Source organism: Durio zibethinus, chromosome 1 (assembly GCF_047325235.1).
Source record: "Durio zibethinus cultivar Kanyao isolate XHJ-2024 chromosome 1, ASM4732523v1, whole genome shotgun sequence".
NCBI classification, from domain to species: Eukaryota; Viridiplantae; Streptophyta; class Magnoliopsida; order Malvales; family Malvaceae; genus Durio; species Durio zibethinus.
Window position 1 is genome coordinate 8298332 of NC_143162.1, and position 72089 is coordinate 8370420.

Consider the following 72089-nt stretch of genomic DNA (forward strand, 5'->3'; position numbering starts at 1 on the left):
TTCATGATTTTTTATTTTTTATCTTCATTAACCCATAAATATTGCACATTAAATAAGGTAATTAATACAATAATCATAAAATAAAAAAAGTGTTTTGATCATCACACAAAAGAATAAAAAAATTATATGTGAAATAAAGATCTAAAATATTAGAAATGTCTTTGAATTATTTTATTTATTTTAAATAAGTTATTATATTTTTATTGTATTTAAATAAATCCTTATATTTTGATTTGTATCTATATAAGCTTTTATTTCAAATAAAAAATTATTTATGTTAAGGGCTTATTTAGGTAAAAATTAAAAGTTTAAGGGTTTATGTGGATACAAATTAAATGTTAATAGCTTATTTTATGCAAATTAAAAATTAAGAGCTTATTTGAATAAAATAAAAGTATATGGCCTTGTTTAAGTAATATTGTCAAGTTCAAGTACCTTTTTATTATTTTGATCATATTTTAGTCATATAGTAGTACTAGTAAATGAAATTAATTTTGTGGCATGTGTGATGTATAGATTATTATTTTTTATATAAAATTACACATATAAATAGTATTTTAAACAAAAATATAAAATTTATACATTCATATATCCAAATGATATTTAAAAATAATACTTTTAAAATAATTAAAGATTCAATGAATAATATTGTTGAAAAAATGAATATATCATAAAGAAAAAAAATTGGTTTTATGCAATATTGTTTTGAAAAGAATACTTAAAAAGAATTGATATGTTAAATTTGAAAGATGTTTGTATATTGTTCGAAATTAGTATATATGGATGCTTATTTGGTTTTATGTAATTTTTTTAACACATTTGTTGTCCTTGAATTGATTAAGAATTTTGATTTGACAAAATAAAAATTTGCTAAACTTATTTCAATCTTGTCTAAGCTTAAATTGAACATTTGTCCACCTTTCTATCTTGCCAAAATTCATTTAAGAACCAAAACAACTCAAATTCTCGGAATAAAACATGATTTATGCAAGTTTTGATAGAAGAGATCGATCCCCTCAAAGAAGGGATTGATCCTCTCCATTACCAGATTGATCCTCTGATAAAAAGATCGATCATGTTTTCAACCAGAACCGAAAGTTCTCAAGATTTGACAAAAATCGATCGATCCTCTCCCTGTAGGGATCAATTGGTTAATAGAATGGATTGATCCCCTCATTTAAGAGATCGATCACTTTTTCATACAGAATGCTTTCCTCGCGCAGTTTTCCAAAAAAAGGATCGATCCCTTCACATAGAAGATCGATCACCTAAGGCAAGGGATCGATCTCCTCTTAAAGGGATCGATCGGTTGTTCAAACAAAATATCCCCCAAGTGTGGAAACCGAGAAAAAGGATCGATCCCCCCACATAGGAGATCGATCACCTAAAAAAATAGATTGATCCCCTCAAGCAAGGGATCGATCAGGTAAGGCAAAATAGGCATAAAATCGAGCTTTTTCAAACATGAACCAATCAATCCCCTAAGGAAGGGATCGATCTCCTGAAGGTCTGAAACTTTCAATGGCTATTTTCTATTTGAAATTTTCTACAAGTTTGAAGCATTAAATGCAATCCAACGGCTCCCAACTACTTCCCAACTATAAATCAAACATTCCACTGCAGACCAAAAGCAACAAGGGGTAAAGAAACTTATTGCTATTCACCTACCAATCTACGCAAGCATTCAAAGCTATAAAAAGAGAAAAAATACAGAATTCATATCAGTTTTTCTCTACTTTCTTATTTATACATTTATGTACTTCAACTTAGCAAACACCAAGCCTTTGTGAGGTTCTTAAAGTTTGCCAAACACTTCTGAATTTTTTGTATTATGAGTGTGTAAGCTTAAGGGGGAGGATAACCCTTAAGAATGTATGTTGTTGAGTTAAAAAGCTTTGTGAAAGCTTAGTTGTAATCTTTATCAAATAGTGGATTGAACTCCTTAGTAAGAAAGGCTAAGGGAGAGGACGTAGGTGCCTAAGAAAGGATCGAACCTTTATAAATCATGGTGTTAAATTCTCTAACCCTATCTCTTATTTATATTCATCTATTGTGCTTATCTATTTTGATAATTTATGGTTATTGAATATTATCTTTGAAGATTTTATTAAAACTAATTCACCCACTCTTGGTTTATTCCAAGTTTTTAAGCTAACAATTGGTATCAGAGTCAATACTCTTTTTGTAGGTTTAATAGCCCAAGAGTGATCCTGAAAAAGGCTCAAAGAAATATGGTAATCAATGTGGAAAAATCATCCTCAAGCTATAACAACTATACCTGCCAACAATAGGTGTGTCTCATGGCAAATGAAATAGTTACAACATCTCTTGAAAGTGAAGGACATTCAACTGTTAGACCCCCTCTCTTTGCTGGTGACAACTACTCCCATTGAAAGACTAAGATGAGGCTGTTCATTCAAGCAAATGATTATGAAGTCTGGAGGGTCATTGTAAATGATCTTCAAATTCCAATGAAGATGGTGGATGATAAGGAGGTGATAAAGCTAGAAAGTGAATAGGATGTCAATGACATGAAGATGGCTCAACTCAATGCCAAAGCAATGCACACATTCTTTTGTGCATTGAGACCAAGTGAGTATAATAGAGTCTCCTTATGTGAAAATAAAAAAAAATTTTGGGATAAGTTGGCTGTCACTCATGAAGGTACAAACCAAGTGAAAGAGATAAAAATAGGCATGCTTACTCATGATATGAGCTGTTCAAGATGAAACCCAATGAAACCATTAGTGAGATGTCAAACAGCTTCACAGACATCATTAATGGTTTAAAGGCTCTTGAGAAGACATATTCAAATGTAAAGATAGTAAAGAAAATTTTCAATAGTCTACCAAAAAGTTGGGAAGCCAAAGTGACAGCCATTGAAGAGTCCAAAGATCCTCATACACTTTATTTGGATGAACTAATGGGCTCTCTCCTCACTTATGAAATGAAGATAAAAAGGGGACAAGAACTAGTCAAGAAATGTGGCATTGCTCTTAAATCTACCTTTCAAAATGATGAAAAAAATTTTGCTCAAGAGGAGGATGATGAAGATAAAGAGATGGCCATGTTTGCAAAGCGATTCAAGAAGTTCATGAGAATGAACAAGTTCTTAAGTAGGAGGAGACCACAAAGGGAGATAACAAAAGGGGAATCAAGTAGAAGAGAAATGGATCAAATTATTTGCTATGAATGTAATAAACTGGGTCACATTAAAATTGATTGTCCTTTGTGGAAAAAGAAAAATATGACCAAGCAAAAGAAGAAAACTATGGTAGCAATATGGAGTGATAGTGACTTTTTCGATGATGAATCAAATGAGGGGGAAATAGCCAACATATGTCTCATAGCTCTTGATGAACCCAATGTAACCTCTAATTCATGTGATTCAAATTCATACTCATTTGATGAACTACAAGATGCCTATGATGAATTAGTTATAGAATTTGAAAACATGAGCATGAAATTTAAAAAAATGATCAGTAAATTGAAACTAGAAAATGAGTCATTAACTAAAGCAAAAGAAGACTTAAAAAAGAAAGTTGAACTCTTGAAGATAAATGTCAATGACTTGACTAAGAAAAATAAAAATCTGCATAATTCATTTTCTAGATTTTATATGAGCCATCAAAAGCTTAATGACATGCTAGAAACACAAAGAGCTTTCTTTGATAAAGATGAACTAGGTTATAATGGTGACAATAAAGAGACTCACTTAAAAATTTTTTTTATTAAGTCAAATGATTCATCTAGCATGTGTGCACATTATCATAAATTAGATCATTCCAAACAATATTGTTCCTTGAAAAAAGTCACTTATAGAGGTAAGCTCATTAGGAGAGTGTAAATTCCAAAAAGAGTTAGCACATCTCAAAATGAGACTGCTAAAATGAAGTGGATTCTAAAAGGCACAAAAATTGTTAGTACTAACTCTCAAGGACCCAAAAAAATTTAGGTACCCAAAATAAAAATTTAATTATGTGTTTGTAGGTGGATGAGAATTGCTACAAAGTAAATTCCAGCAAGAACAATCAATGGTACCTTGATAGTGGATGCTCAAAACACATGACCAGAGATAAAACTCTCTTTAAGCACTTGAAAGCTAAAAGTGGAGGAGATGTTACATTTGGTGACAACTCAAAAGGCCAAATTGAAGGGATTGGTTCATTGGTAACAATTCCTCTACTTTTATTGAAAATTTTTTACTTGTGAAAGGTCTCAAGCATAATTTACTTAGCATTAGTCAATTATGTCATAAAGGATTTAGGGTTATGTTTGAATCCATGTGCTGTCAAGTAATTGATATCAAAACTAACAAGCTTGTTTTTGTTGGACACTATCAAGGAAACATTTATGTTGTGTATCTAGATGACCTATCCTCTAAAAATGTTTGTTTTATGGCTCAAAAAGAAAATGAGAGTTAGATTTGGCATAGAAGGCTTGGACATGTAAGTATGCATGTAATTTTAAAACTTTCTCAAAACAATTTGGTTGTTGGTCTGCCAAAGTTGAAATATGAAAATGACAAGATTTGTGATGCATGTGCTCAATAAAAACATATAAGAATTTCTTTCAAACCTAAGAACTGCTTTTCAACTACTAAACCTCTTCAACTATTGCATATTGATCTTTTTGGCCCTACTAGAATAATGAGTCTTGCTAGAAAACAATATGGGTTTGTTATTATTGATGATTTCACTAGATTCACATGGGTTCTCTTTTTGCATTCAAAGAATGAGGCTTTGGAAAAATTCATCACTTTTAGCAAACAAATACAAAATAAAAAAAGTTATTCAATTACTAGTATTAGAAGTGATCATGGAAAGGAATTTAAAAATCTAGGCTTTAATATATTTTGTAGTGAAAATGGTATTAGCCACAATTTTTTTGCTCTTAGAACTTCTCAACAAAATGGGGTAGTAGAAAGAAGAAATAGAACTTTAGAAGAAATAGCTAGAACCATGCTTTGCGAAAATAATCTACCTAGATATTTTTGGGCAGAAGCTATAAATACTTCTTGCTATATTATAAATAAAGCTATGATTAGGTAAATTTTGAAAAAAAACCCCCTATGAACTTTTTAAAGGAAAAAGGCCTAACATAAGCTATTTTCATCCTTTTGGTTGCAAATGTTTTATTTTGAGCAATGAAAAAGATTATCTTAAAAAATTTGATGCAAAAAGTGATGAAGAAATTTTCCTAGGATATTCTTTGAATTCAAAAGCTTATAGAGCTTTCAATAAAAGAACATTAGTGGTGGAAGAGTCTATAGATGTTATCTTTGATAAATCTAACCCACCTCCGAGAAAGGTGCTTCTTGATGATGATGATGTGAGTATACTTCAAGAATGGATCAATGATGCACCTCATGATATTGAAAGAAAAAATTAAAATGAAGAAGATGAGTTTCTAGAGGAGCCACAACACATAGAGAAAGATCCAAATCATCATAGAGAAAGAAGGTATGCCAAAGATAGTGAAATCATTGGTAATCCAACTCAAGGGGTAAGAACTAGATCTTCTTTTAATGTGTGTAATTATGTTTCTTTCCTATCCCATATTGAACCCAAAAATATAGATAAAATGTTAGGAGATGATCATTGGATTTTGGCCATGCAAGAGGAATTGAACCAATTTGAAAGAAGCTATGTATGGAATCTTATACCTAGACCTAGTGACCATCCCACCATAGGCACCAAATGGGTCTTTAGGAATAAAATGGATAAGAATGGAAATATCATTAGAAACAAAGCTAGATTGGTAGCTCAAGGGTATAGATAAGAAGAAGAAAGATATTATGATGAAACTTATGCCCCGATAGTAAGGTTAGAAGCTATAAGGATGTTGCTTGCATTTGCGTGTTTTAAAAATTTCAAGCTTTTTCAATTGGATGTCAAGAGTGCATTTCTTAATGGTTTTATAAATGAAGAAGTATATGTAGAGCAACCTCCCGATTTTAAAAATCCAAAAATTCCAAATCATGTTTATAAATTGACAAAAGCATTATATGGTTTAAAACAAGCTCCTAGAGCTTGGTATGAAAGATTGTCAATTTTTTTGATTGAAAATGGTTTTAATAGAGGGAAGGTTGACACTACATTTTTTATTAAAACAAAAGGTAAAGACATTCTCATAGTGTAAATTTATGTTGATGATATTATATTTGATGCTACTAATGAAATTTTTTGTCAAAAATTTGCTAAGATTATGCAAGGTGAATTTGAAATGAGCATGATGGGAGAACTCACATTCTTTTTGGGACTACAAGTAAAGTAAACAAAAGATGGCACATTCATAAATCAAGCTAAATACATTAAAGATTTGCTCATAAGGTTTGAATTGAGAGACTCAAAGCCTTGTTTGATACCAATGAGCACCTCAACAAAGCTTGACAAGGATGAAGAAGGTAAATGTGTTGACTCTAAATTATATAGGTCTATGATTAGTTTATTGCTATATCTTACTACTAGTAGACCTGATATTATGTTTAGTGTATGTCTATGTGCTAGATTTCAATCATCTCCTAGAGAAACATATTTGTCTGCTGTCAAAAGGATTTTTAGATACCTTAAAAACACCTTAAATTTAGGATTATGGTATCCAAAAAGCTCTTCCTTTGCTTTACATGCCTATTCCGATACGGATTTTGGTGGATGCAAAATTGATAGAAAAAACACTTCTGGTACTTGTCAATTGTTTGAAAATATGCTCATATCATGGTTTTCCAAGAAACAAAATAGTGTTGCTCAATCTATAACCGAAGCTGAATATATAGCAGCTGGAAATTGTTGTGCCCAGGTTTTATGGATTAAGCAATAATTGAAGGATTTTTGAATAACCATGGATCATATTCCCATTAAATGTGACAATACTAATGCCATAAATCTCACTAAAAATCCAATTCAACACTCTAGAACCAAACATATTGAAATTATGCATCATTTTATTAGAGATCATGTTCAAAAGGGTGACATTGTACTTGAATATGTTGATACCTTGCATCAACTAGCCGATATCTTCACAAAACCTCTTGATAAGGATAGATTTTATGCAATTAGAGGTGAACTTGGCATGATGAATGCTCCTTGAAGTGAAATTCTTGATGTTATGATGCATGGTACACTTTTGACTGATTAAATGTATGTTTTTTTTAATTTTCTTTTTCTGGTTTGTGCATGATTGTAAAATGCTTGTTTGAATGATCATATTGCATGGTTTTCAATATGCTACAGCAAAAACCAATCGATCTTTTTTGGAATGGATCGATTGGTTCTCCACCCCGTAGCCAAAGTAAAGGGAAAACATAGGGAATCGATCGATCCCTTTTAGATAGGATCGATCGGATGTAAAGGCAGTAGCCAATTTCGTTGAACCTAAGAAGAACCGATCGATCCCCTCTTTGACAAGATCGATCAGGTATTCAACCAGTAGCCAAAATAACTTGAAAAGACATAAAATCGATCGATCCTCTTCAAACCCAATTGATCGGTTCCATGCATAAGCCCAAAATTGATCGATCTTCCACTTCACCTGATCGATCGATTCATGAATTTTAGGCGTGATAAATTAGGGTCCTCACTTGTTTGACTGACCTTTTCATCTTTCCTCTTCTATTCATCTTCTTCCCTAACTTTTTCTCTTACAAATTTCTCTTGTAAACTCACTACCCATAATCTCTTATGGCATCCAAAACCAAAGTCATGGCTGGATGACGAAACCCTTTAAGAGAGGCCTCAAGCTCTACCATGAAGCCTTCTTTTAACCAAAATTTCAATAATCCCAATGCCAAAGAGCGGTATGAGACACACTTTGCTCACCGAAAAGTGAAACCTGGAAGGGTAATCTCACTAGACTTCCTTATATCCATAAAGTTTCCCTATTTGCATACTTTTTAATCTTTTGGATGGATGCCTTACTTGTGTATGAAGAGTCGCTTATTCGAGAATCTAGTAAGAGTATTATATAGTAATGCCAACTGTGTTCAAATTGAAGGAACAAATAGGTATTATCTGGATAGGTTCAGAACATATATAATGGGAAAGGAAATCTTAGTTACAAAATAAGTGCTAGTTGAGGGTTTTATGTTAGCTGATGAAGGGAAAACAAATTTTAGACATGATATGGTGCAATTACCTCAAGATATCTTTAGGAATCTCAATTTACAGGTTGCTCTCACACAAGCCTCTAGGTTACTCATGCATGATCGATTGTTACACCTTATTGTAACCCATGTGTTAGCCCCTTTTGGGACCCAATACTCCATTATTAGGAAACAAGATTATTGGTGGATGTACAAGATCAAGCATGAACAAAAACCAAATTTAGTGTACTTCATTTTTAGTGACATGATGAGGATTGTTCAGAATAGAGATGTTACTCTGGTATATGGGTATGCTATAAGTAATCTTTTAAGACATTTGGAAGTAAACACTAGAGATGACCGATAGATGCACGTTAATGACCCATTTAGTATTCTTGGGCCTCTTACATCGTGGATTCTTTCATATTGCTGAAAAGGAGCAAAGATGGGAAAAGGATCGGTTTGTACGTTACCCGTCGATGGAGGAAGCAAGAAGGGCGGTATGGAGTATGGTTCTTGAATACATAAACATTGTGAAGTTTAAGCCCAGAGGAACATTCTGGAGAAAAGTTGGGACGTCGAATGGAGTAGCACGAGGAGGAATTAAGTAAGGGACAGGGGAAATGGATGAAAATAGGCAAAGAGGGAGAACTCATAGTACAATGGGAAGCAACGGTAATAACAACGTGAGTGTGCGGTGCATGGAAGAGAGAGGAGAAGGCAGCAGGAAGCAAAGATCATATATGGAAGTTTTGATAACAGATAATAGGGCGGAAAAGAATAGTATGATAAGGGAAGCTGCGAAGGATATATACCAATTCAGTGAAAATATTGGCAGTGCGGAATGTATTGGGGCAGTGGATGATGAAAATCTACATTGACCGGAAAGGAGTGTAGTTGGAAGAATCAACAGGGGGTGGTCACAGGCAGTTGAAATGGAAGATATTGCCTGTATGAAAGCATTGGAAGGGGTTCACATTAAGAAAATGCATGCAGATGCATATCTAATAACATTCGAAGGGAGAGACAGGCTCGAGGAGATGAAAACTAGAACTTGGAAAGGTATATCCAGATGGTTTAATGACATAGAGGAATGGTCTGTGAAATATGACATGATAAAGAGAAGCACGTGGATTGGGTGTTATGGGGTTCAATTACATGCATGGAATGAGGAAACTTTTACAATATTGATAATCGATGGGTTAAGGCGGTATGTCTAGAGGAAGAAACAGCAGAACGTAAGTCTTTCAGTGGAGGGCTTGTGAAGAAAAGAAGTAACTCGGTGGTAAGGATTGAAGGGATTATACAGTTGATGGTGGGAGATTTAGTTTTCCCAGTATGGATAACTGTATTGGGAAAAATTTTTGTAAGCAATGGACGGAACAAAACTTTGAACGGCCAGAGCTACAACTAGAAAGAAATCACCGTCAGTCATGGTAGGGATGGGGAAGATGGAGGAAACTCAAGAGTCAAGATCAACTGAATAGCTGGCACAGGGCAATCAGATAGGGGACAAGCCGCAATGTCCACCTAGTATTTCGGGCATGATGTTTGGAACAAGTAACAATTATCACATGGGTCATGGAATATAGAAGAGGCTTTGAAAGATGTCAGACAATGATGATTAATCGCGGAGGTTAAGCATAGGAAATGACAAAATGTGTGTTATGGGTCAGAGCTCGACAAACGGGTCAACTCTCTAGAAAGACAAGAGGAAGGCCAGAGGAGGAGTTGGACTTTATATAGGAGATGTTACGTAAGGCCCAGCGGACGAGGTAGATGATCGTTATGAAAAGGAAGAGATGATAGGCCCGTTGATGAGGTGGAAGGTGAAAGCTTGGAGCCGGTTGGCCTGGGCCAAGTTGTGAATGAAAAAGGGTGGCTTAATGCGGGTGAGGAACCTAGCCCATCATTAATTGAAGAAACTGAAGAACCAGGAAGTGCGATGGACGGAGTCGGGGTTCACAGAAAAGAAAAAAAATGGAATTACTATGAAGAAATAGAGGAGAGTCTTTTGGGAAAGGTGAATAAAAAAGGGAAAAGAGCAACCAGAAAGAACAGAAGGGAAGCAAAAGCTTCTTAAATATTAGAATATACCGCGAGGATAGTGAATGAGTCGATCTCGGATGGGGATTTCCAGAACCGAAATAGAGCAATCGCTAGAGCATCGAAGGAAGTAGATGATTTAAGGGAGGCTGAAGCTACTTGGGAGGTGGCAAAACAACTAGGTATTGTGGCGAGAGGAAGTGAGGAAGATGTAATTCAAAAAATCTGCGAGATGGAAGGTAAGATAACAAAAGCGTAGTGTATATTGTGGAGGTTATGTATTTGTGTGGGTAGTGGTATATTTCTTTTGTGCAGGAGTTTTGAGGAAATAAAAATGAGGACTGTTTCATGGAATGTGCGTAGGTTAGGAGGGGATGTTAAATTACAGGCTATAAGGAAACTAATTAGGGAGATAAATGTAGAGATGGTGTTTTTGCGGCAAACAAAACTGGTGAGTTGTGATAATAGAACTGTGGGAAAGATCGGGCCGAATGATGGGATAGAATGGGTGTGTAGTCCAGTTGAAGGGAGATCAGGAGGGTTAATGATTCTATGGGATAATCAATTTTTCATAAGAGAGACGGTTGTGGAAAATAGAAATTTCATTTTATTAAAAGGGAAATGGCAATTACATGAATTTGACATTGTGTTGGTAAATATTTATACACCAAATAATCTGGAGGAAAAGTTGAGGTTATGGGGGGAATTAACGGAGTTGAGAAATGGGATGAGGGGTAAGTGGTGTGTAGCTGGGGATTTTAACACTGTCAGGAGCTTAAAGAAAAGGAGTAATTGTGTGTCAGATGGTTCAGGAATTGAGGAGTTCAACAACCTCATACAAGTAGGAAAGTACATTGATATGCCGTTATATGGCAAAAAGTTTACCTGGTATGGAGCCGGATCAAAAAGAAGCAGATTGGATAGGTTTCTGATATCATCAGAATGGCTTAAGAAGTTTGAGAATCTGAATCAGAGAAGATTGAAGAGATCAGTATCTGTCCACTGTCCGATTTTGTTTGCATCAGAGAATGTGGACTGGGGTGCAAGGCCTTTTTAAGTTTCTGGACTGTTGGTTGATTAATAAGGATTTCGGGAGGGCTCTGGCAGAAAAATGGAAGTCATATGAGATTGGTGGGACACCAGGTTTTAGACTAAGGGTGAAGTTAAACAGGCTGAAAGGGTTCCTGAAGCAATGGAATAGGGAGGTTTGGGATGGTGGATAATACTGTAATAGGCCTGGAAAAGAAGCTGGAAGGATTGGACAGAATTGAGAATGAGAGAGAATTGATGAAGAAGAAAAGTAGAAGAAGAAGAAGGGAGTGACTCTGCAGTTGTGGGAGGCATATAGACACAAAGAGATGATCTTGAGACAAAAATCAAGAATGAAGTGGATTAAAGAGGGAAATAGGAATACTAGATTTTCTTTATTGCAAAGCAAAGGCTAGGCTGAGGAGAAATTACATAGGGGGACTTGACATAAATGGGGAATGGATTTGTGATCTGAGATAAGTAAAAGATGCAATTACTGAGTATTTCAAAAGAATCTTCTATAGTGAGGAATGGGAGAGACTGAGGGCAGATGATATTGAGTTGTGTAAGTTGATCCCAAAGTTAGCAGAGAGACTGGAAGCTCCATTCATGGTGCAGGAAATATGGCAAGCAGTTAATGGATGTGAAGGATCAAAGCTCCAGGGCCGGACGGATACAATATGAATTTTTATAAGAGGTCATGGAAGCTGCTAAGAGATGAGATAATGGAGTTCCTAGCAGAGTTCCATCTACGAGGTAAGATTGATAAAGGTCTGAATTCGTCTTTCATTGTTTTAATTCCTAGAGTACTCAACCCAACTTATTTGAGAGAATATAGACCAATTAGCGTGATAAATTCATTGTACAAAATCCTTGCAAAAATACTGTCAAATAGGCTAAAAGGTGTCATGGATGTTCTGGTGAGCAATACCCAGAGTGCTTTTATAGGGGGCAGACAGATAATGGATGGTATTCTGCTAGTGAATGAAGTGATTCATAGTGTGAGGAAGAAGGAATCATGTAATGGAGGAATTGTGCTGAAATTGGATTTTGAAAAGGCCCATGACTGTCTGGATTGGAGTTTTCTGTTGTGGACAAAGGAAAAGATGGGTTTTGGGGTGAAATGGGGAAATTGGATTAATGAGTGTATTTCGACAGTGTTGGTGAATGGTTCCCAAACTATAGAGTTTTCAACCAAGAGAGGATTGAGGCAGGGAGACCCATTTTCTCCACTGTTGTTTATATTGGTGGTGGAGTACTGCACAAACTGTTGGAAAAAGCTGAGGGACAGGGGCTGTTTCGAGGTATCAGGGTGGTCGAATCGGGAACAACTATATCACACCTACAGTTCGCAGATGATACAATCATCTTTATGAAAGGTGGAGAAGAGCAGGGTTGGAACGTAAAAAGAATTCTGAGGAGCCTCGAGGTAATCTCTGGTCTAAGGATAAATTACGCCAAAACAAAGGTATAGCTGGTTGGAGTAGAAAACTCAAAAGCACAGGAAATAGCTAATATATTAGAGTGTGGCAGTAGCTCTGTTCCATTTCAATACTTAGGGGTCCCATTAGGTGCAGATCCAAGAAATGTACAGGTTTGGGAACCTGTGGTGGAGAGAGTAAAAGATGGGCTAGCAATGTGGCAGAGAAAATATTTGTCGTTTGCAGGAAAAGTAACTCTGATAAAATCGCTGTTGAACACACTTCCGCTGTACTATATGTTTCTATAGTAAGTTCCCAAGGGGGTGATTGATAAGCTAGAGAGGTTGAGGAGGTCCGACTTATGGGGTGGCGGGAATGAAATAAGAAGGCAAAAGTGAAGTGGTCGAAAGTGTGTAGGCCAAGGAGATACAAAGGGCTAGGTATTTTGAACATAGTTAAAAACATAGCTATGTTAAGCAAATGGTAGTGGAGGTATGGGGTGGAGTGAGAGGCTTTATAAAAACGGCTAATTGAAGAGAAATATAGGAGAGGATTAGTCCAGTGGATCCCAAATGAGAGTATGCTAGACAGAATGTCCGGGTTCTGGAAGAATATTATGAATATGAATAAAATGGAGGGGGTGAGGAATCTATCAGGCACAAAAGGGTGTAGATGGATTGTAGGTAATGGATCCAACATTCTATTTTGGTTGGACAAATAGGTAGGTTATAGGCCATTAAAGGATAAATTTCCTAGGTTGTTCGCGTTAGTGGGAGAAAAGGATGGCAAGATAGGGGATGTCTAGGACAGGATGTCGGGGGAATGGAAGATTAATCTGAGAAGGCCACTATTTGAATGGGAGACAGACCTCATAGTAAGCTTGATGGATATGGTCAAACAAGTGGTGGTGAGACCAAATACAAGTGACAGACTGATATGGGAAAAAGATCGAAATGGGAAATTCACGGTTAAACGGTGCGTAAACATCCTGGACAGCAATCAGTGTGGTACAGAGCAACAGGTATGGTTTAAAAACATCTGGAAACAGAAAGTGCCTCTTAAAGTTCAAAATTTTCTGTGGATGGCCGTGTTAAATGCAATTCCCTCTAATAGCTTCCTAAGAACTAGAGGTGTCAATTTAGGGAATGAGCAGTGCTTGTGCCGTTGGTGTGGGAGGTTAGAGGAGGATTGTGTCCATATTTTATTATTGTGCCCGTTCACTTGGACTGTGTGGAATTTGGTCTTTAAATGGTAGGGATTACCGTGGGTCTTACCAGGGGGTGTAGAGGATATGCTAAGGCACAGTGCAGGGCCCCCGTTCGGTGGTGCAACAAAAATGAAGTGGATGGTAGTATGTGGAGTGACTTTGTGGTCAATTGGGTTAGCTAGGAATGGGTCAATTTTCCATAATAAGATTTGGAGAGAGTATGAAGTGCTATTCCTTATTAAACTTTCATTGTTTTAGATTAAGGCTGTCAAGGAAGGAGAGGGGATTAAGGAGGCAGAATGATGGGCAAATCCAAATGCAAACAGCCCAGGTGTTAAGGACTCGGAGGAGAAAGGATGTGCAGTAGGAATGTCCCACTAGAAACGCGTTGAAATTCAACGTCAATGGTTGGCAAGAGGCAAACCAGGATTGGCAGGGTGTGGTGGTATTTTAAGGGACAATAAAGGTAAATATTAGGGGCTTGTTTTATGGTCCTTTAGGAGTATGAGAGGCATTGTGGGCTGAAATAATGGCAATTAAAACAGCTATGGAAATCTTTTATTCATCTCCATGGAGGGAGCAACAAGCTCTGATTATTAAGTCAGATTCAAAAGAGGCTGTTAATGCAATCCTAAACAAGAGTGACATACCGTGGATGCTGTTGAAAGAGCCGAAAGAGAATGATCATCTGAAAGAGAAATTAGGAGAGGTGGAGTTTTTGCATGTCTTTAGGGAGGCTAATGGTCTTGCAGATTCACCGGCTAAAATTAGTGTAGATTCTGCAAATTTATTTTATGCTTGGCTATAGGAGAATGTTATGGAACTGGTAGAATTCTTATTATTCTCAGGTGTTAGAAATTGAAGGTAATTGCAGTATTGGTAGTCGGTCGCATGTACCTTTGATCCTTAATAATAAAATACGTTTTAGCTGAGAAAAAAAAAATAGACACACTAACGCTGAAAAGTTGATTCAGTTGTAAGCTGTAAGCGACTCCATTCATCTTTATAAGTCTTGGATTTGAAGCTTGCCGAACCCTGTCTGGGGTGAGCATATTTACATCCTGAAATTATAGGTGAGCATTAATAAGTTGGAATCCATATCCTGAAATTATAGGTGAGTATTAATAAGTTGGAATCCATATAATTAATCAAAACTGATCAAAAGATATTAATTCTATTTGTTTTATTCGGCTTTAATGATTTAAAAAATTGATTTATTCATTAGTTTGATTGATTATGATTTTCAATATGGATAATCAAACAAATCAAAGTAATCGACTCTATTAACCTATTTTTAATTATATTTTATATATATATATATAAATTTGACATAATTTATATAATATTTTAACATCATATTTGTAATATATAATTTATTTTATATAATAAATAATATAAATATAAAATATCTTATATATAATAATATGAATAAAATATTTTTTAACTGATCAAATCATTGACTTAAATTTATTTTAATTATTTTAATTAATCACTTCAATTTAATTCGATCCATTAATTTAATACATCGAACCTTAAGCTATGGGCCTATGGCCCTAGCGTAGGTGTGGCGGGATGAAAAAGACGCAATATTCTCTGTGGGAATCATTCTGGCCAAAGAGCCTCCCATTTTCCCAAAAATGAAAGAAAAATTGATTTTTTTTTTTTTTCACTTAAAGCAACCAAACCGCCATATTCCTTTGCCAATATCCCCATTGTTTGCACAAAAAATCCGTCATGCTAATGGGGGCACATTCTTCATACAAATGCGTCTTGTCATAATTGATTTTCGCAGATTATTTTATTTTATTTTTCCTTTTTAGCTATTGAGGCTGTGAACCGAGAGTCACTGTTTATACTTCCATCTTCCAATCGGTCCAAGTTAGAAAGAACGTAATTATAACTATATGCAACAATAATATTTTCTGAAAAATGCTTCTCAACATCCCAACTCCAGTAATTAGTCTGGCTACACCTTGTGGCCGGAGGATGCCAAACAATAGAATTTCCAGGGCTTGGATTCGATTGTTTCAGGATGTTTAGGTCACTTAGATGCAAGTTTCATATGTTTCTACACCTGGATTGTTCCTTCAACATGAAGAAAAATCTGTTTTGACATTTTTGTGTTTGGCTGGATCTCTGTTTGACTAAGAAAAATAAAACCAAGTCTAAGATCAAAATTAAACATGAAGTCGATTTTGCCTTTTCAAACTGATTGAAGTCTGAAGATTAACGCAAAGAAGTTAATGAACTTTCTACCATATAAATTGACAGCCAATGAAACGTCAGGGACTCCTTTTTCAAAGTTTTTGAAAAGTTGTCTAACCAATTAAGTATAACGAATGATTACTTAATTACAGCTTTACATTGAATAAAGAAAGACTTAAACAAAATTACCTCATCTTTTATGAATATTATCAACAAGAGCACATCATATTACCAACCCTCGATCCATGCACGACCAGGAAAATAGAAAAAGAAAGTAAAAAAAGTGTTTTAAAGTTTTGACTTTACCTAACTAGCTAACCACTAAATTTCATTCATGATCATGTCCAAACAAACAAATGAAAGCAGGAACAGTTCTTTGTTTTTTGCATTGATCCTTTCTAAATGTCATCATTTTAAGAAAATCAAAGTATGCTAATGGTCATGTACTTTAATGAAATTCGAAAAGGAAAATAAACATATAAAAAAAATGGACTTAAGTTCTAGCATTAAATCCATGTTATTTCTATACTACAAATCTAACAATATATATAATCAACAGTCATGTAATCTGTTATAAATTATTAGACTTTCAATTTCCACAATCAGAGATTGCTTTGTAACAAACTCAAGTAAAAAAAAAATGAATATATAGATTAAATGGTTTATCATTTCTAATTAAGTACATATCTATTTAATTTATATTGAGCCCATGTCTATGCCGCCAGCTGCAGAATTGAGTAGAAGACTTAGTTGAATTTGATGTAGTAAATTATCATTTTAATGGTGGATTGGGAAAGTTGTTCCAACATCTTAGGAATTTCCTTTCCTGCTAGCTAGGGTAACTATCTATCTCAAGATCTCAAATGTCATGTTTTCAACCACATAAACTTAAATTAAGTGCTTTTAAATCTAGATAGAATTTGAATTTGACATATTCAAAGTAACTTGGCTGGATATATATAGGTAAATTAAGGCGTGGGATTCAAGCAAATGAAGATTATTGAAAATTTTAAATCATTCAAAAAACGTAAAAGAAAAAAGAAAAAAACATGTAGTTTTACCAAGCCTTGGAAGAAACTTGGACATGGCAAAGCAATCCACGGATTTCACAAGAGGAGAATACGAAGGTTAATTTGAGTCTTCAAGACAGACTACCTATATCTTTGATCCCAAGGCATGTGACCAAACTCTCATCTATCTGGAAAACATTTTAGTCAATGCCGCTATACCTAACACACATATACCGAACAAGGCAATCCCCAAACGTTTCCTACAACTTATCAAATGAAATTTACTAGGAAAAAGACAAACAGCAACAGAGATGAATTGGGGCTTTTAGGAGCTTTGAATTGTCATAACAGTTTTGAAAGAAGACATGGGGCAATTTCTATATTATAAAATGATATTGGGCTTAACTAATTCGCGATGTGTCCTTCCCAAGATGTTTTTTAGTTATAGCATTTTAATTTCCTTTGGCTGATCGATTTCTCCTCTTCAAAAGATCATATGCAAAATCTATCATTCTAGCATTCTAGCTCTAAAGTCTTCTATATTTTAATTTCTCTTTTCAATATTTTTCACTAAAGTCAAATGAAGTTTAATTCTTTTGGTTCATTTGTCATTGCCTATAAATTTTTATGCGAATATAGTAAGAGGAATTAAACCTTTTAAATTTTCTTTAAGATTGAAGATGATGTGAATGGTGTCATGAAATATTGGCCAACTTTGACACATATTTCGTCCAAATTAATGTATAATATAATGGATGGCTGGATGGTGTTAAATCTTAATCAATCATCAAAATTGACTGTTCAAACATTCTAGAACAAGCAATAAATATAAATTTGCTTGTGCTTTGTTAATGTTAAATTTTCTTTGAAGAAGATATCGAGGAACATGTTTTAACAATTAAAGGGTTGACTTGATCCCATCAGAGTATATTATATGTAGAAGGTTTTTTACTTTTTCCTCCTTTTACTTGGCCGTTTTCAAAAAATTATGTAGTGAAAGTTTCAATCAAAGGGATAGCTGAGATCTGATTCACAAAACCATAATATATATCCATTTAATATAAAAGAAATTATTTCATTTCCAGTCATTATTTTCAAAAATCTTCAAAGAAGCATAAACTACGAAATAACAAATTGCAACAATTTAAGACTATGTTGTGATGACTTTATTCAATATTTATCTCTTATTCTTACTTAACAAGTATTTTAAATTTATTTTTAACTTTATTTTTATGAGTATTTAATAGATACAGAAGATCTCTGTATTTATAACTAAAAAAATAAAAATAAAAAAATATTTTTTTATTTTTATCTTATATATTTATATAATTATTTTATAAATATATATTAAAAAATATATTTTTAATAAAACTATATTAGTTCTAATTAATTTAAAATTAAAATTTATATTATTTAATAAAAATAAATTAAATAAATATATAATATATGATAAAGACATGAGGTGAGTATTATTATTATTACTTGTCTCTATCCCTATATCATAAAATAATTTAAAATTATATTTAATTTCATCACCATAATATAATAATCATTTTCGTCTGCCTTCAAATAAAAAATCAAATTTTTCTTCAAATATGAGTAAAATTTATATTCTTAATTAAAAAAGATCCTAGTAAAAAATATTATCAAATTTAAAAAGACTTTTTTTGCTTGAACAACCAAGACTGTTTCATTTACGACTTCTGGTTTTGTTTTACAATGTAAATATTTTTTTCGATGGCCAAACTTCATCACCTATGTAGAAGATTCGACCAACGCGTTGGTTGCCCAATTCAAAAATATTCTAAAGGAAGAAATATAACACCTTTGGCTAGGTTGTTACGCAAACCCCCCCCCCCCCCCCCTTCTTTTTTTAATCTATTTTATTTATTATTTTGGGATATCGCATGCTATGGTTGACATATCTAACAGAAAATTTTTTTAAGTTAAACCCAGAAAGGACGCCGGTTCCACGAGGAACTCAACCCTTACACTTCTAACAATATAAATAGAAGTCTGTTGCCCTCTCATCTATATCAATATCTCATTTCTTACAAAGAAGTCTATTAACTGATCTCCCTCCATTCTCTTCCTTCATCTTTGGCTTGAGCTAGCCCTTCAATTGAAATGGGGCGCCCTGTTTTCTTGTTTGCTTACGCTTTGCTTCTTCTTCTGGCTGCTTCAACAGCTTCAGCTGCAGAAATAGTGGAGCACACATTCTATGTAATCTACTTATAGAGCTTTAGCCATATACAATCCGTTTTCATTTTTTCTTTTCATGGATTAAATTAACCTCTCCTTTACAGTCCAAATCAGGATCAAAACTTTGCATAACAACTCAACTCAGGCTTTAGCCACATAATGGTCATTGTGTTACCAGTAACACCATGCACGTTGAATATTTACGATAGAAAATAGAAACTTAGCAATCATATGCTGCAGCTTAAAGTCAATGGCTTTTACAAATAGCCTTCACATTCCTTTAACGATTTTTACCTCTTAACTTTTAACCATTTCCATCCTTGATTAGTTACATAATTTAGTCATTACTGACGGTTTATTGCTCGACTGGATACATTCAACTTTCTTTGAGCCTATAGGCAGATTTCCTACTAACTTTTTTCTCCGAAGGAAATGAAAGTGATTAGTGTTTGACCACATGATTTTACATTAATATCTAATGCCCCTAACTTCATTATTTTAATTTGCTGGCAGGTGCAAAATTTGACTGTTAATAAGCTATGCAACAACCAAGTGATTACTGCAGTAAATGGTAGCCTCCCTGGCCCAACAATCCACGTTCAAGAGGGTGACACACTTATTGTTCATGTCTTTAACAAGTCACCTTACAACTTGACCATTCACTGGTAAATCCTCATGAAAATATAGAACAAATTTATTCAGTTTTCACCAAATTTTAGTTTTGACTTTGACAAAGAAATATTAAGTATCTGTTAGGTACGTTAATTTACTTATTTATTTTGTGTAATTTTGACTGACTTATTCTTCAAAATAATTAGTGTTTTTGTGACGAAAACATCACTGTAAAAATACTTCATCAAGCGACGTCGGTTCTTGTTTTATTGATACAAGAGAGAGATTTTTAATTTTCTTTTGAAAATATAGTATAGCCAGGTGCATTATGTTGACTGTGCATGTATATCTTATTCCATGTGATCCATTTTTTATTAATGAAAGAACAATGCTTAACTCAATCTACTAATGATGATATACGTAGTACTAAAACCAATTAAATTTGTAGCCCATGATTATTATTATTATTTTATATACATTCATATTTTTATGTTTTAACCATTGCTAACGGTTATGTCGGTGAATTCGATGATTGCTTGAGCAGGCATGGAATTTTTCAGAAACTGAGTGGCTGGGCAGATGGACCTGACATGGTCACTCAGTGTCCAATTCTCCCAGGAAGTAAATACACCTACAAATTCAGAATCATTAAACAGGAGGGAACCCTCTGGTGGCATGCTCATGCCTCTTGGCTCCGTGCCACCGTCTACGGTGCACTCATCATCCGCCCCAAAGCTGGCCACTCTTACCCGTTCCCTAAGCCCCACAAGGAAGTTCCCATCCTCTTAGGTAGTTAACCAATTCTAATTTACGCCAGGATCTAAGATTTTACCGATCGAAGTATTAATCTCTAATTTTTTTTGAATTAGAAGTATTAATCTCTTTAATTAGACTATTAGTTGAAGTCTTTATTAAATTTTCAGTTTAGAAAATATTGCTATGGTTAATTAAAGTAGCAATGGGGTTGCAGGTGAGTGGTGGAATGCTAATGTCATTGATGTGGAGAACCAGGCGCTTGCCACTGGCGGTGCTCCTAACGTTTCTAATGCTTACACAATAAATGGACGGCCTGGTGATCTCTACCCATGCTCTCAAAACAGTAAGTGATTACCAATACATATCTCCATGCATGTACTCCATAATTTTTATATGTTAATAGATGTTTAATTTAATTATGATTTCCCATCAGATATGTACAAGCTTAAGGTGGAGCAAGGGAAGACCTATCTCTTACGTATTATCAACGCTGCACTTAACAACCAGCTTTTCTACAAGATAGCCAATCATAAGATGACAGTCGTTGCCATTGATGCCGGCTACACCAAGCCTTATGTCACCGACGTCGTGGTTACCGGCCCTGGCCAGACAGTCGACATTCTGCTAACCGCCGATCAGCGGGTTGGGTCGTATTACATGGCCGCAAGACCATATGCAAGCGCAACTGGTGTACAGTATGATAATACTACAACGAGGGGGGTCGTCGTCTATGATGGTGGCCCATCTTCAGCATCGCCGCTAATGCCAGCCCTCCCTGCATTCAATGACACCCCCACGGCCAACAAGTTTTACACCAACATTACCGGATTGATTGGCGGACCTCACTGGGTCCCCGTCCCACGTAAGGTGGACTACAAAATGTTCGTCACCATTGGGTTGGGACTCGAGCTTTGCCCAGCAAACACTACTTGCCAGGGTCCGGTCAATGGGACGAAATTCTCTGCCAGCATGAACAACGAATCTTTCGTGTTACCCACCAGCTTGTCTATGTTGCAAGCCTTTTTCTTCAACATCGGAGGAGTTTACACCACTGATTTCCCTGCCAAGCCCCCAATTCAATTTGACTACACCAACGCAAGTATTAACAACAACCTACCATTGTTGTTTGCTCCAAAAACAACCAAGGTCACCAAACTCAAGTTCAACTCGACTGTACAGATGATCTTGCAGAACACAGCTTTCATTGGAGTGGAGAATCATCCCATGCACATCCATGGCTTTAACTTTCATGTATTGGCTCAAGGGTTTGGAAACTATAACCCTGCCACGGATAGAAAGAAGTTCAATTTTATCAACCCACAAATGCGCAACACTATTGGCGTGCCGGTAGGAGGATGGGCGGTCATAAGATTCAGAGCTAATAATCCAGGTTAATTTTCTATGATCCTTAGCTTACTTTCATAAGGGTGGGTGTGAGATGAAAGTGATAGTTCAACGGATTTTTGCTTTTTATTTTTGAAAGCTCAAGCATTTTGTTCTTTTCGCTCTAACCCTTGTGAACGCATTGAAAAGATTGAACTTAACATTCTTGTTTCTATTCTCTAAAATGCACAGGTGTATGGTTAATGCATTGCCACCTAGACACGCACTTGCCAGTAGGCCTGGCCACCGCCTTCGTGGTTGAAAATGGACCAACTCCAGATACAACCTTGCCTCCACCGCCGGCGGATCTACCACAATGCTAGGGATACTTGATTGATGAAAGACGTCGAAGTTCTTTTTGACGATGATAATTAATAAATTTTTTCTCTTTTTTTTGGGGGGGGGGTTTTCTTTTTATAAGTTTGGATTTCATTCTTTCTATTTTCTTTTAGTATAAGATTGCATTTCACATTCATTATTTCAAGGCATTACATTCTCGATGTAATAAATGATATTATTCATTAACCTATTCTTGTCAAAAGTCAAAACTCTATTGTTGTAACTGTAGAAGGTTGACGATATTCTTTTGTATGGTAATAAAAATTCCATTAAAAATATCATTTTCCTGTTATATATATATATATATATATATATAAACACTTTTTGGTTATTTGGAATTTTTAGTATTTTTTAAAAGATATTATAATTTAAAGATAAAATAGTTAAATGTATTAAATTTTAAAATTTAAATTTGTTATATGTCACCTTTTAAAAAATTTTGCATGAATAAATTAGATTAAATTTGTATTCATTTCCTAAATATTTTTTTTCTCAATTAATTGACACTACAAGAAAAACTTGTTTTAGTGATAAGGATTTCAGTGAGAGTTATACATTAACCCTTGCTAAAAACTTTTATATAATGAAATAAATTTTTAATGAGTAGTGTATCTTGACCTTTAGTAAATGTTTGTTTTTATATGAGTTGCAATATAATCTTTACTAATTTAGTCCTTTATATGGGAAATTAAAATTGACTCTTACATATATATTTCACTAATATAAAATTTAATCTTGATTATGATGAAAAACAGATGTGAAAATTAATATGAGTGGATTTAGTGAGGAAACATTTGACCATCACTAAATAAAATGTTATAAATTTTATGAATATATACTTTTTAAAAAATAAATATAAAAATATTTAAATATATTCTAATAATGTGAATGTGATACCATTAAATATTAATATATACATTTTGCAATAGTAAAATATACAACAAAAAAATTTATTTTTATCACCATTTATAAGTGTTAATAAAAGACTAAAAAACAACCACTATTATTATTGCCAATTGCTTTTTGACCGCCGACTAAATGAGCGTCAATAAAAACTATCGATACTGGAATTACATATGTATTTTGATGAGATGACTTTTTCTCATACTTTAAATTGCCATTATAAGTAAAAAAAAAAAAAAACTTTTAAAGGTATTTTTAAATTTCAATAAAAATCACATTTTTTTTAAATTTTTTATATTTATTAAGTAAATTATTTAACAATTAAAACCGCCCTTAAAAGTGTGTCTTAATTTTTTAAAAATAATTTTCATATTCCAAAAAATATATATGCAGAAACCAATTGAGTTGTTTTTTAACCTAACATATTAAAATCAACAAAATTCAATAGTATTGTCATTTATTAATGTTTAAAAGCTGTTAAAAACATCAAATAATCATCAAAGACAAATTAGAGCGTAATGACTAATACGATTGGTGTCAAAATAAAATTAACAACATTAATTCTCAACACAACAAAATTGTGGTGTGCTAAAAACTTAAGATAAGTAACTCATCGATAGATACTCTCACCATCCAAATCCAACTCTAAAGTGTCTGAAATCCCAATGAATAAGTCATAAAAATGAGTAAGAGAATTAGCCCAAGATTTAGAAAAGATAAAATTAGTCACGGAAATTGTCAAGTCACTGGCATCTCTCAGCTCACGTGATGCAGCTGCAGCACTACTTCTGTAGCTGGCTGTAGCAGCAGTGTAAACCCAATCGGTTAAGGCACAAAGCTGCACAATTGAGCTCACCTACCTGAATGTGTGCGCACCTTTTGTGGTGCCTAGTACCACTAACACCAATCCTAGTCCTGACTGCTGTGGTGCACTCCAATCTGTGCAGCATGACTGCCTCTGCAGCACTCTCAGGATTGCTTCTCAACTCCCTTCTCAACGCAATCTGCCACCTCTCAATTGCGGAAACTGAAAGTAAGTTATCTGTTTACCCTAATCCCCTCTTTCATTTTCTTCTATTTTTTTCTTCAAATTTCTCATAATTAGATAACATATCTTGACTCCATATGTAGAAATGCAAATTCGTGCAAGATGGTGATGCAAGAGTGGTGCAAGTGGCTAGAAAATAAGGCTGGAGTTTTATTAAGAAAAAATAGTATTATATACATGTAGTGGCAGATCCAGGATTTCAAGTTAGGGGGGCCAAATTAAATAACAACTTTAACTTAAAAATTTTCACTTAGCATATAATATATTATTATTTTATCAAAAGTTAAAAAAATTTTAAGTAAAATATAGCATTTCATAATGTAAACATAAATAAGAAACATAAAAAATTTCAAGCATTGAAATAAATAAAATATAACTATTTAAAATAAAAAAATCCAAATAATTTTATTTAAAATTATGCACAACAATCTTTCATAAAAAGAAAATTTTTAGACTTAAAAGTTTTAGTAAATTTTCTCTCAATGTAGTTAATAAGATTAAGATTTTTTTCAATAAATATTGATAATTTTCTCATAATGAAAATTAAAAAGAACTTATAATTCAATATTAATAACTTCAAAATCAGAAGACAAAAATGCAATGGTCAATGGTCTTATCATAAAAGAAGTTTTAATCACCCTTTGTACTACCATTGTAATTGGCTTTATAAGAAGACGAGAATACACCTTTTGCAATAACTATAACAACTTGGTACTGGATTTAAGTTTTTAAGAAATATGACTTAGTACTAAGTTCAAGTTTTCAGGGAATAAAATTTGTGTCTCTTTATGTTCTATTAATCTCACTTTTTTTTTTTGTTAAATTTTTTTAATAGTTTTGACTTTTTAATGTGGGTTATATTTAACAAATACATTTATTTTTTAATTTTTAATGAGAACTAAACTATAAATATTAATATTTTTTGCAAATTAATTGGAATTTATTTGATAACTGAATTTTTGGTGTTAAAAGTTTTTTTTTTTGAATTACAAGTATAAATTACAATTATAATTAAGTATTACATAATTGAATAATCAAACAAATAAACTAATTAAGAAATTAGAGCATAATTAAACAAATCCAATATAGAATTGAAACAAATCCATGTATAATGAATTTTGAATCTAAAATTTCAAAATTCTAAATATTTATAATCACAAAGAACAACTTTTTATTTTTTTTGGGGGGGCCACTTTTAACTTTTAAATGGAACATTTATAAATTATATACATTATATCAATATGTATTAGAGGGCTTAAAAAATCTTTGGGGGGGGGGGGGGGGGGGGGGCATGGCCCCCTCTGGTTTTCATGTGGCTCTGCCACTGATTATATAATGTAACATGATGATGATTCTGATCTGATCTGAACATAAAAGATGGAGCCTTTGCTTACCAATAGAAGAACAGAAACCATGAGAGTGAAAAATTATTGGTAGTTCCCTTTGCCTATGCAATTGTTTAGCCACCACAGAAAACAAAGGGAATAAAAGAAGCATTAGCATAATCATTGATGAAAGGAATAAACAAAATATTTTTGTAGATTTTTAGTCAGCTCCTTTTCTCATAAGTCTTGATAGAAGGTAAGTAACCTAGGAGCAGTTGCAACAATAAATACTTATTCTTATTATAAAACATGACGAAATCAAACTCCATAATTTTTCTGGGAAATATACAAGTATCAATAGGAAACAACAATTATAGAGCCAACAAGTTAGATTCTAGTTATGAATATAATCATTCAATTTCAAAACTTAGCAGAGACTTCGGCTAGCCTATGCAACCAAGTAATAATAGTTCATTGGTATAATCACATTTTGGGAAAAGGGGATGATTCGACAGAGTTTTCTTCAATGCTCATTAAAATACTTATTGTCAAACACATTTGCAATGGAGACAATCTGCCCAACCAATGCAAGATCTCTTAAAGCTTTTTTCAAACACATTTAGAACATCAAAAACAGATAATACTTATTGTCAAATGGAGAAAATAATTAATTAATAACAATTAAAGATAATTTACCTTCCAAACTGTTGGACGCAAACCTCCTCTGTCAGGAAGTCCTATGCTAGCAATTCCTTGTAATTTTTCCAAATTTATTACACCCCAAAAAAAGAAACAAAACTATAAAGACAATAACATTTGTAATGGAAACAAACAGATTAAGGCAATTTCACATCTAAACCAAAACTATGCCTTTGAAGTACATAAATTGTATTACACAAATAAAAGCAAGAAATTAGATGAGACAACCAATTTTTAGAAGTGACTATTGTTACCTTAGGGAAAAGTAGGTTTTGGCGAAAAGTAGATCTGTAAGCGTGAATACATTGAAAAGGACTCTTAAAAGCCAGTTAAACAGAAGGAGAGTAGACCTGATGCGTCTTGCCATCGGTATTTCTCCAGGCAGCCCTAATTCTTGCATTAATTTTGGAGATCACTTCTTAAAATGTGGGAGGATTTAATTTTTCTTCTAAAAATATGATCACTTTTGAAAATGAATAAGCTAAATAATTGTTAGCTAGGTTTCTGTTAAAAACCAAAATATTACTCGGTTCAAAAGAAAATCAAAACCAAAATATAGAATGATTTTGGTGAAACTACCTGGGAAGAAAAGGTGGTGTTAGTGACAAAATGCCGATGGTGGCGCAGTTGACGATGATGACGATGAGAATAAATAGTTAGGGTTTGATTTGTAAATTAGGAGAAATGATTTAGATTTGATTAAAAAAAGAGTGATTGGAGAGAGATTTTGATTTTTGATTTGAGAAGAAACGAATTTGGAGAGAAAAAGGAACCTCGGTCTCCCTTCCCTGCGAGAAAATCTTGTGATGGGTAAAGTGAGGGCGCGTCAGATTAAAAATGGAAAAACAAAAGGCGTTAGATTATGGGTCAGAATGTGGTTCTGCCGTTGGAACCTTTGTTATAAACGACGGCTTTCTTAAGCTGAGAAAAACCAATTAAAAAATAGAAAACGCAAGTAGTCTATTGAACTGCAAGAAAAATAATGCTATTAAAGATGTTATTTTTTTTTTGTAACGATACTAACTAAATTTTTTAAAAATTTACAAAAATATTAAAAAAACAATAAATAAAAAATCGATAAGTGAGGGTCATAGAGATCTGAATTATATATTAGTATTTGTAAACTATTCAAATTTGATTCGAATAAAATTCAAATTTGATTCGAATAAAATTTAAATTTGATTCAGTTATTATAGAATCAAACTCGAGTTCAAGTATCTTGACTTATCGATCGAGCTGAGTTTGAATAATTCATAAATCTAATCGAATTTTTATATTTTAATAATTTTAATTAATAAAATATCTTCAACTTGAGTTCAAGTTTAAATACAAATAATCGAGTTTTTGTTAAATATAATAATCGAACTTATTTTTCATGTTAATCGAACTTATTTTTCATGTTAATCGAACTTAATTGAGTAAGCTCGAATAGTTTGATTTATATTTCGAGTCAAGCTCGAGTTAAAAAAATAAAACTTGATTGAGTTCAAGTAAAGTTTTGAACTTCGAATTTTGAATTAAATTCAAACTTAAACTTAATACTATATCAACTCAAACTCGATTGATTACACTCCTATTCATGCACTCAACCTAACATTTATTTATATAGGTTTGTTGCGTGGGGTCTTTACAGTAACTCATAAGCAATAAATAAGCAATAAATAAAAGTTAAACAAACAAGTATATGAGATTTGACCTAGATAATTAATCCTAAATTTAAATTATTTATGAAAAAAATTTACAACATTATCACGTTGCGTTAGAGGTGACATTTTCATATAAGATTGGTTACTAATCTTAAGTCTTAACTTATATCTATTTTCTATTAGGTGGACTTTGGCCTTTTTTTTATACCAAAAGATTAAAAAAATATATTTATATTTTATATGATTTTTTTTTGTAGAAAATACATTGGTATATTTATTTATACTTTTAAAGATTTATTAACGATGGTTAAAACTTATATTTATATGGATTTTTCATTTTATTATTTTCTAAATGCTTTAGGTCAATGTGAAATTGTAAATCAAAACTATATGCCAGGTGACCTTACCTATTGGGTTATAATTCAAGCATAAAGAAAAATTAAAAAAAAATGAAAAGAATAAAAGAGAAAAAAATCATAAAAAAGGTAAAAACTCCTTTAAAAGCTAAAAGGCAGGTTTGAGAAAGTAAAGAATTCAAAGAAAAATGGAAGAATCATCATCAGTTACAATGGATTAGAGAGACGAATTGACATAACAAGAATTTATAATCGGAATCGAGCATGGATCAAACTTTCATGTGTCCAAAGATTGAATCAAAAGCCTGTAGACTTGACGGCGGTGAATTGAAGTCGCCTTTGAACAAAAATGACATCTTGAAAGTAGTGGAGGTAGTTGAGAAAGACTTTCTGGCTATTGCCAAAAGTTTCTCTTCCTTCTTTACTTCGCTTCATTTAGCTTTCTCTTAGGTCTGATTTTGCCTTTATTTAGTTATTTAATTATTTATTTTTTAAAAATTTATGGCACTTTTGTAAAGTTCTCTAGAAAATTGTTGTCAATTTATGGGAATTCATGCAATTTACATAAAGATTTTGCTTTGTTGTTGTTAAATTTCTAGAAAATTTAGGCTATTAAGATTTTGAGCAATCCTAATGGTATTTCTTTTCTTTTATTTTTATTTTAGGTTTTTAAATTTAAAAAATATGCATTACAATTTATAAAGAAACTGATTACTTTGTTGAGTATTAGCAAATAATAGCAATGAATTATAGCATTGTTGATGTTAATTTTCTTAATTTTTTTAATCTGAAGTCAATGATTCATTACATGTGGTGAAAATGTGTATTTTGATATGTGCATGATGTGCAAATTACTTCAATTTTAGGTTATTAGCAGCTCAATTGATCATATATGTTGCTTTGCTGAAATAGTTAGGCACTTTTAAGAATCTAGTAAATGAAATATTAAACATAATGTTTCTTTCATTCAATTATCAATAAGATAAGGGGCAAATTTGTTCTCTAGTATTATTCTTATTATTAACTCAGTTATTTTTGTAAAATATGATAGACGTTCATGTTTTTTGTCTTAAACCCAAACAATTATGAGTACTTTTTCTATTTTCTATATCATTAACATAGCTCTAGAGTTGTAACAATTAGTTAACCTCAAAGCTTATTGTTTTCTTACCTTAAATTAAGCTTACTAGTATTCATTGGATGTAGTTTTTAAATTTGTGCTAATTACTTGGATAATTTATGTTTGTATTAAAATATAGTTAAAGTGTCGTCATGACTTTTTTCTCTGTCACTTAATATTTATTTTGCTGTTAATTAGAACATATTGATTGTCTGTAGTATGATGGAGCTATTGCTGTTGCTTAATTTCCTTTAAAAAATATAGCATTATGTTATTGATTATCTGATTTTGATATAAATTGTGAACTTATTCTTATTATTTGGATTTACAGCATTTGTTATGGCAATATAAGAAAATCGATATATAAATTCATGTCTCAAGTAGTATCCCTGACCCTCTTTTTCAAGGAGGCATTAAATAAAAGATTAAAAGAAAGGTTTGTTGGGTGTTGTCTTTATTGTAACTTCATTAACGGATGAAACGGTAGATGCTGAAAAGGTAAGTGGGGATGCGGCTTACGTTTATATGATTTATGCTATAAAATTTCTACCAAATTTTATATTCTCTCAGTACAAGCAGCTTGAATCCCCTAAATGTGATTATGTCCTTTTAGCAAGGTGTATTAGAAAAATTACAGTTCTCTACATTTTAATGGTTGATTCATTGTGGTTAACCATTCTTGATGCTTTGCCCTTATTTCAACAAGGTTGGGTGATTTTCATTCAATGAGTCCACCTTTATCTCTCTATCTCAAGCAAAACTAAGTTTGTATTTATTCTAATTCAGATTTAATTTGAAGGTCTCAAGGAAAGGTTATTATGTTGGAAAATTTGAACAGTATGAAGCATTTAATCAAGTAACCCATATTTTTCACATAATGAATCATTAAATTGTGGTTTTTAATTTTGACTTTTAGCTTTAATATCCTTATGTTGGTTAATTTGTGTTTTTATTTCTTACAAAAATAACTTGTTTTAGTTTTTATTCATGGTCACCGCCTATTTCTTTTTGTTGTTTATAGTAGTAGCTGAATTTGGTAATTGACACTTTATTTTAGACCCAATGATAAAAAATGATAGGTTTTTATGGCTATTTTTTGTTGATTCTGCATGCATGTTGAGTTTTTTAAGTTGTAGAACCTTTAAATTCTTTCCTAGCATCCCTTTGCAAATTTACTATCACATGAAAATTAACTTTGCTAGAAGATAAGATTATGCACAGATTCCTTGTTAAAGAAAAGCAACATGCAGCATATCTTGTGAATTATCCATTAATCAATCATGATGAAGCTATCAAATACTATGTTGATGATGTTAAGCTTTTAATGAATCTAAGACCGTGATGTTAATTTCTGAAGACCACTATTATGATTGTATGATTTTTATGCTTTTACATTTGTGCACAAATAGTTGACTTTTGGGTTGCTCTGCAAAATAAGCATGGTACTAAACTATTAGTGCTTCTAATATAATATATCTTGTTTGGTATTTTATATATTTTAGGCAATCTTTTAGCATGCTTAATTTGTTGTGTATATCTTTGTAGTTTATCCTTTTAAAAGTTTTAGTAGCTCTCTAATAATGCTTAAAATTGATATTTCAACAAAGTATTACAATCTTTTGGATCAAGATGTTCTAACTTAATTTTTTATTAGATATTATTGTCTTTATACTAAAGAATGTAAATGTATTATTAATAGTTTTGTGAGTATGGTATATTCTATTAATAATTTTCCCTCATTTCAGATTATATTAGTTTAACTAAAAGTCACCTTGGGTTTTACTACATTGATATGGTTTTTATACCTTTCTGAAATCAGGGGATTTCAAAATTATGATTGTTTATGACAAATAAATGTAGGTGTTGGAAATTGTCTACTCGGGACAAAGCAATCCATTCTCCCCATACCATTACATAAGTAATTTTGGGACACATTTGTATGTGTAATTTCATGATGGATATGTTTGTACTTTATTCATTAACATCCTATCTCAATTGTGTTGTTATTCTATGAAATAAACTTGGTAGTTTCAATTGCATTATGCTGAAATAACCACTGGTTGCATAATTGTTAATGCATCATTTTTTCGTAAGACAAAACCCTCACTAAAGTTATTTTTGGGTGTTCCTAAAATTATTTTTAAAAGTTATTAATAATTATAGTTATGGCATTTGTACTAGAGTTTTATGTCAATACACTAAAAAAAATTGTAAAAAAATCATATTTTTTATACCTACAGGAAGTCTTCACATATGTGCCAAGACTTACAAGAGAATTGTCTGGTCAATACAATGATTTCATTATTCTTTCCTTTTTAAAGTCTCGAGTATTTTAAGCAAGTTAAGTTTTTATTTTTGGTAATGGGATAATAGATGATAAAGGCTTGGTAAGCTTTTAACAAAGAAACCCAAATTTCATTTTTTGACTGTTCCTATTGTCTGTATTCTTAATTTTATGTAATCAATGGTACCATGCTATAAAGATTAAAAAAATGCATAGTAAAAATTGGATGATCTTCCAAAATACTTGTAACCTACCTATTTTGTGTTTTTCTTCATTTGTTTTATTTGAGTTGCCATTACATCCATATCTACCTTGTAAATACGTAATAATGAGGTGCATAGTTTAACCTAGCTTTTTTTTTTTTCTACAAACTCATTTGTGTTATAATAGTTAGAGTATTAATTGATGATGCTAGAACTTTGTTAGATTTTGTAAATTAAAGTTGGTTTATTTCTAGCTAATTATTTGCAATTGTAGGATTTCATATAGAGAAGCATTGCATGCAGGTGAACCTTACTAGAATATTGCTTAATGCCTAACAATGACTTCAAAAAAGTTGAGTTAAGTGAGAGTTGGGAACTGGTGATAAAGAGAAATGATATGAGAAAAAGATTCTTGTTGGTTTTTAATATGTATTGCTTGTTGTCTTGCTAATCTTTTTTTGGATAAAAAATTATAGAATATTTAAAAAGAATTGATATATCCAAGAGATATTTGCATATTGTTTAGAGTTTGTATATGTGGATGCTTATTTCGTTTTATGCATTAATTTTTTAGACAAATATTATTTATTTGTGTTTTGATTGGAGTAAGAATTAAAAATATAAAAAATATATACGTCCATTAACAAATTAAATAAAAATACATAAATAAGCATTTTTCGTAAAGGTTTTAAATATTTTCACTAAATGATGTAAAGTCTCATAATGAATGTCATAATTGTCAATAAAAGTAATTTTAAATGAAAATCAATACAAGCCTTCACCAAAAGTAAAAACTTTTAAATGAAAGTCAATAAAAGCCTTCATTAAATGCAAAAGATATAGTGAGAGTCAAAATTGACCTTCACTTTAAATTTTACATTTAATAATAATTGAAATTAATTTTCACTAATTATTTACATTTAGTGAGGGTCTTTTAACCCTCATTAAATGGTAGATATAATTAGGGTTACATTTTATCTCTCATCATATATAATTAATGAAAAAACTTACAGTAAGAGCATATGATAGTCATATTGACTTTTGCTAAAAAAGTGAGTGAGGATTATATGGACTTTTAGTGAGTCCCTCAATAAAAAACTCTATTCTTGTAATGTGAAATGAAAGAAAAAAAATACAAAAGTCATATTAATTTTAATGCAACTAAAATTATTTAAAAATATATACTTGCAATTAAATATTGACATGTGCAATGCAAGATATTTATTTTAAAGGAAACAAATATATACTACAATTATTTAAAAATAAAATTGAAACGATGTACAAAATTTACCAAGTTTTAAATATATACTTATATATAAAAGGAGTCCCCAAGACTCAAATTTTTGTCCAAGTAATGAATGTCATAAAAAATCAATTTGAGGATAGATTTGGACATTAGCATTTCACAAACCAACATCATAAGGTTCTAGAAGGAGATTATGCCAAAAACTTTCTAATCTCTTCTCCCCATTCCACACCAAAACTCTCATCCAAGAATTCATTTTGTTCAACAACCCAAACTCTACTTTGGCTTTAAACAACACCTTTTTTTAACTTCGTTTCTACAACCATCCTCTTTTTTTCTTTTCATGTTTTTTTGGGTTTTTTTTCCTAGATGAAGAAATTCAACGTATTTTAACCGATAATTTGAGTTGTTTTGATATTGTTGTTTGTGTGCATGTTTGTTATTTATTTTATTGTTTCTATTTTTCATTCATTATATAGATTGTTCTTTTTGTGGTTTTTAAGTTTTGATTTTGTGCTTAGATTTTTTTTTTCATGCATGGTGTTTTTTTTTTTGTTAATCTGTGTTTTTTTATTTTTTTTGTTTTAGGTTAGTAATTAGGGTAATTTTATGTTTGATAATAAATCTTTCCATGAAAATCGTAGATGCCACAATAGCTGCATCAACGCAAAACCCTTCCGAAGCAACCATCGCTAATCCAACAGTAGAAAGATAGCCCGGATGGCCAGGACACTACGTGTTTTATTTGATTGTGCCAATTTTGAAAATGGGCAACATAATTGGTCGCAAATGTGAACTTATCAAGAAGATGTGCAAGGAAACCCGCGCTTGCATTCACGTCCTTAATGGTGTTGTTGGCACTCTTGGTCACATTGTAAGTCTCTTTTTTCTTTGGAATAAAAATTCCAAAAAATTATACAATTGTCTTTTTCTATTTCTGGATTTCACTCTCTTTAGTTGTTATATAGTATGCTTGATAAAAAAATGAGTAGAGAGGTCAAATATGACATAAATTCACACCTAATCACTTCATATGGAAGCAAACCGTGTGTTTTTTTAAAAAATGTGCATAAGGTAAGCCAATGACTAAAAAAAAACCATTTAATCAATTTTTAGCTAAGCTTAAGAATTGTTGTTTTATGGTCAATTGGGATTGCTGTCAGGATATACTTCTATCTTCACATTTTGTTGGTGCTATCGTTTATTGGCATTTGGATTCAACGTGTGATTTCTTTTTTTTTTTTTTTTTTTGCTTTTTCGAAACTTAATTTTATAGATGTTTTTATTTTCTTTCTAGCACAGGTTATAAATTTTGATATGCCTTCAAGTGCTTTAGGATATATACATCGTATTAGATGCACTGGAAGAGCATACAGTGCTGGTGCTTTTGTCTCTCCGTGAGATTTTCCTAACAAAATGTACATTGCATTACCCTTTTTACTATTTTCCACGCCTTTTACATTTTGTATGACAGTATACTTTTTGGTGTTATGTCATTCACTTTGGCTTTGATTAGGCAACTTTTATAGTTTCTATTTAGAAGCTAGGTGCTCTAATAATGATGAGGTTGATGTTGAATGACATTAGTGATTGTGGCATAATACTTTTTTTTTTTCAACTTACATGGTTTTTGTAGCTCTTGCCAATCTAATCCTTTTTTCTTCAACAGGTTTCTCCAGCTAAGATGGAAGATTTTAAAGAGATTAAATCTTTATCGGGTGATGAAAAAGATGATGAGACAAATATTATTGTGCCATTTTCATTGTTAACCAAGGATGCAATTGAGTGTTTACGATATAGGACTAAGGTGATATTATTTTGGTTCTTATTATTGTCAGATGTGTAATTTTAATTATTCTAGTTAAAGCTAATGGTGATCTAACAGTGAAAGTTTTCTGCTTTGACATATTTATATCTTTGTATTTCATTCATGGTTTCTTTCATAGATTAGGTGGACAGCTTCATTATAAATCAAGTTGTTTCAGACTTATATGCTATGATAGTCTTGCAAGATGTGGCAAGAAGTGTGACAAGAATTGCTGTCAGAGAATCACAAGCCCAGGATTTAAGGAATGAAATTCTCAACTTTGAAAAATGAGTAATTACCAATCATTTCTTTGGAAACATTTAAATGACAGGGGAAGAGGACTTGCAATGTAAGGAACGCTTAGCAGTTCTCTGCTTCATAATTGTGCTTAATTATGTTTGTTTTGTTTTTGTACATGTTAGAGTTACTGAGTGGTCAGGTGGGCTTTATGTGTCTATTGGTTGTTGGAGCATGGGCAGCAATGATGTCTCTGAGACAAGAATGTAGAAAAATGCTTTTTTCCATTTAATTTTAATGAATCAAACTTCCTAATAAATATTTTATTCTATTCTTTTTATTTTTTATTTTTTACATGATATCAATTCATTTCTCTTCTATTACATTCATGAATCAACTGTGCCTTAAATATTAAAAATTAAATCATTTTATAATTTATAAACATGTTGAAAATAAAAAAATATAGCAAAAACTTTTTTGGGTCAAAATATTAGGAAATTTACAGGAATATTATTATTATTATTATTATTATTATTATTATTATATAATTTATTATTTATATTATATTACATTTATCAACAATTATATTATGACAAGTGGAGAGTTTCAAAATGAGGTTATTGATATGGAGGATTCGGGGATTGAGCTAGATAAGGTTGACTTAGAAAAGAAAGCCATGGAGGAAAGGAGTTATTTGTTATGGTGAGAAACCAAAAAAGAGATTTAATAGAATATTGAAGATTCTTTTGCACATTGCTGTATCGTTTCATTTCAGGCAAACACGGTTGTTACTGTTGAGGGCATTGATTTTGTCAAGTGTGAGGTTATAGGTCAAAGCTTCATGTTTCATCAGATTTGAAAGATGATTGGAATGGCCTTTTCAGTTATGAGGAATTGTGCTCCTAAGTCACTGATTGAAACTTCATTGCGCAAGTTTATAGTTCTATTTCTGCTTGATTGCTTTGTCATTGTAAAAGAATTTCTGTTTTAGCCTTAATATAAATCTTAATAAATTTTCGGAATGTAAACATCAATGTACTTGGATGAGTGCCTTTTTGAATCATATAACCTAAAATGAAAAGATAGTCATGCAGAGTTGTCTACGAAAGCTTATATAGAAGAGGCAGAAGAATTCAAAATGAAGTTTATATACTCTCATATTGCCTCAACAGAACGTGAGGAAGGAGTTGTGGGCCTATGGTTGCATTCTCTAAGCCATAAAAACTAAGACATGATGGAAGGGAAGAGTCTTAACGTGGATGAAAATACAGACACTACTACTAAAGAAAAAAGTAATGTTGTGGAGAAAAATGTAGACACTACTAAGATACCCGGTGCCGAATAGTCAAATACAGCCAAATGAGTAGTCTCATAGCCAAACTATCTATTTTTGTTAGATTATTCAGTTGCTTTGCTTTTTTTTTTTTCTTGGTCTGATTATTGTTCTTTAACAAACCATAGGTTACTTTGAGAATACAAGAAAGATCATGGAAGTATCGAAGATGATACAGAAAGGGTTCGAATTTGTTTCACATTTTCTACTGAATTCTCTAATTTTCAAATATGAATAATAACGGCAACTTAAAATGCAGAATAAAGGAGATTCCTGAGTTGTTTACCATTGGAAAGCCAGACATGACAATTGTGGCATTTGGATCTGCTGTTCTGGACATATTTGAAGTCAATGATATCATGTCTCGCAAAGGTTGGCATTTGAATACATTATAGAGACCCAACAGGTGAGCAGTTTTTGCTTCATTCTTTCTTTCATTTCTCATTGGATCAAATTCTTTTTAATAGTGAGAGGGATAGTTGGTCATTTGAAATGAATTATACAAGTGGTCGAACTTTGATTCGATTGATGAGATGTTTCTTTGATTATGAATTTTTTAACTTGTTTGGATTGATTATAAGAAAAGAAAATGGATCATTTAATGATAAATCAATTATGAAAAGGAGAAAATTAAAAAAAGATAAAAAAAAGTTGCGCATGCATTTTTAAAGAAAAGAATTCTTTGCTAAGTTAAAAAACTATTAAAGGTTTCTATAATTGCATGTCTTCCTCATACAAATCATTTTATTATGGGAAAATAGAGTTATTTCATAACATTTTAATTATTTAATATTTTATTTTGTTTCATTATTATTTTAAATATTTTGATATTTTTATTGATTAATTTAATCATATATTAATAGAATCGGATCGAAACCGGGCATCTTTCTACTTCAAATAAAAACAGATTTCACAAAGAATTAATAGAGAATATTACATTTGGGAAGTTAAATCAAACTCCGAAAACTTTTATTTTCTTCGAGTTCCTTGAAAATTGTATAAACGTGACAGTAATTCTTGTGTTTCTCTTTTCAACGAAGAAAAATGAATATTTTATTTTATTTTATTCATTATTCTTTTTTAAGTTAGTAAATGGTGAATATTAAGTCACCATCGTATATAGAAACTTCAATAACTTAACAACTTATATAAAATATAGCAAAAAAAAAAAAAAACAACTTATATAAAATATTTTGCTCGTAATTTTATAATCAAATGTGTCAAAAAAATTATTAAGTAGATTCTTCCTACCACATCAGATATATCAAAGAATTTATCTGTAACATTTTTTTTTTATCTTTCTCATTTAGTTTGTTATTTAAACATCTGTTTGATTAAGTTTCAATTTTACTCAATTAATTTTTCTTTAAAAAACAATTTTGCTTGATTAATTGAATCTGACATAGATAAAAATGATGATGTGGTGAAATATTATTAGATGGGCCAATATCTGACGTGGCAGGAAGGTTCTTCCTAATAATTTCTCTGATGTGTGAGAGTTTTAAAAAATATTAATAACACTTAAATTAATTAATTAATTAATTAAAGGAATACCAAGCTGGCTGGCATACTAATACTAATATATATATATATACATATATATTCCATATATTTATAATGCAAATTACTTGGATTAATTTTGTTTAATTGGTAGTAAAATTAAGCAATAGGGAAATTAAAATCTGACCTGTAATAAGTCAAATGATCCCTAAACAATGTAATATAATTACTAGGGTCTTAGGATTTTTAGTAATGTTTTTCTTTTTAATAAAGATCTTATATTTATGCTAGCACTGGTGTAATCTATTGGTATAAAATATTTAGTTTTAACAATTAAAATTCAATGTCGATTGCTTCCAATAAAAAAAAATCTCATATCTATTGCTTCGTAATGGATTTTTTTTTTTTTTAAATAATCTACAATTGCGAAAACAAGCTTGTAATCAACAATGACTGTATGAGGGTCTTGTCAGAAAGTAGGCCCTAGCGGATAAAGCGGATAAATCAACGTACATAAAAATTTCACAAAAACATATAGGAACTAAAGGCTTTTAAAATCTAATCTGATCACTAGAATAAAATTTCATGGACAACTAGAAAGATTTTGTCCATTGATAACTTTTTTTATATATAAAAGTATATTTAAAAAGATTTGAGATTATTTCTTGATTCATTGTTGGGTATGAATGTAAATAAAGAGATGGTCACAAGTTTTATTGGACGGTTGCGGCTGCCGTCTGGAAATTAATGAAGCACATTGAATATTGATGCATTCCAATCGTCAAGTGCTAATTACAAACATCTCCAGAAGCTTTTAGCAACAATCTATCCATCCAAGTAAGCAATCGTTAGCACAAGCTATGACGCTGTTATTTTCCAATCCGCTATTAGTATCACATCCTCCTTAGGCGACCATGGCCCCTTCACTAGCTCTTTTCGCGTTCGCCCTCGACGGTCAAATCGTAGCGGTCCTCATCGCCTCCTTCTTCTGTGGATGGGTCGTTGATTTCGGTAACGGTCGTATCATTTCCATTTTCAAAGGCTTCAATTTCCTTTTCCATAAGTGTGAGAGTGAATACAGTATGTCTCAAGTACCAGACTTAAACGGCAAAGAGCGACTGTTACGTGAACAATGAAGAGGACAAGTTGAAATAGATTTATCGGGCAAGTGTTGCTGGCAATCCTTCTTGTTTGACGGTATAATCCTTCATGTTTTCCAACTTGAAATAGTTTGGGCTATTTTGGAATTCCATATTTGATCGAATTTGTACAATCTTAATCAAGTTTTATCCTAAAGTTGAACGGCTAAATTGATACAAAATAAAAATAATATAAAAATTTATAAAAATGATAGTCTAAAATTTTATAAAAAATTATGTATAAGTTAATAAAATAAAAAAATATTTTTATTTCAATATGAATTTTATCATATAATTTTTTTTTATAAAATATCATAAAAATATATAAATTATTAATATTTTAAAAACATGAATACATGAATTGATAACTTTATCGATGAGCACGGTTTACATTAACAAGAAAGCTGTTTTTATCAAGGTTCAACCCGGAAGGTCACTACAATTGAGTTCACTATAATTGAGTTCAATGGGATTGTTTGGATATAGAGGTGTAAATAGGATGTGCTAGGTTGGCAATATCGGCCAACATTATATTTTAACATATCATCATGGTACAACCCATGAAAGTTAAGAATATGACCCAGCACAACACATAGTCCATAACCTTCATGGTTCATGTCATGCTAGACATGACACTATTTTTTGTGCCAAGATTGTTCAAGCACAATTCACTAATAGTTTTTCAAAATTTTAATTCTTTATTAAAAATTTGTTTATTATTATTAAAAACAACATGCAGGAGATAAATAAAAGTAAAATGAAATAAAAAAGACACATAATTTACTTGATATGACAAAATGCCTATATCAACAGGAAGGGATAATAAAATCTACTAAATAAAAATATTAAAATTATAATCCTAATATTTCAAACAAAAAAGCACACACACATATGTAAAAGAAATTATAAAACACAAGATTATTATTCTATTTTTCATTCTCATTATATAATGATTCACTTATATAATGTGTTTTGTCTTTTATAATGCATTTTCTCTTGTGCATTTATTTTATATCTTTTATCATATAATAATTTGCTTTGTTAATTGAATTTACATTTAACTTGTCTTAATTTATTTTTATTAATCACTAGTTAAATATAATTGGGTAAACTATAGAAATATACCATGTAGTTAAAGCCGAAATGAAAATACCCATTGAGGTTTAAAATGTGACATTTAACCATCTTATGCCACTATTCTTTTATCACGTATTGAACGCTGTTAGAAATATAGTTAAAGCAAGTCTCCATTTCTTGTTCTTTCCACAATTACTATTCATTTCTTCCTTTTTTGTTTCTTTTCTCTTCCCACCTTTTTTATCACTATTTTCATTTCTTCCATTTTTTTCTACTGTTGGGATAAATTTGGGTTGATCAGTAAAAAAAACCTAAACTTTGAGAGAAGGCAATAGTTGTGATAGCATTGATTTTAGAAATTTTACTTAAAGCTTTTATTTTAATACCCCGACACGGTAAATTAGGTAGTTTTTAATTTTTGTGTCTTTTTTCTTTGTTTATATCGTTTTAATGTTACTAGAATATAGAAATATATGAAATAAAATAGTTATGCAAATTATTTTTGGTCGATGATATTATGTTTCATTGTAGCTCATACAAACAAAACTCAATCAAATGCTAACAATTATAAGGCACATTTATGAATCTTGGGAACTTTGAAATAAATTACTCATATTTTTGCTATTTTTCAAAGTTTGTACATTTATGCCCAACCAAAACTATAGATTTGAAGTTACTGGGGTCACTGAATAATCTAACATATCAGTTTATCAGTTATATATTACAATGTTTCATATATGTTTTATTTGCATTATTAAAATGAAGGTTTGCAAATTCACACCAAACTCTTTTATAGGCATCCAGATCCTACAGCAAGGTAGAAATCACTTTACATAATAAGAGGGCCGATTGTTGGATCATCATTAAAGACAAGATAATTGATGATTTGGCTTGATGCTATTTTTGGAACTTACAACTCCTTAAGATACTAAGATATCTTGCTTCAGTTGTTCATTTCTTACTATATTTAACAACTGCAAGTTTATGATGTTACGTCATATGTAGAGGAACAACCAAATGGTGATGCCATCTTGGTGTATATCGAAGACAATTTAACTGAAGGAATTTATAGGTATGCATTTGTTCTTTTCATTTCGAAGAACTTAGGAAATTTTAAAAATTTCATGTTGCCTCTTTCAATTCTATCCCTTATAGAGTTAGTTAGCTTGACTCGTCTTTGACCTTGACTTAGCTTTTAGCTTTTATGTATATCTAGATAGGTTTTTATGCATAAAACAAGCAAATGATGATAAAATCCTTGTATTTTTCAGCTACCAAACCATGTTGTAAATAGTATATTCTTATTCAGTTTAATCTCTATTAACATGATTAAGGTTCTCTTCTATACAACCAAACTTATTTAATTGAGATCAACCTAGATTTATCCCAGTAGCAATTTATCCCAGCAACAAAAAACAAAAAAACAAAAAAACAAAAATGAAGGAAATGAAAATGGAGATAATGAGGTGAGAAGAGAAAAAAAAATTAAAAAATGAACAGTAATCATGAAAGAAACAAGAAATGAAGACTTGCTCTAACTATTTTTCTAATGACTTTAAATAGGTGATAACGGAATAATGGCACAGGGTGATTAAGTGTCACGTTTTAAATCTCAAGGAACATTTCATTTAGACCTTAATCATATAGTATATTTTTAAAGTTTACCCAATATAATTTATCTATCGATAATTTAAATATTTAATAAGTAAATTTATTTAATATAATTTTATTTTATAAATTACCAACAAAATATTAAAAGAAGTATAATTTCATTACAATATAAAAAATAACATAAATACACTTAAAAATTATGAGCTCACTTATAACAATTATGTGCAAACACAACAAGATTGGGCTTATGTGCTATACTGTGCTAGCTCACATATCACATGCTGACACTAGCCTTTAACAGACTGTGCCATGCCGACTTATGGATCTAAAATCTTCTAACCCAGTAAAGCATGCACACCTATACACATATATTTATATATATCATACTTGGCCTAACTCTATTATTTAATAGCAAAACATGCCAAAAACAACCCATACTGTACCAAATTTAGTCATGTCATGGGTCACTCAATCCCATTGATACCTCTATTTGGATTATTGAACATGAATTCATGATTTTTTTTATTTTTTACCTTCATTAACCCATAAATATTGCACATTAAATAAGGTAATTAATACAATAATCACAAAATAAAAGTGTGTTGATCATCACACAAAAGAATAAAAAAATTATATGTGAAATAAAGATCTAAAATATTAGAAGTCTTTGAATTATTTTATTTATTTTAAATAAATTTTTATATTTTTATTATATCCAAATAAATCCTTATATTTTGATTTGTATCTATATAAGCTATTATTTCAAATGAAAAATACAAGCCGTCTATTTCAAATGAAAAAATATTTATGTTAAGGGCTTATTTAGGTAAAAATTAAAAAGTTTAAAGACTTATTTGGATACAAATTAAATGTTAACAACTTATTTTATGCAAATTAAAACTTAAGAACTTATTTGAATAAAATAAAAGTATATGGTCTTATTTAAGCAATATTGTAAAGTTCAAGAACGTCTTATTATTTTGACCATATTTTAGTCATATAGTAGTATTAGTAAATGAAACTAATTTTGTGGCATATGCGATGCATAGATTATTATTATTTATATAAAATTACACATATAAATAGTATTTTTAACAAAAATATAAAATTTATACATTCATATATCCAATTGATATTTTAAAAAAATAATACTTTTAAAATAATTAAATATTCAATGAATAATACTGTTAAAAAAGTGAATATATCATAAAGAAAAAAATTGGTTTTATGCGATATTCTTTTGAAAAGAATACTTAAAAAGAATTGATATGTCAAAATTGAAAGATGATTGTATATTGTTTGAAATTAGTATATACGATGTTTATTTGGTTTTATGTAATTTTTTAACACATTTTATTTATTTATATTTTGCCAGGAATAAGAATTACAAATATAAAAAAATACATATATGTAGTTATTAACAAGTTTAATAAAAATATATATTTATATATTTTTTATAAAAGTCATAAGATTTTCACAAAATGACATAAAGTATTATAGTAAAAGTCACAACCTTTACTAAAAGTAATTTTAAATGAAGATTAATAAAAGCTTTCACTAAAAGTAAAAATTTTAAGTAAGGATCAATAAAAGCCAAAACTAAATGTAAAAGATATAATAAGACTCAAGTTTGACTTTCATTATATGTTTATATTTAATGAGGGTCAAAAGTGGCTTTCATTAATTGTTTATATTTAGTGAAGGTCTTTTAACCCTCACTAAATGATAAATATAATGAGGGTTAGTTTTTGTTCCTCATTATATATAATTAATGAGAAAACCTAAAAATAGCCTATGAGGGTCGCATTGATGCTTACTAAAAGAATTATGTGGATGCTTATTTGGTTTTATGCAATTTTTTAAACACATTTTATTTATTTAGGTTTTGCTTGGAATACAAATTACAAATATAAAATATATATATATAGTTATTAATAAGTTCAATAAAAATATATATACTTATGTATTTTTTGTGAGGGTCATAAGATTTTTACTAAATGACATAAAGTACTATAGTAAAAGTTACAACCCTTACTAAAAGTAATTTTAAATGAGTGTTAATGAAAGCTTTCACTAGAGGTAAAAATTTTAAGTGAATGTTAATAAAAGCCATCAATAAATGTAAAAGATATAATAAGACTTGAGGTTTGACTTTCATTATATGTTTTACATTTAATGAGGGTCAAAAGTGGCATTCATTAATTGTTTATATTTAGTAAAGGTCTTTTAACTTTCACTAAATGATAAATATAATAAGAATTAATTTTTGTTCCTTATTATATATAATTAATGAGGAAACCTACAAAAAAGTCTATGAGGGTTGCATTGACGTTTATTAAAAGAATTAGTGAGGATTATAGACTTTTAGTAAAGGTTATGACCTTTACTAAAAGCCACTTTTGTTATAGTGTTACAACATTACACATGTAAAAAATGTAGTGCGTCTAAATATAATTTTTTTTATTAAAAGTTTTGATTTTAATATATTTATATAAGATATGATTACCATTTACAACATCTAACAGTTAGTTTATTACCCAAAAAAAAAATCTAGTTATAATGATGTAAAATTAATTATTAGCTTTAAATTATTTTACAATTTTATGAATTATTAAATTTTAATAAATTAATTATCAAATTTAACAACATAATCGTATCCATCGTACATGTAAAATTTTAAACGAATTTGATATCTTTATTATATCGATCAAGAATATTATCCTATTCAATATATATTTAATAATTAAATAAACTGATTGAATGAATACTTAAGGTTCCAATGGGCTAAACTGGGGCCAGTTAGTTCCTAGTCATGGTTAACCAAACTTTCAGACCTTGGTTTTGTGATCAACAGATTCGATTATGATATATAAATATATATATATATATATATATTGTTTTCAGTAATAATTAAATTTTAATCATTAGAATTAAAAGCTCCATACTCTATCAAATCACTCTATCAATTAATTTTCATCAATCTCACGAATATTTTTTTTTTCCAAAGATAAACATATCATATAACCAAATATATTAGACAGACTAAAAAAGTAAGACAAAATTTTTTTTTCTTACCTCCACTTAGTGCTCGACAGGATGGGAGAAAACAATCACTAATAGACTCAACAAACCTTTCTCTAAGGTGTGGAGATGCAGAGAAGATGTGTGACCATTTTCACTAATAATTTACCAAATGATGCTAGTTGGAGATGATTAAGGAGGATTTGTGGGAGATTTGGAAGAGTCGTGGATTCTTTCATATTGCTGAAAAGGACCAAAGATGGGAAAAGGATCGGTTTGTACGTTATCCGTCGATGGAGGAAGCACGAAGGGAGGTATGGAATTTAAATGGAGTATGGTTCTTGCATAAGAAGATTGGCATAAACATTGCGAAGTTTAAGCCCAGAGGAACATTCTGAGAAAAGTTGGGACGTTGAATGGAGTAGCACGAGGGGGAATTAAGTAGGGGACAAGGGAAATGGACGAAAATAGGCAAAGAGGGAGAACTCATAGTACAATGGGAAGCAATGGTAATAACAATGTGAGTGTGCGGTGCATGGAAGAGAGAGGAGAAGGTAGCAGGAAGCAGAGATCATATCTGGACGTTTTGGTGACGGATAATGGGGCGGAAAAGAATAGTATGGTAAGGAAAGCTGTGAAGGATAAATACCAATTCAGTGAAAATATTGGCAGTGCGGAATGTATTGGGGCGGTGGATGATGAAAATCTACATTGACTGGAAAGGAGTGTAGTTGGAAGAACCAACAGGGGGTGGTCACAGGCAGCTGAAATGGAAGATATTGCCAGTATGAAAGAATTGGAAGGGGTTTATCAAGATGATTTAATAACATTTGAAGGGAGGGACAGGCTCGAGGAGACGAAAACTGGAAATTGGAAAGGTTTATCCAGATGGTTTAATGACATAGAGGAATGGTCAGTGAAATATGACAAGATAAAGAGAAGCACATGGATTGGATGTTATGGGGTTCCGTTACATGCATGGAATAAGGAAACCTTTTACAATATTGCTAATCGATGGGGTGAGGCGATACAGCAGAACGTAAGTCTTTCAGTAGAGGGCTTGTGAAGAAAAGAAGTAACTCGGTGGCAAGGACTGAAGGGATTATACAGTTGATGTTGGGAGATTTATTTTTCTCAGTATGGATAACTGAATTGCGAGATAATTTTGTAAGCAATGGGATGGAACAAAACTTTGAATGGCCAGAGATATAACCGGGAAGAAATCACCATCGGTCATGGCAGGGATGGGGAAGATGAGGAAACTCAAGAGTCGAGATCAACTGAATAGCTGGCACAGGATAATCAGATAGGGGACAAGCCGCAATGTCCACCTAGTATTTCGGGAGTGATGTTTGGAACCAGTAACAATTATCACATGGGTCATGGAATACATAAGAGGCTTAAAAAGATGTCAGACAATGATGGTCAATCGCAGGGATCAAGCATAGGAAATGACAAAATGTGTGTTATGGGTCAGAGCTCGACAAAGGGGTCAACTATCCAGAAATCAGAGGAGGAGTAATCTAGTTGGACTTTATATAGGAGAAGTTACATTAGGCCCAGCGGATGAGGTAGATGATCTTACTGAAAAGGAAGAGATGATAAGCCCAATATGATGTGGAAGGTGAAAGCTTGGAGCAGGTAGGCCTGGGCCAAGTTGTGAATGAAAAAGGGTGGCTTAATGTGGGTGACGAACCTAGCCCATCATTATAGAAGAAACTGAAGAACCAAGATATGCGATTGATGGAGTCGGGGGTTCACAGAAAAGAAACAAAATGGAAATACTAAGAAGAAATAGAGGAAAGTCTTTTGGAACAGGTGAACAAAAAAGGGAAAAGAGCAACCAGAAAGAACAGAAGGGAAGCAAGAGCTTCTTAAATACTTGAATATATCGCAAGGATAGTGAATGAGTTGGTCTCGGATGGGGATTTCCTGAACCGAAATAGAGCAATCGCTAGAGCATCGAAGGAAGTAGATGGTTCAAGGGATGCTGAAGCTACTTGGGAGGTGGCAAAACAACTAGGTATTGTGGCGAGAGGAAGTGAGGAAGAGGTAATCCAAAAAATCTGCGAGATGGAAGGTAAGATAACAAAAGCGTAGTGTATAATTGTGGAGGTTATGTATTTGTGTGGGTAGTGGTATATTTCTTTTGTGCAAGAGTTTTGAGGAAATAAAAATGAGGACTGTTTCATGGAATGTGCGTAGGTTAGGAGGGATGTTAAATTACAGGCTATAAGGAAACTAATTAGGGAGATAAATGTAGAGATGGTGTTTTTGCAGGAAACAAAACTGGTGAGTTGTGATAATAGAACTGTGGGAAAGATCTGGCCGAATGATGGGATAGAATGGGTGTGTAGTCCAGTTGAAGGGAGATCAGGAGGGTTAATGATTCTATGGGATAATCAATTTTTCATAAGAGAGACAGTTGAGGAAAATAGAAAATTCATTTTATTAAAAGGGAAATGGCAATTACATGAATTTGACAGTGTGTTGGTAAATATTTATACACCAAATAATCTGGAGGAAAAGTTGAGGTTGTGGGGGGAATTAACAGAGTTGAGAAATGGGATGAGGGGTAATTGGTGTGTAGCTGGGGATTTTAACACTGTCAGGAGCTTAAAGAAAAAGAGTAATTGTGTGTCGGATGGTTCAGGAATTGAGGGGTTCAACAACTTTATACAAGTAGGAAAGTACATTGATATGCCGTTATATGGCAAAAAGTTTACATGGTATGGGGCTGGATCAAAAAGAAGCAGATTGGATAGGTTTCTGATATCATCAGAATGGCTTATGAAGTTTGAGAATCTGACTCAGAGAAGATTGAAGAGATCAGTATCTGACCACAGTCCAATTTTGTTGGCATCAGAGAATGTGGACTGGGGCCCAAGGCTTTTTAAGTTTCTAGACTGTTGGTTGACTAATAAGGATTTCGTGAGGTTTCTGGCAGAAAAATGGAAGTCATATGAGATTGGTGGGACACCAGGTTTTAGACTAAGGGTGAAGTTAAAACAGGCTGAAAGGGTTCCTGAAGCAATGGAATAGGGAGGTTTTTGGGATGGTGCATAATACTGTAATAGGCTTGGAAAAGAAGCTGGAAGGATTGGACAGAATTTAGAATGAGAGAGAATTGAAAGAAGAAGAAAAGTAGAAGAAGAAGGGAGTGACTCAGCAGTTGTGGGAGGCATATAGAAACAAAGAGATGATCTTGAGACAAAAATCAAGAATGGAGTGGATTAAAGAGGGAAATAGGAATACTATATTTTTTTTTATTGCAAAGCAAAGGCTAGGGTGAGGAGAAATTACATAGGGGGACTTGACGTAAATGGGGAATGGATTTGTGATCTGAGATTAGTAAAAGATGCAATTACTGAGTATTTCAAAAGAATCTTCTATAGTGAGGAATGGGAGAGACTGAGGGCAGATGATATTGAGTTGTGCAAGTTGATCCCAAAGTTAGCAGAGAGACTGGAAGCTTCATTCATGGTGCAGGAAATATGGCAAGCAGTTGATGGATGTGAAGGATCAAAGCTCCTGGGCCAGACGGATACAATATGAATTTTTATAAGAGGTCATGGAAGCTGCTAAGAGATGAGATAATGGAGTTCCTAGCAGAGTTCCATCTACGAGGTAAGATCGATAAAGGTCTGAATTCGTCTTTCATTGTTTTAATTCCTAAAGTACTCCACCCATCTTCTTTGAGAGAATATAGGCCGATTAGCCTAGTAAATTCATTATACAAAATCCTTGCAAAAATACTGTTAAATAGGCTAAAAGGTGTCATAGATGTTCTGGTGAGTGATACCCAGAGTGCTTTTATAGGGGGCAGAAAGATAATGGATGTTATTCTGCTAGCGAATGAGGTGATTCATAGTATGAGGAAGAAGGAATCATGTAATGGAGGAGTTGTGCTGAAATTGGATTTTGAAAAGGCCCATGACTGTCTGGATTGGAGTTTTCTGTTGTGGACAAAGGAAAAGATGGGTTTTGGGGTGAAATGGGGAAATTGGATTAATGAGTGTATTTCGATGGTGTTGGTGAATGGTTCCCCAACTATAGAGTTTTCAACCAAGAGAGGGTTGAGGCAGGGAGAGCCACTTTCTCCACTGTTTATATTGGCGGTGGAAGTACTGCACAAACTGTTGCAAAAAGCTGAGGGACAGGGGCTGTTTCAAGGTATCAGGGTGGTTGAATTGGGAACAACTATATCACACCTACAGTTCGCAGATGATACAATCATCTTTATGAAAGGTGGAGAAGAGCAGAGTTGGAACATAAAAAGAATTTTTGAGGAGCTTCGAGGTAATCTCTGGTCTAAGGATAAATTACGCCAAAACAAAGGTATACCCGGTTGGAGTAGAAAACTCAAAAGCACAGGAAATAGTTAATATATTAGAGTGTGGCAGTAGCTCTATTCCATTTCAATACTTAGGGGTCCCATTAGGTGCAAATCCGAGAAATGAACAGGTTTGGGAACCTGTGGTGAAGAGAGCAAAAGATAGGCTAGCAATGTGGCAGAGAAAATATTTGTCGTTTGCAGGAAAAGTAACTCTGATAAAATCGGTGTTGAACACACTTCCACTGTACTATATGTTTATGCATAAAGTTCCCAAGGGGGTGATTGATAAGCTAGAGAGGTTGAGCAGGTCCTTATGGGGTGGTGGGAATGAAATAAGAAGGCAAAAGTGAAGTGGTCGAAAGTGTGTAGGCCAAGGAGATACAGAGGGCTAGGTATTTCGAACATAGTTAATAAAAACATAGCTATGTTAAGCAAATGGTGGTGGAGGTATGGGGTGGAGAGAGAAGCTTTATAAAGACGGTTAATTGAAGAGAAATATAGAAGAGGATTAGTCCAGTGGATCCCAAATGAGAGTATGCTACACAGAATGTCTGGGGTCTGGAAGAATATTATGAATATGAATAAAATGGAGGGGACGAGGAATCTATTAGGCACAAAAGGGAGTAGATGGATTGTAGGTGATGGATCCAACATTCTATTTTGGTTGGACAAGTAGGTAAGTGATAGGCCATTAAAGGATAAATTTCCAAGGTTGTTCGCGTTAGCAGTAGAAAAGGAAGGCAAGATAGGGGATGTCTGGGATAGGATATCGGGGGAATGGAAGATTAATCTGAGAAGGCTGCTATTCGAATGGGAGACAGGCCTCATGGTAAGCTTGATGGATATGGTCAAACAAGTGGTGGTGAGACCAAATACAAGTGACAGACTGATATGGGAAAAAGATTGAAATGGGAAATTCACGGTTAAATGGTGCGTAATCATCCTGGACAGCAATCAGTGTGTTACAGAGCAACAGGTATGGTTTATAAGTATCTGGAAATGGAAAGTGCCTCCTAAAGTTCAAAATTTTCTGTGGATGGCCATGTTAAATGCAATTCCCTCTAAAAGCTTCCTAAGAACTAGAGGTGTCAATTTAGGGAATGAACAGTGCTTGTGCCGTTGGTGTGGGAGGTTAGAGGAGGATTGTGTCCATATTTTATTATTGTGCCAGTTCACTTGGACTGTGTGGAATTTGGTCTTTAAATGGTAGGGATTAACGTGGGTTGTACCAGGGGGTGTAGAGGATATGCTAAGGCACAGTTTAGGGGCCCTGTTCGGTGGTGCAACAAAAATGAAGTGGATGGTAGTATGTGGAGTGACTTTTTGGTCAATTTGGTTAGCTAGGTCAATTTTCCATAATAAGATTTGGAGAGAGGATGAAGTGCTGTTCTTTATTAAACTTTCATTGTTTTAGATTAAGGCAGTCAAGGAAGGAGAGGAGATTGAGGAGGCAGAATGGTGGGCAAATCCGAATCCCAGGTGTTAAGGACGCAGAGGAGAAAGGATGTGCGGTGGGAATGTCCCACAAGAAACGCGTTGAAATTCAACGTCAATGGTCAGCAAGAGGCAAACCAGGAATGGCAGGGTGTGGTGGAGTTTTAAGGGACAATAAAGGTAATATTAGGGGCTTGTTTTATGGTCCTCTAGGAGTATGAGAGGCATTGTGGGCTGAAATAATGGCAATTAAAACAGCTGTGGAAATCTTTTATTCATCTCCATGGAGGGAGCAACATGCTCTGATTATTGAGTCAGATTCAAAGGAGGCTGTTAATGCAACCCTAAACAAGAGTGACATACCGTGGATGCTGTTGAAAGAGCTGAAAGAGATTGATCATCTGAAAGAGAAATTAAGAGAAATTAGGAGAAATTTCACCGGGCTAAGATTAGTGTAGATTCTGCAAATTTATTTTATGCTTGGCTATGGAGAATGTTATGGAACTGGTAGAATTCATATTATTCTCAGGTGTTAGAAATTGGCGGTAATTGCAGTATTGGTAGTCGGTTGCATGTACCTTTGATCCTTAATAATAAAATATGTTTTAGCTGAGAAAAAAAAAAAAAAGAAGACAGTCGTAAGCTGTAAGCGACTCCATTCAACTTTAGAAGTCTTGGATTAGAAGCTTGCCGAACCCTGTGTGAGGTGAGCATATTTACATCCTCAAATTATAGGTGAGTATTAATAAGTTGGAATCCATATAACTAATTGAAACTGATCAAAAGATATTAAATCTATTTGTTTTATTCGGTCTTAATGATTTAAAAAATTGATTTATTCATTGGTTTGATTGATTATTGATTTTCAAAATTGATGATCAAACAAATCAAATTAATCGACTCTAGTAACCTATTTTTAATTATTTTTTTTATATAAATATAAATTTGACATATTTTATATAATATTTAAACATAATATATGTAATATGTCATTTAGTTTATATAATATATAATATAAATATAAAATATCTTATATATAATAATATGAATAATATATTTTTTAACGGATCAAATCGTTTGACTTAAATTTATTTTAATTATTTTAATTAATCATTTCAATTTAATTCGATCCGTTAATTTAATTTTTAAATTTTCAAAACCAATTGATACAATCCTTTACCAGAAAAAACCTTTCCCACAATGAACCCTAAGCTATGGCCCAGCGTAGGTGTGGTGGGATGAAAAAGACGCACGCAATGTTCTCTGTGGGAATCATTCTGGCCAAAGAGCCTCCCATTTTCCCAAAAATGAAAGAAAATTTGATTTTTTTTTTCACTTAAACCTACCGAACCGCCATAATCCTTTGCCAATATACCCATTGTTTACACTAAAAATCCACCATGCTAATGGAGGCACATTTTTCATACAATTGCGTCTTGTCATGATTGATTTGAGCAGATTACTTTATTTTGTTAATTTTTTCAGCTACTGACGCTGTAGAACGAATGTCACTGTTTATACTTCCAACTTCCAATCCGTCCAACTTAGCCAGTACGTACTTATCGCTATATGCAACAGTAATATTTTCTGAAAATTGCTTCTCAACATCCCAGCTAGTCTGGCTATACCTCGTGGCCTGATGATACCATGCAATAGAATTTCCAGGACTTGGATTCGATTGTTTCAGGATGTTTAGGTCACTTGGATGCAATTTTGATATGTTTTTTTCATTTCCTTGGATTGTTCCTTATAGATGCAGCAAATTCCGTTTGACATTTTGTGTTCAGCTGCATCTATGTTTGGCTAAGAAAAAAAAACAAGTCTAAGATCAAAATTAAACATGAAGTTGATTTTACCTTTTCCAAGTGATAGAAATCTGAAGATTGACGCAAAGAAGTTTTTGAACTTTCTACCATATAAATTGACAGCCAATGAAGCGTCAAAGATTCTCTTTTTTCAAACTTTTTGCGAAGTTGTCTAACCAATTACTACTTAATTACAGCTTTAGATTGAATAAAGAAAGACTTAATCAAAATTACCTCATCTTTTATGAATATTATCAACAAGATCATATCATCTGTATATAACCAAACCTTGATCCATGCGCCACCAGGAACATATAAAAAGAAAGTGACAAAAATGTATTAAAATTTTGACTGTACCTGGCTTGCTAACTACTAAACTCCATTTATGATCATGACGAAACAAACAAATTAAAGCAGGATTAGTTCTAGTTTTTGTTTTGTTTTGTTTTTTTCTTTTCATTAATCGTTTTTAAATGTCATCATTTTTAAGAAAATCAAATTATGTTAATGGTCATGCATTTTATTGAAATTCGAAAAGGAAAATAGACATATAAGAGAAAAATAGACTCAAGATTAAGCATTAAATCCATGTTGTTTCGTTTTACAAATCTAACAACATAAACAACCAATAGTCATATGATCTGTTGTAACTTTTAATATTAATTTTATTTGTATGGGAAGGTGAGAGATGCGGGGAAAAGAAATGTGTTTTTTTTTTTTTATGTCAAATATTACGTATTTATATAAAAAATGAGATATTTATGGCTCAAAAATTACGTTTTTTATATAGAAAATGTAGTGGAAATAATTTTTTAAATTTAATTTTTTCATTATTAATCATGCTTTGAAATTAAAAAATGTAGTGTTTGATGGATTATCAATAATGTTTTCAAATTAATTATTAAAATTTAATTTTTTTATTAATTATCAATCATATTTTGAAACTAAAAAAGTGCTTTTTCATATATTATCAATCATGTTTTCAAATCAAAACTATTTAGAAGAGAAATGTGGAGTCTTTTGCTCGCCAAGTAAAAAAAAAAAATCAAAAAAGGAAATGCAGCTGGTTTACATATAAATTAAAAGTTCAACAATCCTTTCAAAATTAATAGTATGAATTTTTAAAATGTAAACAATTAAATTAAAATAGAGGACAACTTAATATATGAATAAATATTAGGCCCATGTTCCTGCCGCCAGCTGCATAATTGGATAGACTCAAGATCTCAAATGTCATGTTTTCAACCACATAAACTTAAATTAAGCGCTTTTAAATCTAAATAGAATTTGAATTTGACATATTCAAAGTAACTTGGCTGGATATATATAGGTAAATTAAGGCGTGGGATTCAAGCAAATGAAAATTATTGAAAATTTTAAATCATTCAAAAAACGAGAAAGAAAAAAACGTCTAGTTTTACCATGCCTTGGAAGAAATTGTATTGCTTGGACGTGGCAAAGCAATCCACGGATTTCAGAAAAGGAGAGTACGAAGATTAATTTTGAGTGTCCAAGGCAGACAACCTATATCTGTGATCCCAACGCATGTGCCAAACTGTCATCTATCCGGAAAACATTTTAGTCAACGCTGCTATACCTAACACGCATATATGTACCGAGCAAGGCAACGCCCAAACGTTTCCTACAACTTATTGAATGAAATTTGCGAGGAAAAAGACAAACAGGAATAGAGATGAATTGGGGCTTTTAGGAGCTTTGAATTGCCATAGCAGTTTTGAAAGAAGACTTGGGGCAATTTTATATTATAAAATAATATTGTACTTAACTAATTCGTGACGTATCCTTCCCAAGATGTGTTTTAGTTATAGCATTTTAATTTCCTTTGCCAGATCAATTTCTCCTCTTCAAATGGTCAAAGCCAAAATCTATCATTCCTAGCATTCTAGCTCTATAGTCTTCCATATTTTAATTTCTCTCATCAATATTTTTCACTAAATTCAAATGAACTTTAATACTTTGTGTACATTTCTCATTGCCTATAAATTTTAATGTGAATATAGTAAGAGGAATTAAACCTTTTAAATTTTCATATAGAAAATTTTTCTTTGAGATTGAAGATGGCGTGATTGGTGTCACACAAATTTGATAATTTATATTTTTGTATTGTATTTTGTATTGTATTTGACTAATGTAATGGCATGAATTATTAAAATAACAATATGATATAAATTATAAATGATGTTTAAATCTTAAACACAAATACAACACAGTTATAATATGTATTACATATGACATAACACAACTAATACATGTATAATTAATCCGTTTAAACATAATATGAATAAATACGAATAATACGGATATATACGAATAAACACAATTAAAACATATATATATATATGAATAGACACAACTAACATTAATATATATAAAATAACTATTAAAATAATAAATAATTATAAACTATCAATCATTTATAATTTAATAAACTTGACATATTAATAATATAAAAAAATATTTACATATTAAAAAAATAAAAAATTTTGGTACGCATTTAATATATATTTAAATTTTAATATATATTACATAATTATATTAGTTTTTAGTATTAAATTCAAAATGATGAACTATCAAAGATTAAAAAATAAAATAATGATGTATAGGATTAGTATTAATATTTATATTGTATTTATATTATTAATATAAAAAATAATCTCATAATAATTATTAAATGAGTGTCATAATTAAATGTTTAAAATAATATTTATATGGTAATGAATTGCTAATTAAATATCATAATTAAAAGATTAAAAATTAAAATAATCTTTATATTTTTATATTGAATTATAATAAATATAAAAAAGATTAAGCATGTTAAATGTGTACTCGTATGATAAGATTAAATTAAAAGTGTTTTTGTGTCATACCATGTGTTAAACGTATATTTATGTGATATGTTTTATTTAAACATATTTTTGGTATCTTACAAGTATTTAGACAAGTAAACACGTATAAACTACAAATTGTGCTTTGTCGAAATTCATGTCAACACAAATAAATATAAAACACATTTTTTAAAACACATACGATTTTTTTGGTATTATTTTTATATCGTGTCATCGTATTATGTCTGAAATTATCAGGTCTAGTGTTATGAAATATTGGCCAACTTTGACACATATTTCATCAAAGTGAATGTATAATATAGTGGAGGCTAAATGGTATTAAATCTTAATCAATCACCAAAATTGAATGTTCAAACATTCTAGAACAACCAATAAATGCAAATTTGCTTGTGTTTTTTTAATATGAATTTTTTTTAACAAGATATTAGGATATTGAGGAACAGGTTTTAAAAAAAAGGTTGACTTGATCCCATTAATATAAAAGAAATTATTTCATTTTCAGTAATTATTTTCAAAAATCTCCAAAGAGGCAAAGACTACGAAATAAAAAATTGCAACAATCTAAGACTATATGTTGTGATGATCAATTCACTAACCTCCAGTATTTATAAGTCATATAATTAAACGAAGGTATGACTTTATTCTATATTTACCAATCACACGTTAAAGGAGACCAACTATATACATACATATATATATATATATATGTTTTGGGTAGAGAAAAAAATAATAATATACAAAGGGTGGGATGGAAATATACATTTTATTTTAATATTGGACATTGAAGGGAGTTGGTTTAACATTCAAGGTTGTTTGAAAATTTTCTTATTATAGGGTGTGTAACATAGAGTTTAGGTAGCACACAAAAGGATTAATCTAGGGGTAGTTTTTTACACGATTTTCTTGTGACCATATGAAACTGTGGAACATGGTTTGCTTGATTTAGATGGCCACCATGGATTAACTATTCAACCCTAAACTCACCATTATTATCACAATATATTCCATTTAAATTTATGATTTCCATAATTTTAATGGTTATGGTCACTTGATTAGTGTTGAAAAATGCTTAATTGAGATTAGTAATTCAACATTAAGTAATTTAATAAACTTAGCCAAAAACATATATAGGTACATGTTAATTCCTATAGCTATACGCATTTTCTTTGTTTTTCCCATCTAAGTTCAATCATTTATATAGTTCATGGCATTTAGAGCTTATACTAGCCATGGAGGGTCTAGCCTAAGAATGACTAACCCATAGCCTAAGTGTTGATGCATTGCCAATAGCTTTTTTTTTTTTTTTTGAATTTTTTTTGGCTACAAAAAAAAATTCATTCCTTGTGAACACCATACATTGTCTATTTTACATTATCAGCATGATAATTGAGATTATGAGATTTTGTAAAAAGAAACTCTCATCTGCAACTATCTTTATACATTACTACTAGAATGTGGTTCTGGCGATCCATCCTTACTTAGGATTCCAACTAATGAAGATAGGTGTTGCCTATGCTAACTTAAGCTGTACATTCTCATTATAAACTATGTTGCCACCTAGTTCACATCCATATTGGCCTATTTCTTTACCAACTTTAGTTATTTTTTGTTAGGAAATCAACACGTACATGTAGCATCTACGAACAAAGTAGCTAGCTTAAATTAAGAATAAGAACACACAATAAATTTATTTCGACCTAACTTAAAATGACCTACTCTAAACTTAATCCACTATCAAATAAATCTTTATAACTAAGAGACTTTTGGAATGAGAAAAGTCACCAAGAACTCTTTACTTAAAACTTAACCCAAAACTTAATTACACCATTTTAATAGCCTACTCACCTAGCTATTCTCTTAGTGTCTAACTATCTGGGATTACCAAACTAAAACCAAAACATTTTATTTATAAGGATGAAATCCTTTATATATTTACTAAACTCTCGATGTGGGTTACAAGACAAACTCAAACTCATTTAACTTTTAATGTGGGATTGTGAGATTCAAGGCAAATCCCAACAAATCTTCCCTTTACTTGAATCTTCAAACACTTCAACAATATCTACAAAGCTGACATCTTGCCTTTATTATTTCCTTTCATCACAGAAATCCTAACAATTGAGCCTTCATCAAGCATGTACAAGTAATTTTTGACCTTATTCCCTTGTAAAATCACATTATCATTCTTTTACACTTTCAACCAATCATTGCTACTATAGTATATATACCCCCGAGAAGCTAACTCACCCAAAGCAATCAAATTATAGCTACAACTTGGTACATACTTTACATGACGAAGTGTCCTAACAACACCATTGTGAGATCTAAGGTTAACACTCTCAATGCCTTGAATCTGCACCTTTCATTATTAGTAACCATAATATCCCCATATTTTTCATTCTCATCCAACTCCACAAATCAATTCCTATCATTGCAAACATAGGCTGTAGTAGATAAATCGAAAACCCAACATTTATTACCTTTCCAAATTTGAGTCTTATCCACATAAGTCATCAAAATGATATCATCATCATTAGACACAATAAAAGTAGTATCATTTTTCCTTCATTTGATTTTTTCTCATCATTTGCCCTTTTGAAAGCAGTCATATCCCTTCCTAGCTTCTTACAATGTACTTGGATGTGTCTTTTTTCACCATAATAATAACATTCTATGTCATTGTAATCTCTGTCTCTAGACTTGGATCTCTCTTTTGATCCATCAATCTTCTTTTGAGTCCTCTCTCGATCAAAACCTTCTACAACTAGTGTACTCCTCCCAGGTGATAAATTTTGTGTTTTCATAAATCTTTCGTTCTCACGCAATAAGACAGTCACATCATCTAACTTCAAAGTAGACCTACCCACCAACAAAGTTTAAACTAAAAGCCTATAAGACTTGGGCAAAGAAGATAGCAAAATTAAAGCATTCTCTTCATCTTTTAACTCATCAACATAAATTGCTAGCAATTAAAAAATTAATCTATTAAACTCATTCAGGTGATTATGAATACTCGTACCTTTTTTCATCTTTAAAGAATATAGATCTATCTTTAAATATAATATATTAGTCAATGACTTCGAAGCATAAATAACCTCAAGTTTATCCCACAAACTCTTTGGAGTACTCTTAGTCAATTTATTGTACTTTACCTTTGGGGCTAGTGCCAATCTAATAGTACTAACGACTTTTTTTTTAATTCTATTCCAATTACCATTAGACATTCCCTTAAGCTTATTGCTCTCTAATGCCTGATCCAACTTTTGTTGTACTAACAGATGTTAAATCATACTTTACCATAATATGAAATTATTCTTTTCATCAAATAACGAAATTTTAAACTTAGGCATAAGCATACTAGATATACCTTCTTCAGACATTTTAAAATACTTGCTTTACAATCTCTTGGGCCTACCTCTTCTTCCCACAAACCTCAAACCTTGAACCTCACTTTAATGCCATTTGTTAGAAAATCAACATGCACATACAGCACCTACGAACAAAATAGCAAGCCCAAATCAAGAATAAGAACACACAAATATATTTGTTTCAATCAAACTCAAAATGGCCTACTCTAAACCTAATCCATTATCAAATAAATCTTTATAATCAAGAGACTTTTGGAATGAGAAAAGTCACCAAAAACTCTTTACTTAAAACTTAATCTAAAACCTAATTACAGCTTTTTAATAGCCTATTTATCTAGTTATTCTTTTAGTGTCTAACTATCTAGGATTACCAAACTAAAATCAAAACATTTATTTATAAGGGTGAAACCTTTTATAAATTTACTAAACTCTCGATGTAGGATACATGACAAACTTAAACTCACTTAACTTTCAATATGGGATTGTAAGATACAAGGTAAATCCTAACAAATCCTCCATTGACTTGAATCTCCAAACACTTTAATAATATTTATAAAGCTAACACACTTGCTTTTTTTTCTTTTCTTTTATCACAAGAATCCTAACATTTTTTTGGTACCTTTTCGCATAACTTCATTATTTTTTTCATAATTGGTCTAATATACTAATTATAATTCCCTATTGTCCTTTGAAAATGATTGAATAGTACTTCAAAATCCATTTGCATGATCACCTTATGATATCTTCTAGAAGCTACAAGCTCTAGCGTTGTTTTAATTGCAAATGCCTCTACTGCTAATGCTAAACCTGCCTTTATTTATTTTCCAAGCTCGTCAATCACATTTTTACTTTCATTCCGTATCACTATTCCAACTCCTGCATTTCTATTATTTTTAGTAAACACCCCATCATAATTCATTTTTAATCACTCTTTTTCTATGCATGACCTTTCTTCTTCTTTTTTTACTATACTTACCTTTATTGTCTTTGTTGTTTTAGTCTTCTCATTCTGTAACCTATTAAATTCTGCAATAACCCTCTTAGCTCTTAATATTGCCAAGTGCAATATCAACTCCTTTCCCCATATTATCACTTCACACCTTGTCTTTCAAATCATTTTACAAATGTACACCATACACGTCTTTATATATGTACAATTCTAGTACCACATTTTTAGCTATTCCAAAATCTACGCTAGCCATCTATCAAAAGTTATAACTACTTTGTTTCTAATTTTAAGACCATGGCATTCTTCAAACCATTTCCCCTTATCCAATCACATTGTAGTAGTATATGTTCAACTTTTTCTTCCTCAATTCCACACAGATTGTATACATGACACTTTTTACATTTTCGTTTCAAGGGATTATAATTTGTTGGAATTGCTTCTATGGACTTTCCACTGAAACACATTTATTTTACTAGGAACTGTCAATCTCCATAATGTTTTCCAAACTATCTCATCAATCACATATAAGCTTGAGGTCTTGTTCTTAGTCTATGATCTGCTACCTTATTCAGTACCCTATACTCAAATCTTACTATATACTCTCTTTTATCCTCCACTACCCATACCACTTCATCTTTACAACTTTGGCCCCCTATAGGAATCTCTTGAATAGTTTTTTTCTTTTCCCTAGTTATCCATGGCTTAATCTCTTCCAAGTTCCATTCCTTTCTTTCATAGTTAACCAACTTCTCTACTTTCACTAGCATGTTTCTATCTTCCATTCCTAAAAACTATAGCTTATGTCCCTTTAGTCTAGGGACCCAACAATCTTTCCATATCTCAATATTTTGCCTATCCGCTACTTGCTATATCAAATTTTTTTTTTCAAAAATCTTTACCTTCAAGTATGTTACTCAATGCCCATGATGCTCTTGCCTCTTTTTTAGCTTCCAAATTTTAGTTTTGAGGAAAGTAAATCCCCTTGAAAATTCTTACCCATAATGTAGTAAGGTTTTACAATATTTTCCAACTTTGCTTCACCAACAGTGCTCGATTGAATATTTCCAAATCCTTGAACCTTATTCCACCATCCATTTTTTATTTGTAAACTTGTCCTAACTCTTCTAATGTATTTTGTTGTCATTACTCCCTTACCTTAACCATAAGTTTGTGATCATAAAATTTAACTCCATACATATCTTTTTGGAAACTTGTAACAAGACATTATATAGGTAGGGATCACAAGTAACAACTTTCATTAAAATTTTCTTACTTTCTATTGATAAAGTCTTTTGCTTTTAGCCTTTAAACTTTGCCATCATCCTTTCCTTTATGTGCCTCAACACCTTAGTCTTCGATTTCCCTCATACTGGTTGAATCCTTAAATAAATCCTTGGATTATTAGCAATTTTAATTCTCATAAAGTTTTCAATCCCTTTCTTGATCTCTTCTAGTACATTGTTGTTGAAAATTAAATTGAATTTCTCTAAGCTCACTCTCTGCCCTGAAACTTTACAATACATTGACTTATATCAAACATTATTTTACAATTATTAATATTAGCTTCTAGGAAAAATAGTGAATCATCATAAAAAAATAGATGTGACAGCATAGGACAATGCTTGCTCAATTCAATCCCTATAATTCTATTAACATTAACACCTACTTGGATCATTTTAGAAAAGACATTTATTACTATGAGGAAAAGGTAGGGAGATAGAGGATCTTTTTGTCTAAAACCCCTAAAAGGAAGAATTTTTCTACTAGGTTTTCCATTTATAATCAAAGAATAAGAAACTAAAATAACACATTTCATAATCCATTCTATCCAAATCCTATAAAAGCCCAATTTGGTCATAATTGCATAAAGGAATCCCCTTCCACCCTATCATACACCTTATTCATATCCACTTTCATAGTCAGCACATAGTTTTTTCCCCTTTTCCTTAGCTCTATATAGTGACAAACTTCTTGAGCTATTAGAATGTTGTCATGTATTTGTCTCTTTCCCACAAAGGCATTTTGGTTTTCAGTAATTATTTCACTTAAAAAGGTTACAACCTATTCATTATCACCTTTGACATAATTTTATATCTATAATTTTATAGGCTTATTAATCTAAAATTTGATACTCTCTGGCCTTGTGACTTTAGAATTAAGCATTATATCAGTGTTATTCAGTTTCTTTAGCATTTTTTAAGAATGGAAAAAACTTTTAACCATTCTAACAATATTTTTCTTGATTATACCTCAAAAATTATGATATGACAATCCATTAAACCAATCAAGCCTTGGTGTTTTTAAATACCCTAATTGGAAAACAGCCTATAATATTTCCTTTTCTGCTACTTCACAAGTCAAAGCCTTATTCACCTCCTTAGTTATTATACTTAGAATACAATCTGATACTATTTCCTAATCTCTATTCCCTTCACTAGTAAATGGCTCAACATAAAAATCCCCAAAATAATCTCTTACCTCATCTTCTTTGTCAATCCACTCACTAGTTTCTTTTTTTTTTCAAAGAATTTTATTAAACTGCCTTCTTTGCACCATAGCTTGATGAAAAAATTATGTTTTTATCTCTTAAGCTTAATCAATTCACCTTTGACCCTTACAGTCAATATTTTTTTCCAATTCCTATACCATTTTTATTTTTTTTCCATTATTATTTGGAAATCCTCCATCTTTATCATATTCAATAGCAACCTTTCTATTTGGCTTTTTAATTCTTCAATTTTCCCTTTGTTGTTATTTCTCCCCTTACTACATTATTTTTTTAAAAGCCTTTTACAGTTCTTTAATTTTTCCACCACTTGAAATGTTGTTTATCTTTGGCACTGCAATCTCTAACCTTCCTTAATTATTTTCCCATATTCCTTTGTGTTTAACTGAATTGATTCAAGTTTAAATTTTTTGCATCTTTTATTCTCTTTAAAATCTAAAAAAATAGTACAATTAATGAGTGATCAAACCCTTCTACTACCAAATTAAACACCTAATTGTTTAGAAACCTCAATTTCCATTCCATATTGATAACTGCCTTGTCTAATATTTCCTTTACTACCTTCCTTTCTCTTACCCTAAGCCACATAAATTTTTATCCTTTGTAATTCAAATCATCCAAACTATAAAAATTGAGCATTTCTTTAAAATATTTAATTTTTCACTTTTTTTTCCTTTTACCTATCTCTTTGTCTTATTGTTCCATAATATCATTAAAATCTTCAATGCATAACCATGGAACACAGATGTTAAGTGTTTTTTTCTTTACATGGTCCCATACTATCTTTCTTTCTTCAAACACTGATGTCTCATAAATTCAAAAAATTTTAACCTTTATTCTACTATTCACACATTCTATTGTTGTCTCTATCAAATTCTTTCTTTTTTTCACCATTGTAAGTTGAACACTATTCTTCAACCACAATGTCAATCTCCAGTTAAACCTTCTGGATTTACCCACATTCATTCTTGAAAGCTTAGCATATTTCTCTCATTCTCCACTTTGTTCATTCCATTATTAGTTTCCATTAAAAACACCATATATGGGTTATACTTCCTTTTATGCTCTATAAGAGTTTGAACTATCAGGGTTGACCTTATTCCCTGATAGGTTCATGATAATGCAATAATTCTCCCTATGTGGCTATTTGCGGCCAGCCATCATAGCCTTAGTCAGCATTTTCCTCCATTCATTTACTACTATCTCTTTCAATCTATTTTTTTTATATCATTCAACCCAATCGAAACCTTAAAAAGATTTTTTGCTCTTCCTTTCCCTTTTTCTCCTTTCTTTTTTTTTTTCTTCTTGGTTCTCATTATTTTTTTGTAATCTATTTCTTTCTTCTTTATTATTCCCTTATTTTTTATTGAATCCACATTATTACTTATATCTCTTAATATTATCATTTCTCTTCCTCTCTTTAGTTTTTTCTTCTTTTGGCTCTTTTATCCTTTTTCTTCCTCAAACCCATTTTCTCTTGTTTAAGTTTCAGATTCCTAATCTTTATTGCTAGCAAAACCTCTTATTTTTTTACTTCATCTTTCAAATTTTTTTTATATTCCTTCTACCCTTTCCTTTTTATCTTTTGGTGGTTGCTTTATAGTATACAGAATGTCTCTAACACTATGATAATTTTTCATATTTGTGAGGTTAATCTCTCGTCTTGCAGAAAAGTTATTATGGTTTTTCTCTATTATTTCACAGCCTTTGCTTAGAGCATAACTTTTTTTTTTTTGGATTGATTCAAACCATGGGTACTTTTGCTTTTTTCTTTAACAACAATTATTGTTTTACATAGACTAGTAGGATTGATTTTTCTTGGTTGAACCTCTTCTTTTCCTTTTGCCTTTTTTTAAAGACATATTTTCCCAACAAATTTGAGATTTTTTGTGTTACCTGTATCCCTATTTTCCCTATAGTATACTTCTCACTTTCAAGTTCACCTATTGTTTTTTTTTCCCCTTATTTCTTTATTTGTCATCGTTCCACTATTCCATACCTTGTCATCCATATCAACTTTCTTTCCTACTCCCAACTTATCGATAACTACTTCTTCAATAGTTTTGTTGACTTTTTGACCAATTACTTTATAATTGTTTTTCCATTCCTTCCTAACAAATTCATTCCCAACTTACAACACCCTTTCTATGTGTTTGTTTCCTTCTCCCATCTTACATATAACCTTTTGTATCTATTTCTCCTTAATCCTTTATCTTTCCTTTTGGCTTTTCTCATATTTACGCAATGTTGTTATCATAAAATCCATATACCTTCTTCTTCTCTCACTCTCCACCCCTTTCACCTCACACTATTTGTTCATATGGCCTAGCCTTCCATAGTTATAACATTAATATGATAACCTTTCATATTTTATCACTACCCATATCCCTTTCTTATTCTTTTCGAGACCTAAAATCCACTCATCAGTAGTTTTTTTACATCCAGTGCCACTATTATTCTTAAGAAGCTTCTTCTAAAACACTCACACATTAGTGGATCTTCCACCTCAATCATTTTTCCTAAATTTCTCCCAATAATCTCACCATTTTGCTTTGTGATAAAATCCAGTGGTAGATTATGGACCTATACCCAAACTTTGCCCAAAATCAATCTTTTTGACTTATAACTCTCTCTTCTATCTTTGAAAATTAAAGCAAAACCCCAATACCAACTAGAGTCCCTCTTCAATTGCCTTTTTTAACAATTTTTCTAAATTAAACGAGATATGAAATTTATTCATACCTAACTTTTAAATAAACTGAGCTATTTTCATCAGTCAAATCTCTCATAAAATATTTTCATGCCTTTTTTATTGAACCTTTTACCAGCGTGAATATTCCCTACCATCATGTATTTTGTTTAAACATAAGTCTACTTCTCTTTCTCCTTTAAGTTAATCACTAGTTTTTTCATGCCTTTCCCCACTCATTACTAGGCTAATCAAAGAAACTCATAAAGATGGATTATGGATAGAATAACAAATTCTATCTATTTGATTACTTTGGACTCCTTGGAAAAAACCCTAATCCAAATTTGTAGTTTAGAACAAAACCTAAGTACACTAAGATTAACCTAAAATTGATTTCTTCACTCTAATAAATGATTCAGCTATAGACAACATTGACCCAAAAATAAAAAAACAATTGACAACTATGAAAATTTCAAGAAGATTCCTAAAAATTAAAGAAATTCTAAGATTTAACTTAGGAAGACCTCACTTAGAGAGAAAAAAAAAAAAAAAAACTCCTATAGAGGAAAGCTCTCACTATTTTGGAGAGAAAGTTGTTAGTTGAAAAACACAACCATTACCAACAGCTCTTTGATGTGCCTTTTACCTCAAAATTGCGTTGTAATTAGATATCTTAGTAAAACAACCAGAAGACCTTCTACAATTATTCCACCTACAAAGATTACCCTAATGGAAAATTCGACTAAGGCATTGGTTGAAAAAGGAAGGGATCTTTTATACTACAAAGGCATTAGCCGTTTTAATTAGCAATGTTAATAAGTAGGATATGAGATCGGTAAAGTATTTTTCATCTGTATCTCCAAATTTTTATATTATGTTCATTTTCATACTCATACCTAACAAATATTTTAAATTTATCTTCATCCTTATTTGCATAGGTATTTAATGGGTATGATAATCCCTACACTTATAACTTTTTTAAAAAATTAAAAAATTAGCTTTTTTATTTTTATCTTTCACATTTATATAATTGTTATATATATTTTAAATAAAAATATATTAGTTCAAATTAATCTAAGATAAAATTTTATATTATTTAGTAAATATATAATATAAAATACTAGTAAAGGATGAGTGACATATTACCCATATCTGTCTTTGTAACCAATAAAAAATTTAAAATAATATAAATCACCATCTTTATTTCTACAATATAATACTCATTTTCATTTTTTTTCTAATAAAATATAATATTTTTAATCGAATCTGAATAAGATTGAAATTTCTAATTAAAGCCAGTCTTAATCAAAAATATTATCAAATTCAAAAGACTTTTTTTCTTGTACAAGGTTCGACTATCGCGTTGGTTGCCCAATTTAATAATATTCTAAAAGAAGAAATACGTTCCAACACCTTGGCTAGGTTCTTACGTAATTGTGTGCCAATGCAAAAGCGCCCCCCCCCCCCCCCCCCTTTTTTTTTTTTATCTATTTTGTTGAATATTTTTGGATATCGCAGGCTATAGTTGACATATCTAACAGAAAATTTTGTTAAGTTAAACCACAAAAGGACGCAGGCTTCACGAGGAACCTTACACATCTAATATAAATAGAAGCCCTTCTGTCTCTTACCCTCTCATCTCATTCCTTGCAAAGAAGTCTAGTATCTGATCTCCCTCCCTTCTCTTCCTTCATCTTTGGCTTGAGCTAGCCGTTCAATTGAAATGCGGCGCCCTATTTTCTTGTTTGCTTACGCTTTGCTTCTTCTTCTGGCTGCTTCAACAGCTTCAGCTGCAGAATTAGTGGAGCACACATTCTATGTAATCTACTTATAGAGCTTTAGCCATATACAATCCGTTTTCATAATTTCTTTTCAAGGATTAAATTAACCTCTTCTTTACAGTCCAAATCAGCATCAAAACTTTGCATAACAACTCAACTCGAGCTTTAGCCACATAATTGTCATTGTGTTACCAGTAACAGCATGCACGTTGAATATTTACAATAGAAAATAGAAACTTAGCAATCATATGCTGCAGCTCAAAGTCAACGTCTTTTACAAACAGCCTTCACATTCCTTTAACGATTTTTACCTCTTTGGTTAACTTTTAACGATTTCCATCCTTGATTAGTTACATAATTTAGTCATTATTGACGGTTTATGGTTCGACTGGATACATTCAACTTTCTTTAGGCCTATAGACAGATTCCCTACTAACCTTTTTCTCCGAAAGAAATGAAAGTGATTAGTGTTTGACGATATGATTTTACATTAATATATAATGTCCCTAACTTCATTATTTTAATTTGTTGACAGGTGCAAAATTTGACTGTTAATAAGCTATGCAACAGCCAAGTGATTACTGCAGTAAATGGTAGCCTCCCCGGCCCAACAATCCACGTTGAAGAGGGTGACACACTTATTGTTCATGTCTTTAATAAGTCACCTTACAACTTGACCATTCACTGGTAAATCCTCATGAAAATATACAACCAAATTTATTCAGGTTTCTCCAAATTTTAGTTTTGACTTTGACAAAGAAATATCAAGCATCTGCTAGGAGCGTCAATTTACTTATTCATTATGTGTAATTATTACTGATTTATTCTTCAAAATAATTAGTGTTTTCTTGACTAAAATATCTTTGTAAAAATACTTCTTCAAGCGACGTCAGTTCTTGTTTTATTGATACAAAAGAGAGATTTTTAATTTTCTTTTGAAAATATAGTATAGCCAGGTGCATTATGTTGGCTGTGCGTGTATATCTTTTCCGTGTGATCCATTTTTTATTAATGAAAGAACAATGCTCTACTCCATCTACTAATGATGATATATGTAGTACTAAAACTAATTAAATTTGTAGCCCATTATTACTATTATTATTATTTTATATACATTCATATTTTTATGTTTTAACCATTGTTAACGGTTATGTCGGTGAATTTGATGATTGCTTGAGCAGGCATGGAATTTTTCAGAAACTGAGTGGCTGGGCAGATGGACCTAACATGGTCACTCAGTGTCCAATTCTCCCAGGAAGTAAATACACCTACAAATTCAGAATCATTAAACAGGAGGGAACCCTCTGGTGGCATGCTCATGCCTCTTGGCTCCGTGCCACCGTCTACGGTGCACTCATCATCCGCCCCAAAGCCGGCCACTCTTACCCATTCCCTAAGCCCCGCAAGGAAGTTCCCATCCTCTTAGGTAGTTAACCAATTCTAATTTACACCAGGATCTAAGATTTTACTGATCGAAGTATTAATCTCTAATTTTTTTTTTTTTTGAATTAGAAGTATTGATCTCTTTAATTAGACTATTAGTTGAAGTGTTTATTAAATTTTCATTTTAGAAAATATTGCTATATATGGTTAATTAAAGTAGCAATGGCGTTGCAGGTGAGTGGTGGAATGCTAATGTCATTGATGTGGAGAACCAGGCGCTTGCCACTGGCGCTGCTCCTAACGTTTCTAATGCTTACACAATAAATGGACGGCCTGGTGATCTCTACCCATGCTCTCAAAACAGTAAGTGATTACCAATTCATATCTCCCTGCACATACTCCATAATGTTTATATGTTAATTGATGTTTAATTTAATCATGGTTTCCCATAAGATATGTACAAGCTTAAGGTGGAGCAAGGGAAGACCTATCTCTTACGTATTATCAACGCTGCACTCAACAACCAGCTTTTCTACAAGATAGCCAATCATAAGATGACAGTCGTTGCCATCGACGCCAGCTACACCAAGCCTTATGTCACCGAAGTCGTGGTTACCGGCCCTGGCCAGACAGTCGACGTTCTGCTAACCGCCGATCAGCCGGTTGGGTCGTATTACATGGCCGCAAGACCATATGCAAGCGCAACTGGTGCACAGTATGATAATACTACAACGAGAGGTGTCGTCGTCTATGATGGGGCCCCATCTTCAGCATCGCCGCTAATGCCAGCCCTCCCTGCATTCAATGACACCCCCACGGCCAACAAGTTTTACACCAACATTACCGGATTGATTGGCGGACCTCACTGGGTCCCTGTCCCACGTATGGTGGACTACAAAATGTTCGTCACCATTGGGTTGGGACTCGAGCTTTGCCCAGAAAACACTACTTGCCAGGGTCCGGTCAATGGGACGAAATTCTCTGCCAGCATGAACAACGAATCCTTTGTGTTACCCACCAGCTTGTCTATGTTGCAAGCCTTTTTCTTCAACTTCGGTGGAGTTTACACCACTGATTTCCCTGCCAACCCCCCAATTCAATTTGACTACACCAACGCTAGCATTAACAACGACCGACCGTTGTTGTTTGCTCCAAAAGGAACCAAGGTCACCAAGCTCAAGTTTAATTCGACTGTAGAGATGATCTTGCAGAACACAGCTTTCATTGGAGTGGAGAATCATCCCATGCACATCCATGGCTTAAACTTTCATGTATTGGCTCAAGGTTTTGGAAACTATAACCCTGCCACAGATAGAAAGAAGTTCAATTTTATCAACCCACAAATGCGCAACACTATTGGCGTGCCAGTAGGAGGATGGGCTGTCATCAGATTCAGAGCTAATAATCCAGGTTAATTTTCTATGATCATTAGCTTCCTTTCTTACGGATGGGTGTGGGATGAAAGCGATGGTTCAACGGTGTTTTTCTTTTTTTGAAAGCTAAAGCATTTTGTTTTTTTCTTGTTTCTATTCATCTCAAATGCACAGGTGTTTGGTTAATGCATTGCCACCTAGACGCGCACTTCTCAGTGGGCCTGGCCACCGCCTTCGTGGTTGAAAACGGACCAACTCCGGATACAACCTTGCCTCCACCGCCGGCAGATCTACCACAATGCTACGGATAGTTTATTGACGAAAGACGTCGACGTTCTTTTCGATGATAATAATAAATAATTTTTTTTGGGTTTTTCTTTTTATAAGTTTGGAATTTATTTCTTATATTTTCTTTTAGTATATAAGATGGCATTTCACATTTATTATTTGAAGGCAAAATATTCTCAATGTAATAAATTCTTGTCAAGTAAAAACTCTGTCGTTTTAACTGTAAAAGGTTGACCATATTCTTTTGTATGGTAATAAAATTCCTTTAAAAATATCATTTTCTACTGTTTCCTCCCATTATATATTGTACATAAAAATTTGGTATAAAAAATATAATAATAAAATTAGAAATAAATAATAAATTTATTTATTAGATTTGTAAAAATTATAATCTTTGAAAATTTTTATTATAAAAAAATTCTTCAATTCTTTTTCATAAAAATCCACTTCAAGGGTCAAGTAGATTTGTTCATGTCGAAAATATGACAAAAAAATCAAAGATAAATAATAAATTTATTTATTAGACTTGTGAAAATTACAATCTTTAAGAATTTTTATTATAAAAAAATTTTTTTTTTTGAAAAAATCCGTTTCAAGGGTCAAACGAACTTATTCTTCAAAGGTTTTATTGACTTAATCTTGAGCAAATGAAATTGATCTCTTTTTTTAGAGAAATTAAGATGAAGAGTAATTTCATAATAATTTTTGGAATGCAAATGTTTTGTTCTTCAAGTGTTTCAAAATATTTTTAATTCTTTTGATTTTGCTTATTGAAACTTTGGAGAAACTTTAGATTTTTAAAATCTTCGTCTTCTTTTTAGAATTGTAAATAGTGAAATATGCCTAGGAAAGTAATTTACAGTGTCAGTCTGCTAGGTAAGAAAGAATTTTAAGAGAACTCAACATTTTTTATTTTATTTCTAAGTAACTGTAATTGAATTAGAAATAAAAACTAATGACAAATTTGTGAAATCTAAATGATCAAACTAAGTGTTTTATCTTCACTTGACAAGTGACATATTTAATTAATAATAAAATTAATTAATTAGTTGTATGATTAAATTAAATAATAATATTAATTCACATGACGATAACCGATTTGTTATTTGAAAATTCTTTAATTAATTAATTAAAAAAAATTTTATTTGACACGTAACACTTTGTAATTGGATGAAACTTTTCTCCTTCTATAAATACTCCTTTAAGACTTGGTTACTACACAATTTCCAAGTGTAACAAGTAGACAAGTCTTGATACTTAATTTGCTTTGACACTAATTTTTTTGCCTAAACTTTTCATTCAGATAAAAATTTGAAATCCAATTAACCTTTGCTTCAACTTTATGAGGTCAAGTTATAATTTTAGTGTCACCGAATTAAGAAAATTGTAAACCCAATGCTTTTGGTTTATCCTTACCAAAATTGGATTATAATTCTAATATCAATTGGCTATTAGAATTACAGTGCCACATGAATTGTCTTGAAACATTAATGGACAAATGCATTCTTTGACTTGGATTTCAAGAACTATGCTATCCGATTGATACAAAATTACAATAATGACTCTAGGAAAACTCTCTTGGAAAGTAGTGTATCCTTATTCAAAAAAGAATTAGTCCAAAACGGATTCTCTAAGGCATGTACTGTTAAGCTACTTAGGAATAGGATTGTGCCCCTATAAAAGCAAAGCTTCTCTTGCTGATTTATCCATCAATCTTATACCAAAGAAGTCATCAAAGAGGTAGATTTATCCATCAATCTTGTACCAAAGAAGCCATCAAGGAGGCAAAAAAGCTCATAGTCATCAAGTAAAACACGTTCTTGCTATCACTTGTTTTATTTCTTCCATTAATTGCTTCTTTAATCTAAGTTCTTTTTATTCTTTAGAATAAAAAAAACAATATCCTTATGTTTCATGTCTTGCATTTTGAAAGCAAACAAAATTCTTTATGCATGATCTCAACCTTGTACCAAGATAATCATAAGGTTTTGTCTTTGAATGGTTCTGAAACTTCATTTTTTCTTTGTTGAGTAGATTGCAACAGACTGTAATTCAATTGGTTTAAGCAAAATATCTTTCTCAACAAAGGTTTCTTGCCCGCTATTTCTAAGGTACTTTCTTCAAAGAATCCTTAGCATCCCAATCTTTTCTTTTTTTAATGTCTTCAAAGAATTAATGCCATGCATATTAGATATTTTGTTCATATCAATGCATGCTTGAAATTCTTTAATCTGGACATCAAATTATTTACATGTCCAACCTATATATATGCCATTACAAGTACCATACATGCACATTGACACTTGTAAATTCAAACAAATGGCTTTGAACACATTTGTTTGCATCTCTAGAAACAAATTCTTTCATGTTTCAAGTACTATATTTCAGCAACAATTTATTGTCTTGTGCATGTAAAATGTTTGCCACCTTGGAAGCCAACTCATGAGTATTAACACTTGTATGCT

The 72089-nt window shown here is 31.7% G+C and overlaps 2 protein-coding genes and 1 pseudogene across 2 annotated transcripts; all 3 read left to right on the forward strand.

The window, feature by feature from the left end:
* Window positions 1–18970: 18970 nt before the first annotated feature.
* On the forward strand, window positions 18971–22478 carry LOC111311112 (laccase-7-like). The gene is made up of 6 exons (XM_089762088.1): window positions 18971–19221; window positions 19714–19865; window positions 20357–20601; window positions 20783–20911; window positions 21002–21958; window positions 22144–22478. Exons 1-6 carry the CDS (start codon window positions 19126–19128, stop codon window positions 22272–22274), a joined length of 1710 nt encoding a protein of 569 aa, XP_089618214.1. The 5' UTR covers window positions 18971–19125; the 3' UTR covers window positions 22275–22478.
* Window positions 22479–23711: 1233 nt separating this feature from the next.
* Window positions 23712–24224, forward strand: LOC149520330 (protein MEN-8 pseudogene; annotated as a pseudogene).
* Window positions 24225–66436: 42212 nt separating this feature from the next.
* Window positions 66437–69908, forward strand: LOC111311997 (laccase-7-like). Its single transcript, XM_089762094.1, has 6 exons — window positions 66437–66618; window positions 67116–67267; window positions 67762–68006; window positions 68198–68326; window positions 68417–69373; window positions 69511–69908. Exons 1-6 carry the CDS (start codon window positions 66523–66525, stop codon window positions 69645–69647), a joined length of 1716 nt encoding a protein of 571 aa, XP_089618220.1. The 5' UTR covers window positions 66437–66522; the 3' UTR covers window positions 69648–69908.
* The last annotated feature ends 2181 nt before the right edge of the window (window positions 69909–72089 follow it).

Bases quoted from the DNA above. Each gene is read 5' to 3' on its own strand.
- LOC111311112 (XM_089762088.1), top strand. From the start codon at position 19,126: ATGGGGCGCCCTGTTTTCTTGTTTGCTTACGCTTTGCTTCTTCTTCTG. The intron at 19,222-19,713 runs GTAATCTACTTA...ATTTGCTGGCAG, and splicing joins TAGTGGAGCACACATTCTAT to GTGCAAAATTTGACTGTTAA. The intron at 19,866-20,356 runs GTAAATCCTCAT...TTGCTTGAGCAG, and splicing joins TACAACTTGACCATTCACTG to GCATGGAATTTTTCAGAAAC.
- LOC111311997 (XM_089762094.1), top strand. From the start codon at position 66,523: ATGCGGCGCCCTATTTTCTTGTTTGCTTACGCTTTGCTTCTTCTTCTG. The intron at 68,007-68,197 runs GTAGTTAACCAA...ATGGCGTTGCAG, and splicing joins GGAAGTTCCCATCCTCTTAG to GTGAGTGGTGGAATGCTAAT. The intron at 69,374-69,510 runs GTTAATTTTCTA...TCAAATGCACAG, and splicing joins ATTCAGAGCTAATAATCCAG to GTGTTTGGTTAATGCATTGC.